Genomic DNA, 72,089 nt, shown 5'->3' with positions numbered 1-72,089 from the left:
GTCCTGAACATACTTTGGAAGGACTGATGTTGAAGCTGAAACTCCAATCCTTTGGCCACCTGATGTGAAGTACTGACCCATTTGAAAAGACCCTGATGCTGGGAAAGATTGAATGCAAAAGGAGAAGAGGATGACAGAGGATGAGATGGTTGGATGGCATCACCAACTCAATGGGCATGAGTCTGAGTAAACTCCGGGAGTTGGTGATGGACAGGGAGTCCTGGTCTGCTTTAGTCCATGGGGTCACAAAGAGTTGGACATGACTGAGCAACTGAACTGAACTGAACTGAGGTTGATCACAGCTTTTCTTCCAAGGAGCAAATGTGTTTTAATTTTATGGTTGCAGTCACCTTCTGCAGGGATTTTGGAGCCCAAGAAAATGAAGTCTGTCACTGTTTACTTTGTTTCCCCATCTATTTGCCATAAGTGATGGCACCAGATGCCATGATTTTAGTTTTCTGAATGTTGAGTTTTAAGGCAACTTTTTCACTCTCCTCTTTTACCATCATCAAGAGGCTCTTTAGTTCTTCTACACTTTCTGCCATAAGGGTGGTGTCATCTGCATATCTGAGGTTATTGATATTTCTCCCAGCAATCTTGATTCCCGCTTGTGCTTCATCCAGCCTGACATTTCCTATGATGTACCCAGAATATAAGTTAAATAAGCAGGGTGACAATATACAGCCTTGATGTACTCCTTTCACAATTTGGAACCAGTCTGTTGTTCCATGTCCAGTTCTAACTGTTGCTTCTTGACCTGCATACCAATTTCTCAGGAGGCTGGTCAGGTGGTCTGGTATTTCCATCTCTTTAAGAATTTCAAGATTATAATCATTATCTAAATATGTGACATTTAGTATGTGTTTAGGACATGATGTCCTTCTTCTAGAGAGACAATACGATCTAGTGTAAGGTGGATAAAAGCAGAGATTTGGGGATCAAAGTAGATGTTGATATCCCAAATGTTTATAGATCTGGAGCATAATGGTTAAGTTCTCAAAATCATAAATTTCCTCTTCTTCAAAATGGGGCTAGGTATATGTATTTAGTGGTCTTCTTTAAAAACATTCAGTTAGGTAGATTATGACACTTGAAAGTACAAAAATTAATAGCAATCGTTTTTATGAGATAGAGGCCAAATCTTAAATCTAGTGGGGAAACACAAGGAGGTAGATATGTTCAATGTAATGTCAGAAGTGTGGAGAAACATGTATGCTTGATGACCACAGAGCAATGAGAATATGGCCACATGAGATAATGGAGATATTTAATCCAATATGGCAGACACAGCAGAATGAAGTCCAGAAAAGTAAATTTGCTCATGATCCCAGACCTAATTAAGGAGAGAATTGAGACCAGAATATAAAACTTGTAACCCTTGCACCACCTCATGCGACGAGTTGACTCACTGGAAAAGACTCTGATGCTAGGAAAGGTTGGGGGCGGGAGGAGAAGGGGACGACAGTGAATGAGATGGCTGGATGGTATCACCGACTCTGTGGACATGAGTTTGAGTGAACTCCGGGAGTTGGTGATGGACAGGGAGGCCTGGCGTGCTGTGATTCATGGGGTCGCGGAGAGTCCGACATGACTGAGCGACTGAACTGAACTGAACCGAACCTTTGCACCAATTTCTTTCATTTGTCAAAATGTTATATTTGTATGAGATATAAAATAAATATACCTGGTTCAATTTTCCTATGCAGAATTCTCAGAAGATGTGTCTATCACATAACTATATATTTTTGTGACTCATAACCAAAATATGTGGGTCTCTTGTTTGAAACTTCTCACCTCTCATTCAGACCTCTCTTTTCAATATAATACAACATAGTAAGACCCTTAGTATCTATACGAAGCACAAGGAATGAAAAGATATTAGCTTATATACTCAACAAATATTTTATTATGTGCCAGGCACTATTCTAGGTGCTGAGAGTTCAGAAGTTAATCAAAACAGACAAAACTGAGAGGGCAAAGGGGGAAGAGAGAGAAAACAATAAATACATTTGTGTATGTGTCATGGGACTTATGATAAAGTAAGCCAGTGTAGGGATATAACTTATATATGTTTTCAAACTTTGCCGTTTAAAAAGAACCATTTAAATACACTTTTTAAAGTTAGGACTTCGTAGAACTGTTTTTTGTAGCTCCAACATCTAAGAGGGATGGCTGTGAAGAGACTATTGGGCTTCCCTAGTGGCTCAGAGGTTAAAGCGTCTGCCTCCAATGCGGGAGACCCGGGTTCGATCCCTGGGTCGGGAACATCCCCTGGAGAAGGAGATGGTAACCCACTTCAGTATTCTTGCCTGGAGAATACCATGGACGGAGAAGCCTGGTAGGCTACAGTCCACGGACTCGCAAAGAGTCGGACACGACTGAGCGACGGAACGGAGAAAAACAATAGAGCCGGAGCTGAGGTTGAGAGAAGAGAGGAAGTATTTCCTGATTAAACAATAACTATAGGGCTCATCCAGGGCTTCCCTGGTGTCTCAGAGGTTAAAGCGTCTGCCTGAAATGCAGGAGACCTGGGGGTTCGATCCCTGGGTTGGGAAGATACCCTGGAGAAGGAAATGGTGACCCACTCCAGTATTCTTGCCTCGAGAATCCCATGGACGGAGGAGCCTTGTGGGCTACAGTCCACAGCAAAGAGTCGGACACGACTGAACTACTTCACTTCACTTCATAGGGCTCATCCAGGTGACTGTAAAGTCCATCATAGGGAAATGCAATCTCTCATCTTCCTTCCCTATGGAAGGAAGGAAAAAAAGAAATTCAATGAAAAAAAAATGAAAACCTCTGAGTATTACCTTGAGGAGAGATTGAAAAAATTGACAAGAATTTCAGTACTCAGCAGTCAGAAAGTTGAAAGAAGAATGTTAGGTGTTTTGACCCACATATAAAGTCAAACTCTCAAAGCTCTTAAATTTGCATAATATGAAAGAGTTTGTGCCATGAAGCCTGAGGTCTAGAGAGAAACTAAAGAATTTTTTTTTTCAATGAAGAATGAATGAAGAACCAGCATTTATGAAACAGAAAAGAGCATGTTAATTATATTTAAGCATTTATATTTCTTTGTTCCTTGTTCCAATTATATTTTTCAAAAAAATCAGAAAAATAATCATGTGGGAATTCCCTGGTGGTCCAGTGATTAGTGGGTCCACTCTCGAGGGCCCAGGTTCAATCCCTTCAAAAAAGTTAATAAATAAAAATAAATAAAACGAAAGAAAGGAAAACAATGATGTTCAAGCTTTAAGCTTTATAATTATGTAATTGGAAAAAATAAAGCTCATATCTGAATTTTAGCTCTAAACATGATGATCCCTCAATTGGTCCATGAATCAAGGCTCAGTTGATTCTGGCACATCCTTGTTTTAATATATGTATATTCCCAGCACTGATTCCAACTGGTACAATTCTTGCAAACACACAGTAATAGCAATTGTCACAGCCAGTCAAGACAATCCACAAGCAAAAAGAACTTCTGAGAAGACAGCACAACTCTATGGTTTGTTCCCTCAAATATTTAACTACCACAAATTAGATGCTGTAAGAGTGAACACAACGGCACATTGTTTCCAGCTAGAGACATATCTCTTTCACTGCCAGTTAGCTTCCCTTTCAGGGGCTGGTGTGTGTGTCTCACATCCTGGTCACCCTCTTCTAATAGATGGTCAGTTTTCATAAGAACTGAGAGAAAGTTTGGGTTAAAGAACATTCTTTTGTGTGTGTGTGTTTAAATCATAATCAGAAAAACAACCTATATCTAAGGGATAAGGAGTCAGTAATGAAGACTTTATTAGTGGCCAACAGAAAATTTATATGAGATATCTTTCCAAAATCTAAACCTCTCATTTTCTGGAATGAAAAGATTAAGGGGGTTTGAATAAGAGCATGCATAGCTTCTCTTTCTCAGTAACTATCGTTAATTAAAAAAAAAAAGTTAGTCGCTCAGTCACATACGATTTTTCATGACTCCAAAGACTGTAGCCCACCAGGCTCCCCTATCCACTGGATTCTCCAGGTAAGAATACTGGAATGGGTAGCCATTCTCTTCTCCAGGGGATCTTCCCGACTCAGGGATTGAACCCATGTTTTCTGCATTGCGGGCAGATTCTTTACCAACTGAGCTACCAAAGTCTTCCCTAAATAAGTTTCTTTATTGAGTAATAGATAATAAAACCATCTGCCAGTGAAGGAACATCGAGTGCAAGGGCTAGAAATCTGACTAGAGGCAAAATAAAGGAGACAAGAAATATCATCTGTTCTTTTCTCTACAATCAGGAGAACAGGCTGCCCACTGAAAGCATTTCCTGTTCTTCTCTAAAGAGAAAGAACAGCTGAGCAACAATTCAGAAACATGAAGGCTCTTCTCAATAACCCCCAAATTCCCATTTTTAAGCCATGCTTTAGGTTATTCTGAACTATGCAATTCCTTGTAATGACACAGAAACTTTTTAAGTGGTCAGCATAAATAAGTGCATTGTGCAACTTCCCTCAACCAAACCACAAACTGTCACAGTGTAAATAGTCATATCCTTAAAAGAGAGCAACTGAAAATTGTTGATCCAAAGTGGGGACCAGGGAAAAGGAACAATTTTTTTCTCATGTAACTTTGTGTGTTTTCTGATATGGAATACCTCTTTCTGTAAGTTATAGAAATAACATGCATGCTAAGTCATTCCAGTCATGTCCAACTCTTTGTGACCCTATGGACCATAGCCCACCAGGCTCCTCCATCGAAGAGATTCTCCAGGCAAGAATACTGGAGTGGGTTGCCATGCCCTCCTCCAGAGGATCTTCCCAACCCAGGGATCAAAACTGCATCTTTTACATCTCTTGTACTAGGAGGCCAATGCAAGCTCTTTACCACTAGCGCCACCTGGGAAACCCCTATACAAATAATAAATAGCAATTATTTAATGCTTACTGTATGCAAGATGCTGTCCTACTTTCCATGAGTTACCTCATTTATTCTTTGCACAGTTCTATAAAGAAGACATTGTTATTATTATTATTATTATTATTATTATTATACAGGTGAGAAACATAGGCTCAAAGGGTAGGTGACTTTGCCAAGGGTGGTAGTAAGCAGAGGCTGACAGAAAAGGTCAGATGCTAGGCATGTTTTGAAAGTAAAGCCAAAAGCAAATGCTGATAGAAATAATGGAGGTATGAGAGAAAAAGAAGTCAAGGCTGATCTCTAGGTTTGGGGCCTGAGTGCTTAGAAGAGAGGAAGCCTGCCGGGGACAGAGGTTTGGGATTATGGAGACCAGGAGTTTGGCCATGGAGGTGTTACATTTGAGATGCATATTAGACACCATGGCAGTGGTGTTGGGTCAGTTCAGTTCAGTTCAGTCGCTCAGTCATGTCCGACTCTTTGTGACCCCGTAGTTAGATATGCAAATTGAGTTCAAGAGAAATGTTCAGACTAGAGATATAAAGATTCAGAGGAGCAGGAGAGAGGGAGGAACAAGAACAAGGAGAATGAGAAAGAAAAGGCAGTATTGCCAAAGGGGATCCAAGAGAAATATATTAAAGTTAGGAGAAAAAAGAGGTGTCTGATGTGTCAGTTAACCTACATCAACGTGCCAATAAGTCAAGTAAAACAACTGGAGGATTGCCTGACCACTGGATTTAGCAAGATGGGGACTTTGTAAAAATGCTCTTTCTCTTTAATAGTGGAATCCTTCTCCTTATTCTCTAAATGTGAAACTTCATGTAAATCAACACCGTATTATTTAGCTACTCTTTGAGGCCACATGGACTTAGCCCACCAGGCTCCTCTGTCCATGGGATTCTCCAGGCAAAAATACTCAAGTGGGTAGCCATTCCCCTTCCTAGGGAATGTTCCCAGCCCTGGGATTGAACCTGGGTCTCCTGAATTGCAGGACTGTTCTTTACCATCTGAGCTACCAGGGAGCCCTCAGCTTCATGGCATAGCAGCAGTAATATAGATTATACTAATTATACTAATATCAGTTCAGTTCAGTCACTCAGTCGTGTCCGACTCTCCGCGACCCCATGAATCACAGCACTCCAGGCCTCCCTGTCCATCACCAACTCCCGGAGTTCACTCAAACTCATGTCCACAGAGCCGGTGATGCCATCCAGCCATCTCATTCTCTGTCGTCCCCTTCTCCTCCCGCCTCCAACCTTTCCTAGCATCAGAGTCTTTTCCAGTGAGTCAACTCGTCGCATGAGGTGGCCAAAGTATTGCAGTTTCAGTTTTAGCATCAGCCTTTCCAATGAGCACCCAGGATAGATTGTACTAATATAGATTATCCTATCCATCCTCTTTTTTTCTAAAATTCTATCCAGCCTTTCTTTACTAACAGTACAATCTAATCTAAGGCCCTGTGAGCTCAGGGCAAGACTGGGTTCCTGAGTCCATTTCTACAGTGCCTCCCGAGCTCTAGTCTTCTCACTAGCATTCCATTGTTATTAGTTATCCAGAACAAAACTTTTGTCAGGATTCCCCAGGCTCTTAGGCTCTCATCAGAAACAAGGGGCTTTGCTCACCCGCTTCCCCACACTGGCGCATGAACACGTCATCCAGATCTCAGCAGAACCCCATGAACCTGTGAAAGGCAAAGGTCTGACTTGACCCCATGGAAAAGAAGCCACAGTTCAAACTTCCAGTAGAATGATTGGGCCCCTCTGTTTGCCACAATTTGATGAACTCTCTTAGAATCTACCAGGAAGTGTGAGAAATTGAAAAATATCAACACCGGCAAAGGACTGACGCTTTCCAACAATAATAATAATTTTTAAAAAGCTCACATACCTAGTAGAAAGGTTAAAGCAAAATTAAAGCAAAAACAAAAACAAAGCCAACCTTACAGCACCAAATATTGGCAGGGACAAAAAGTAGTTGGGACTCTCATTCATTTCCTGTGGGAATGCAAAACCATATGGCCACTTTGGAAAATATTTTGGCAGCTGCTTATAAAGTTAAAATAGGACCCATCAGTCCCACTCCTAGGTATTTACCCAAAAGAAACTAAAACACATATTCACATACACACAGACACAAATCCATAAGTGAATATTTATAGCAATTTTATTCATAATCATCCCAAACGGGTAACAGTCCAAATGACCTTAAATGTTGAACAGATAAACTGTTTTACATTCATAAAGTAGAATCCAACTCAGGAGTAAAAAGAACAAAATCTTAATGCCTGCAACAACATGGATGAATGCCAAAGGCATTTTGCTAAGTAGAAAAAGCCAGACACAAAGGGGAACACACTGAACGAGTCCATTTATATGACATTCAGGAAAAGGTTTAACTAAAGAGGTAGAAAACAGATCCGTCTTTATCAGGGGCTGGTGGTGGTTGGAGGTCTGACTACAAAGGAGCCTGTACAGAACTTCTTTCAGGAAAGGAAAAATTACTGTAACTTGACTGTGGTGTTAGTTACCTGAAAGGATAGATTTGTCAAAAATCATAAAACTATATACCTTAAAGTGGATAATTTTACTACATGTAATCAATACCCCCGTAAGCCTGATATTTGAAAGGAAGTTCCATGAGGGCAAGTATTTTGTTATTTTCACTTCTTTATCACTAGCACCTAGAACAGAGACTGGCACTTAGTAAGTGTTTATAGAAAGGAAAGAATATAGGAATGAGAGGAAGAAGGAAGGAAAGAACAGAGGGAGGGAAGAAAGGAAGGAAAAAAGAGAAAAAAGAACAGGAAGATATGTGGGGGAGAAGGTCAAATTCTAGATTTTAGGCTGAATATTCTTTAGGTTTTCTAGTACAAAACTCTGGAAATAGTAGTACCCCAGCCTATAGCCCTGATTTACTGAACATTTCATTTTCAAATATAGTCTAGAGCAGAGAAAAGGTCAATATAAGGATTAAGAAATTATATATATTTCTGGATGAGATAATACAGATATAAAACAAAAAAGAAAACTCACAATATAGTACATTTTTTAAATTGGTTAGGAGTTTAAAAGAACATACAACAAATTTACCTTTGCATATAACTGTAGAATTTTCTATTCAAATTACTTAAATTAGGAGTCAAAATCAGTTATTCAAAGTTAGATTTCTCTACACAGTCTCATCAAAGTAAACATTATTGAGTTCTAGGAGCCCTAAATCAAATCCCTAATGATTATACAGTGGAAATGAGAAATAGATTTAAGGGACTAGATCTGATAGACAGAGGGCTGATGAACTATGGATGGAGGTTCATTGTACAGGAGACAGGGAACAAGACCATCCCCAAGAAAAAGAAATGCAAAAAAGCAAAATGGCTGTCTGAGGAGGCCTTACAAATAGCTGTGAAAAGAAGAGAAGCCAAAAGCAAAGGAGAAAAGAGAAGATATACCCATTTGAATGCAGAGTTCCAAAGAAGAGCAAGGAGAGATAAAGCCTTCCTCAGTGATCAGTGCAAAGAAATAGAGGAAATAAATAGAATGGGAAAGACTACCCACTCTGGTGTTCTTGCCTGGAGAATCCCAGGGACGGGGGAGCCTGGTGGGTTGCCGTCTATGGGGTCACAAAGAGTCAGACACGACTGAAGTGACTTAGCAGTAGCAGAGATCTCTTCAAGAAAATTAGAGATACCAAGGGAACATTTCATGCAAAGATGGGGTCAAAAAAGGACAGAAATAGCATGAACCTAACAGAAGCAGAAGATACTAAGAAGAAGTGGCAAGAATACACAGAAGAACTGTACAAAAAATATCTTCATGACCCAGATAACCACGATGGTGTGATCGCTCACCTAGAGCCAGACATCCTGGAATGTGAAGTCAAGTGGGCCTTAGGAAGCATCACTATGAACAAACCTAGTGGAGGTGATGGAATTCCAATTGAGATATTTTAAATCCTGAAAGATGATGCTGTGAAAGTGCTGCACTCAATATGCCAGCAAATTTGGAAAACTCAGCAGTGACCACAGGACTGGAAAAGGTAAGTCTTCATTCCAATCCCAAAGAATGTTCAAACTACCACACAATTGCACTCATCTCACACATGGGCAAAGTAATGCTTAAAATTCTCCAAGCCAGGCTTCAATACATGAACTGTGCAATTCCAGATTTTCAAGCTGGTTTTAGAAAAGGCAGAGGAACCAGAGATCAAATTGCCAACATCCGCTGGATCATGGAGAAAGCAAGAGAGTTCCAGAAAAACATCTATTTCTGCTTCATTGACTCTGCCAAAGCCTTAGACTGTGTGGATCACAATAAACTATGAAACATTCTGAAAGAGATGGGAATACCAGACCACCTGACCTGCCTCTTGAAAAATCTGTATGCAGGTCAGGAAGCAACAGTTAGAACTGGACATGGAACAATAGACTGGTTCCAAATAGGAAAAGGAGTATGTCAAGACTGTATATTGTCACCCTGCTTATTTAACTTATATGCAGAGTACATCATGAGAAACACTTGGCTGGATGAAACACAAGCTGGAATCAAGTTTGCTGGGAGAAATATCAATAACCTCAGATATGCAGATGACACCACACTTATGGCAGAAAGTGAAGAACTAAAGAGCCTCTTGATGAAAGTGAAAGAGGAGAGTGAAAAAGTTGGCTTAAGACTCAACATTCAGAAAACAAAGATCATGGCATCTGGTCCCATCACTTAATGGCAAATAGATGAAGAAACAGTAGAAACAGTGGCAGACTTCATTTTTTGGGGCTCCAAAATCACTGCAGATGGTGACTGTAGTCACCATGAAATTAAAAGATGCTTACTCCTTGGAAGGAAAGTTATGACCAAACTAGACAGCATATTAAAAAGCAGAGACATTACTTTGTCAACAAAGGTCCATCTAGTCAAAGCTATGGTTTTTCCAGTAGTCGTGTATGGATGTGAGGGTTGGACTATAAAGAAAGCTGAGCACCAAAGAATTGATGCTTTTGAACTGTGGTGTTGGAGAAGACTCTTGAGAGTCCCTTGGACTGCAACGAGATCCAATCAGTCCATTCTAAAGGAAATCGATCCTGAATGTTCATTTGAAGGACTGATGTTGAAGCTGAAACTCTAATACTTTGAACACCTTATGCGAAGAACTGACTCATTTGATAAGACCCTGATGCTGGGAAAGATTGAAGGCGGAAGGAGAACGGGATGACAGAGGATAAGATGGTTGGATGGCATCACCGACTCAATGGACATGAGTTTGGGTAAACTCTGGGAGTTGGTGATGGACAGGCAGGCCTGGCGTGCTGCAGTCTATGGGATCACAAAGAATCAGACAGGACTCAGTAACTGAACTGAACTGAGGAACCAGAAGTGAAATCTTAAAGAGATTAAAAGATCTTAGATAAAAGAGATTAAATATCTTAAATCTTTTAATTAATCACTGTGCTCTGTGTCAAATTTCTGCTATATTAAGTGCAAAAGAAAAGTTCCTGTGGACCCAAGGAACCCAAGGAACTTATGGAGGATGCTTCAATTATTAGCAAGCTTAAAGAGTAACTGTAGCTAAGTCTTTATAAAACTATACCCAAATATAACACTGTCCAATTCATCTGTTTTCTCAGCAGAGACTTCATTCATCTCAGTACAGCAAGAAACCAAGTAAGAAAATAACATTTCAGAACTTAATGCTAACTAGTCCTGCAGATTCTCACAGATAATACTAAATGCACAAAAGAGCATTTAAAGGCTGATAAGAAAATGTTTAGGGAACATACATAGGCAGAAAAGAATTACACTGTTAACATGACTCATCTATGTGTTTCTACTATCAAGAAAACACATCGCTCTTCCTTCCTGGCAAGGAGTAGGTCACCTTTCATAACACTTTGTTGCAAATGGGTAAAATGCTGGAGGAGAATGAAAACAGCCAAGCAGAAATGGAAGAAAAGCGTGTTGAACCTCAGGTTTATTTACTTAAGGCCACACCCTAACACTAACAGGAAAGGATTCTTGAAAAACTACCTTGTGAAGTGTATGTTTCAGCACCTATACAGGAGGAATCAGTTAAGAACATGGTAGAGAAAGCAAAGTATAGTGCTGGGAAATAAAATTCATTTTTAACCAATGAGCAATTTTTTTTAACAAAAAGTTGTTAAAATTAGATATGGGGCAAGTTGTTGTGGCTCAGTCACTAAGTCATGTCTGACCTTTGTGACCCCATGGACTATAGCATGCCAGGCTCCCCTGTCCTTCACTGTCTCCTGGAGTTTGCTCAGATTCATGTTCATTGACTCTGTGATGCTATCTAACCATCTCATCCTCTGTCACCCCCTTCCCCTCCTGCCCTCAATCTTTTCCAGCATCGTGGTTTTTTCCAAGGAGTCCATTCTTCACATCAAATGGCCAAAGTATTGGAGCTTCAGCTTTAGCATCAATCCTTCCAGTGAATATTCAGGACTGAGTTCCTTTAGGATTGACTGGTTTGATTTCCTCTCCTTGCTGCCCAAGGGACTCTCAAGCATCTTCTCCAGCACTACAATTGAAAAGCCTCAATTCTTTGGTGCTCAGTCTTCTTTATGGTCCAACTTTCACATCTATACATGACTACTGGAAAAATCATAGCTTTGACTAGATGGACCTTTGTCAGTAAAGTCTCTGCTTTTTAGTATGCTGTCTAAGTTTGTCATAATTTTTCTTCCAAGGAGCAAGCATCTTTTGCTTTCATGGCTGGAGTCACTGTCTACAGTGATTTGGGAGCCCAAGAAAATAAAACTTGTCACTGCTTCCACTTTTTCCCCTACTATTTGCCATGAAGTGATGGAATCAGTTGCCATGATCTTCTTTTTTTTTTAAATGTTGAGTTTTAAGCCAGCTTTTTAACTCTCCTCTTTCACCCTCATCAAGAGACTCTTTAGTTCCTCCTCTCTTCTGCCATTAGAGTGGTATCATCTGCATATCCGACATTGTTGATATTTCTCCTAGCAATCTTGATTCCCATTTGTGATTCATCCAGCTCAGCATTTCACATGATGTACTCTTCAACTGAGTTAAATAAACAGAGTGACAATGCACAACCTTGTTACACTCCTTTTCCAATTTTCAACCAGTCAGTTTTTCCATGTCAAGGTCTAACTGTTGCTTCTTGACCTGCATACATGTTTCTCTTGTGCAAAGTGGCTTGCATAACTCAGTGAAGCTATAAGCGATGCCATGCAGGGTCATCTAAAATGGACAGGTAATAGTGAAGTGTTCTGACAAAACACAGTCTACTGGAGGAGGGAATCGTAAACCACTCCAGTATTCTTGCCACAAGAACCCTATGAACAGTGATATGTCAAGTAAGAAATGTACTAGGAGAGGGTAGGACAAATTAAGAAAGAATTGACATATACACTATCATGTGTAAAACAGATAGCTAGTGGGAAGCTGCTATATAACACAGGGAGCCTAGCTTGTCACTCTGCGACACACTAGAGGGGTGGGATAGGATGGGGAGGGAGGCTAAAGAGAAAGAGTGTATATATATATAATTATGACTGATTTGTGTTGTTGTACAACCAAAAGCAACATTTACAACATTTTAAAGCAGTTAATCTTCAATTTAAAAAATTTTTAAAGCTTAAAAGAAATGTAATAGGGAGAGTGCTCACGAAAAGAGGGAAGGGAAAATAAAATCTCAGAGGCTATTTTTCTCTTCTCTCTGCTTATTTGTTTTTAACATCAAGAAACTCTCATCATCCTCCTGAAAATCCCCAAGATAGAAATCTTTACTTCCTCAGCCTTGGACCATGACTCATCTGTTCAGCACGGCGCATGCTTTTTCTTATAATCCAAATAATAGAAAGCAGACAAAACTACTTGACAAACTTTAAAGATAAGCTTTCTTCCAGATTTCAGGGTCAAAGGGGTTTCTTGAAGAAATCCACCAGCAGAAAGTGTGCAAGAGTGGAGAGAGTCCTAATTGGAGGTCAAGAGCCCAATCTATGGGATGAAACAACTGAGGCATCTGACTTGGGACCTTGCCAAGTCAGTTGGTTGGTCTGCATCTCTGTGACCACGTCTACAAAATAACGATAAACAATATTGGTGCTCCCTACAGTTGTGGGAATCTGATGACATAATGACTTTTTAAAAGAATACAATGTATGTTTCTTACACGGCAAAGCAAACAGTGGTAAGTTCCTGTTACTATTGTTATATGAGTCAGTCAGTATTGAGAGATGGGCCATATATTCAGGTCAACTACAGTGAGGAAGATTTAAAGAAGTTTTAGCTAGAGTTACCAGACCATGGCTCCAAGCTAGACATCTCCACTTCAGAAGCAGACAGGTCTCAGTTGACCAGTGACAGGTGCCATTTTCTACCTGTAGCTGAACCAGACTCATGGGTAAACATCAGAAGCCATTAACCAGCCTCTGTAACCACATGCAGAGGAACAAAAAAACATTGAAATGACTCTCCCTAGTAGCCCACCCGGCTCTCATCCCTGCTTCTTTTCCCAAGGCTCAGTCTTCGGAGTCCTCTCCCCACCTCCACCGAGATGCCCCATTATCCTCCCCAAAAATTTTACTTGGGGAACTAAAACAATATTTGTCTCCCACTCCAAGATGCTCCAGTATCTTTTCCACAAATTCTATCTGGGGGACTAAAGTGATGTACAATTTCCTCAAAAGGCTCAGAGTGATGCCAAGGAAGTTCAGGCAGAAAGAAGACTGTCAGCACAAGGATGACACACTGATTGAGGAAGATTTTACCAGCAAGAAGGAATGATGGAGTGAGGAGGAAGTGACATGGTGGCAGATTGCAGGCTGTTGTACTAACCAAGCAAGAGCGCCTAGGACCAAAATGGTAACCAGAGATACTCAGAGAAAATGACAAAAAAAAGCACATAATTTTCAGTTCAGCTGATGTTCATACAAGACATTTTTTGTGATTTAAAATTCTCTAATAGCCACATTGTTGTTATTTAGTGGCTAAGTTGTGTCTGCCTCTTTTGCAAACCCGTGGAGTGTATAGCCCGCCAGGCTCCTCTGCCCATGGAATTTTCCAGGCAAGAATACTGGAGTGGGTTAATATTTCCTTCTCCAGGGGATCTTCCCAACCCAGGGATCAAACCCTGGTCTCCTGCATTGCTGGCAGATTCTTTATCACTGAACCCCAGTAGCCACATTAAATAGGCATAAAAAAGGTTAAAGAAAGAGATGTAATCAGTCTTGATAATACATTTATTTAACCCAATGCTTCTCCAATGGCTCAGCAGATAAAGAGTCTACCTGCAATGCAGGAGATGCAGCAGATGCGGGTTTGGTCCCTGGGCTGGGAAAATCCCCTGGCGGAAGAAACGGCAACTCACTCCAGTATTCTTACCTGAAAAACCCCGTAGACAGAGGAGCCTGGGGGGCTACAGTCCAAAGGGTCGAAAAGAATCAGCCACAACTGATTGACTGAGCATAGCATATCACATTCAAAATATGGTTTTTAACATATAATCGATATTAAAATAATAATAACAATATGCCTTACTTTGTTTTGTTTTGAGTCTCCCAAATCCAGTAAGCATTCTGTACATCTCTCTTGGAGGAGCCACATTAAAGAAGCTCTGCAGCCACAGTAACTAGTGGCAAGTCTAGGCTCTTCAAACATCTTTAGATGTTCTTCTCATTTCTTAACCTCCAAACCACACTGGGTTTACAGATTTTCAAATCTGAACCTTCACCTTTTACATTGTATGCCCAGTCTATTTTTTATTCCAGAATCTTCCATGTAAAAGAGAAGTCTTCATTCAGAGAAATTTGGACTAAAGCAATGAGAACAGTGAGTTGTCCAGTTAAAAGCTACCGTTGTGGAGCTCAACAAAGTCCCCAGTTCTTTACTGCTGACACATTAACACATACATTTTCAACCACAGAGATGAAAAACACAAATCTTTTGAAGTGATAATGAAGTAATGATTAGAATTTAACACCTTCTAAAAAGGAAACTTCACTAGAGCTACATAAGCTTCTAGGCTCTAATTTTTTTTTTCAACAGAGAAACTGACAAGTTTTTGCCATCAAATATGATTATTTCTCTAGTTTCATTTTTTTACTAAAAAAATATAATGCAGGCATCATTACAATAATCATTTTATAAAGAAACTACTACATCGCTAACATTTTTAAGAATGGAGGATTTTATCTTCATCCCCATCTAGTCAGAAACGGGGCTCAGGTCCTACAAGGCAACATCAGGATACCATTCACCTACCTAATTTTGCCTTCATCTCAGATTTCCAATTTTCCTGTGGTACTATGCCCAGCACATATGTGAAAGCTATACTGGACACTAATTGTATTCTTTCTGAAGCAGATTCTGCTAATTTGCCTTTTTCTGGATGTTTTACTTCTCAGGGGTAATTAGGTCCAAGTTCAACTGTGTAGCTAAGAAGGTAAGCCTTTTCTTACTCTCCCAGGCCTGCTTCTGGGAATTTGGTGTTCTGCCAGTCCCTATTCCCCCCCTCAGCCCTCTCAGAGACATGTACCCCCCAATCTGCAACAGGAAGACCAAGTTCTGTCCATATCACAAACCAATACCTGAGCAAGTGGGAAATCCTAGAAGCCAGTGATCCTGAGAAAGTGCTCAATGCCTAACTCTACTTTGAGTCTCTATGTTAATTTTATGTGTCAACTTCATTTGGCCATGCCACTGAGGTAGTTAATCAAACATTATTTTGGATGTTTCTGAGAGAGTGCTTCTGGATGCGATTTACATATAAGTTGGTGGACTTTGAGAAAGCAAATGACCCTACATAACAGATGTGGGCCTAGAACACAGGGTGAGGGCAACTCAACCCACAGCCCATGGTTGCTGTGTAGCAGGGGCTGTTGGGCTGGGGGTTGCAAGGACAACCATAACGTTCAGAGCAGAGCCCCACAGTCTCTGAGACTTGGGCAGAAAGAGTTAACAGCATAGTCTATAAATAACCAAAGCAACTTGTGAAATGCTAAGCACAATTGCCTAAGTCAAAAGAGATTTATTTTAAGGAATTGGCTTGTATTATTATGGAGGCTGGCAAATCCACAGTCTGTAAGGTGGGACTGGAAGGCTGGAGACCCAGGAGCTGAGGTTGCAGTTCAAGTCTGAAGGCTGACTGCTGGCAGAATTCCTTCTTAGAGGAGGTCAGTCACTGATCTATTAAGATGTTCATCTGATTAAATGAGGCCTTCACTAATGTAGGACTCTGTGGCCTATCATGGGTCCCCTTGCCAGCCTTCTCTCTTATGATTTTCTCTCAGAGCCCTGCTCTCCAACTTGGTCCTTCGTATCAGGGTCCTGAGTCCCAATTTCAGACAGAGTCCAAGGTCATTGGAAAGAAAGCTATGACCAACCTAGACAGCATATTAAAAAGCAGAGACGTTACTTTACCAACAAAGGTCCATATAGTCAAAGCTATGGTTTTTCCAATAGTCATGTATGGATGTTGAGAGTTGGACCATAAAGAAGGTTGAGTGCCAAAGAATTGATGCTTTCAAACTATGATATGGAGAATACTCCTGAGAGTCCCTTGGACAGCAAGGAGATCCAACCAGTCAATCCTAAAGGAGATCAGTCCTGAATATTCATTGGAAGGACTGATGCTGAAGTTAAAGCTCCAATACTTTGGCTACCTGATGTGAAGAGTCAGCTCAATTTAGACCCTGATGCTGGGAAAGATTGACGGCAGGAGGAGAAGGGGATGACAGAGGATGAGATGGTTGGATAATATCACCAACTCAATGGACATGAGTTTGAGCAAGCTTCTGGAGATGGTAAAGGACAGGGAAGCCTGACATGCTGCAGTCCATGGGATCACAGAGAGTTGGACATGACTGAGAAACTGAACAACAAAAACAAGATCTTCTCAAGAGAGTCCCAGTTCCATTTAAATCAGAGGATGAGGCCTGTTGTTGTTATTGTTTACTCGTTCAGTCGTGTTCGACTCTTTCAAGACCCAGTTGACTGTACCAGAGTCTGTTGCTATTTCCTTCTCCAGGGAATCTTCCCAACCCAAGGATCTAACCGAGGTCTCCTGTTTGGCAGGTGGATTCTTTACCACTGAGCCACCCAGAAAGTCTGGATGTGGCCTAGCAGCTGTTTCAGGCTCATGAACATTTCATGACAGTCAACAAGTCCTCAACAATCTGTGATAAACCTCAACATGTTTGTTCCTGCAATCTGAGGAGTTGTAGCAGGGTTTCACCTGTTGATAGAAATAATAAACAATCTATAATAGGAACAGAAAAGAGTTTTATTTTAATCAAATTTAGGACTTCACTTTCACACATTGGAGAAGGAAATGGCAACCCACTCCAGTGTTCTTGCCTGGAGAATCCCAGGGACGGGGGAGCCTGATGGGCTGCCGTCTATGGGGTCACACAGAGTCGGACACGACTGAAGTGACTTAGCAGCAGCAGCAGCAGATCTCCTGAGAGACACGGATTCAGGAAGCACTGAGAGTCTTCTAAAGGCAAAACCTGCAAAATTATGTAAGTTGTTTTTCAAGAATTATCACTGAACCTGGCAAGAAATAAGGTTGCTTATTATGCAAAGATCAGCTGGGATTCAGACTGATTTCCTAGTTCCCTTGAGACCATGAGACTGCAGCTGGCCACTGCTAGCAGATACTGTTTTGAGGATGACTGGTGATGTCCTTGAATCTGATACAGTTCAAAAAACTCAAGTTCTCAGGAATGTAGGAACGTGACTGAAACTACAGCCACAATGGTTACCCAGGTCCACTCAAGCTAAATCATGTATAAGCCAGAAGGACTTCCACATACATTAAATATTTGACAATTTCTTCCATCACACCTAACACCACTAGCCAGGTTCAGCTTCAGTCCCACTAAATAACCAAAGTTAATATCAGAAATGTCAAAATGGACCGGACTCGTGTTACAGAGTGTGCTGGCATTTGGGGCTGGAGGAAAGATGATGAAAGTGACCAGATGATGCTGAAAAAAGAGAAATACTGGCAATGATTTCTCAAGCACTTTCTGTGTGCCAGGCATTGCGCTAACACTCTTACCCCCATTCACTGAAGTCTTAGATCTGCCCTACTGAGGTGAGTATGACTCTTCTTCAACATTTCAGAGACAAGAAAGGAGAGTCACGCAGAGTATAATAACGTACTCACGTTACAGAGTTATTAAGTAATGCAGCTGGGATCTAAGCCCGGACAGTCTGGCTTACCACACTCTTAATTAACCACAGTATTCTCTGGCAAAGGGACTACATGCATGCATAATCCGGAAATGACATCTCTTTTTTCCAACACTGCTGGTGACACACTCCATGATTTTACCTACCTGAACTCTTCATTTTTTCTGTGTTTCTATCAAAACCATTCCTCCTTTTTTGATGCGGTTTTGAAAAAATATGCTAAATATCTCCACTTAGGTCAGGATTAAATTGTTCCTCTCTCTTTTGGCCTAGGAGATAGTGTTAACTTCATTATATCTTGATTTTAATAAGCAAGTTCCTTCATAGACAGAGAACAAATTGAAGGGTTGCCAGAAATGGGAGGTGGAAGTGGGGGAAACAGCTAAAGGGTGTCAAAAGAAATAAATTTCCAGTTATAAAATAAATAAGTCATGAAAATGTAACATACAGCATGGTGACTCTAGCTAATAATACTGTATTGCATGCGCCCAACGCCGGCCCCGGCGGCGCAGACGCCAGAGACGCCGGCCCCGGCGGCGCAGACGCCAGAGACGCCGGCCCCGGCGGCGCAGACGCCAGAGACGCCGGCCCCGGCGGCGCAGACGCCAGAGACGCCGGCCCCGGCGGCGCAGACGCCAGAGACGCCGGCCCCGGCGGCGCAGACGCCAGAGACGCCGGCCCCGGCGGCGCAGACGCCAGAGACGCCGGCCCCGGCGGCGCAGACGCCAGAGACGCCGGCCCCGGCGCAACCGACCACACAAAGAGGCACGGCCGAGAGGAGCTACCCCACGTCCAATAGGCGGTGGCTGCACGGGCACAGGAGGGACGAGAGGAGCTACCCCACGTTCACGGTCGGAAGGGGCGGCCTTGAGGAGATACCCCTCGTCCAAGGTAAGGTGCAGAGGCTGCGCTTTCTTGGAGCAGCTCTGAAGAGATAGCCCACGCCCAAGGTAAGAGAAACCCAAGTAAGACGGTAGGTAATGCCAGGGGGCATCAGAGGGCAGACACACTGAAATCATAATCACAGGAAACTAGTCTATCTGATCACATGGACCACAGCCGAATGTGGTCCACTGGAGAAGGGAATGGAAACTACTTCAGTATACTTGCCTTGAGAGCCCCATGAACAGTATCAAAGGGCAAAATGATAGGATACTGAATGAGGAATTCCCCAGGCCGGTAGGTGCCCAGTATGCTGCTGGAGATCAGTGGAGAAATAACTCTAGAAGGAATGAAGGGATGGAGCAAAAGCAAAACCAATACCCAGTTGTGGATGTGACTGGTGATAGAAGCAAGGTCCGGTGCAGTAAGAGCAATATTGCATAGGAACCTGGAATGTTAGGTCCATGAATCAAGGCAAATTGGAAGTGGTCAAACAGGAGATGGCAAGAGTGAACATAGACATTCTAGGAATTGGTGAATTAAAATGGACTGGAATGGGTGAATTTAACTCAGATGACCATTATATCTACCACTGTGGGCAGGAATCCCTTAGAAGAAATGGAGTAGCCATCATGGTCAACAAAAGAGTCCGAAATGGAGTATTTGGATGCACTCTTAAATACGACAGAATGATTTCTGTTCGTTTCCAAGGCAAACCATTCAATATTACAGTAATCCAGGCCTATGCCCCAACCAGTAATGCTGAAGAAGCCGAAGTGGAATGGTTCTATGAAGACCTACAAGACCTTTTAGAACTAACACCCAAAAAAGATGTCCTTTTCATTATAGGGGACTGGAATGCAAAAGTAGGAAGTCAAGAAACACCTGGAGTAACAGATTTGGCCTTGGAGCACGGAATGAAGCAGGGCAAAGGCTAATAGAGTTTTGTCAAGAGAATGCACTGGTCATAGCAAACACCCTCTTCCAACAATACAAGAGAAGACTCTACACATGGACATCACCAGATGGTCAACACCAAAATCAGATTGATTATATTCTTTGCAGCCAAAGATGGAGAAGCTGTATACAGTTAGCAAAAATAAGACCAGGAGCTGACTGTGGCTCAGATCATGAACTCCTTATGGCCAAATTCAGACTGAAATTGAAGAAAGTAGGGAAAACCACTAGACCATTCAGATATGACCTAAATCAAATCCCTTATGATTATACAGTGGAAGTGAGAAATAGATTTAAGGGACTAGATCTGATAGATAGAGTGCCTGATGAACTCTGGTCGGAGGTTCGTGACATTGTATGGGAGACAGGGACCAAGACCATCCCCATGGAAAAGAAATGCAAAAAAGCAAAATGGCTGTCTGAGGAGGCCTTACAAATAGCTGTGAAAAGAAGAGAAGCGAAGAAAAGAAAAGATATAAGCATCTGAATACAGAGTTCCAAAGAATAGCAAGGAGAGATAAGAAAGCCTTCCTCAGTGATCAATGCAAAGAAATAGAGGAAAACAACAGAATAGGAAAAACAAGAGATCTCTTCAAGAAAATTAGAGATTCCAAGGGAAATTTTCATGCAAAGATGGGCTCGATAAAGGACAGAAATGGCATGGACCTAACAGAATCAGAAGATATTAAGAAGAGGTGGCAAGAATACACAGAAGAACTATACTAAAAAGATCTTCACGACCAAGATAGTCACGATAACGTGATCACTGACCTAGAGCCAGACATCTTGGAATGTGAAGTCAAGTGGGCCTTAGAAAGCATCACTACGAACAAAGCTAGTGGACGTGATGGAATTCCAGTTGAGCTATTTCAAATCCTGAAAGATGATGCTGTGAAAGTGCTGCACTCAATATGCCACCAAATTTGGAAAACTCAGCAGTGGCCACAGGACTGGAAGAGGTCAGTCTTCATTCCAATCCCAAAGAAAGGCAATGCCAAAGAATGCTCAGACTACCACACAATTGCACTCATCTCACACGCTAGTAAAGTCATGCTCAAAATTCTCCAAGCCAGGCTTCAGCAATACGTGAACCATGAACTTCCAGATGTTCAAGCAGGTTTTAGAAAAGGCAGAGGCACCAGAGATCAAATTGCCAACATCCGCTGGATCATGGAGAAAGCAAGAGAGTTCCAGAAAATCATCTATTTCTGCTTCATTGACTATGCCAAGGCCTTTGACTGTGTGGATCACAATAAACTGTGGAAAATTCTGAAAGAGATGGGAATCCCAGACCACCTGACCTGCCTCTTGAGAAACCTGTATGCAGGTCAAGAAGCAACAGTCAGAACTGTACATGGAACAACAGACTGGTTCCAAAAAGGAAAAGGAGTACCTCAAGGCTGTATATTGTCACCCTGCTTATTTAACTTATATGCAGAGTACATCATGAGAAATGCTGGGCTGGAAGAAGCACAAGCTGGAATCAAGATTGCCGGGAGAAATATCAATAACCTCAGATATGCAGATGACACCACCCTTATGGCAGAAAGTGAAGAGGAACTCAAAAGCCTCTTGATGAAAGTGAAAGAGGAGAGTGAAAAGGTTGGCTTGAAGCTCAACATTCAGAAAACAAAGATCATGGCATCTGATCCCATCACTTCATGGGAAATAGATGGAAAAACAGTGGAGACAGTGTCAGACTTTATTTTTTTGGGCTCCAGAATCACTGTGGATGCTGATTTCAGCCAAGAAATTAAAAGACGCTTACTCCTTGGAAGGAAAGTTATGACCAACCTAGATAGTATATTAAAAAGCAGAGACATTACTTTGCCAACAAAGGTCCCTCTAGTCAAGGCTCTGGTTTTTCCCGTGGTCATGTATGGATGTGAGAGTTGGATTGTGAAGAAAGCTGATCGCTGAAGAATTGATTTTTTTGAACTGTGGTGCTGGAGAAGACTCTTGAGAGTCCCTTGGACTGCAAAGAGATCCAACGAGTCCATTTTAAAGGAGATCAATCCTGGTGTTCTTTGGAGGGACTAATGCTAAACCTGAAACTCCAATACTTTGGCCACCTCATGTGACGAGTTGACTCACTGGAAAAGACTCTGATGCTGGGAAAGGTTGGGGGCGGAAGGAGAAGGGGATGACAGAGAATGAGATGGCTGGATGGCATCACCAACTCTATGGACATGAGTTTGAGTGAACTCCGGGACTTGGTGATGGACAGGGAGGCCTGGTGTGCTGTGATTCATGGGGTCGCAGAGAGTCCGACATAACTGAGCGACTGAACTGAACTAAACTGAACTGAAGAGTTCAGTTCAGTTAAGTCGCTCAATTGTGTCGGACTCTTTTCAACCCTATGGACTGCAGCACACCAGGCCTCTCTGTCCATCACCAGCTCCCAGAGTTTACTCAAACTCATGTCCATTGAGTCGGCGATACCATCCAACCATTTCATCCTGTGTTGTCCCCTTCTCCTCCCACCCTCAATCTTTCCCAGCATCAGGGTATTTTCAAATAAGTCAGTTCTTTGCATCAGGTGGACTAAGTATTGGAGTTTCAGCTTCAACATCAGTCCTTTCATTGAATATTCATAACTGGTTTCCCTTAGGATGGACTGGTTGGATCTCCTCGCAGTCCAAGGGACTCTCAAGAGCCTTCTCCAACACCACAGTTCAAAAGCATCAATTCTTTGGCACTCGGCTTTCTTTACAGTAAAACTCTCAACATCCATACAGACTACTGGAAAAACCATAGTTTTGACTATATGGACCTTTATTGGCAAAGCAACATCTTTGGTTTTTAATATGCTGTCTAGGTTGGTCATAACTTTCCTTCCAAGGAGTAAGCGTCTTTTAATTTCATGGTTGCAGTCACCATCTGCAGTGATTTTGGAGCCCCCAAAATAAAGTCTGCCACTGTTTCCATTGTTACTCCATCTATTTCCCATGAAGTGATGGGACCAGATGCCACGATCTAAGTTTTCTGAATGTTGAGTCTTAAGCCAACTTTTTCACTCTCCTCTTTCATTTTCATCAAGAGGCTCTTTAGGTCTTCACTTTCTGCCATAAGGGTGGTGTCATCTGCATATCTGAGGTTATTGATATTTCTCCTGGCAATCTTGATTCCAGCTTGTACTTCATCCAGCCCAGCGTTTCTCATGATATACTTTGCATATAAGTTAAATAAGCAGGGTGACAATATGTAGCCTTGACATACTCCTTTTCCTATTTGGAACCAGTCTGTCGTTCCATGTCCAATTCTAACTGTTGCTTCCTGACCTGCATACAGATTTCTCAAGAGGCAGGTCAGGTGGTCTGGTATTCCCATCTCTTTCAGAATGTTCCACAGTTTGTTGTGATCCACACAGTCAAAGGCTCTGGCTTAGTCAATAAAGCAGAAATAGATGTTTTTCTGAAACTCTCTTGCTTTTTTGATGATCCAACAGATGTTGGCAATTAGATCTCTGGTTACTCTGCCTTTTCCAAATCCAGCTTGAACATCTGGAAGTTCACCGTTCACATACTGTTGAAGCTTTTCTTGGAGAATTTTCAGCATTACTTTGCTAGCATGTGAGATGAGTGCAATTGTGTGATGGTTTGAGCATTTTTGGCATTGCCTTTCTTTGGAAGTAGTTCTTAAACGTTCTGATCACAAGAAAAAGTATTGTAATTATATATGGTGATTATACCTCAATAAGACAAAAGACCAAGTTCTTATAGTCTTCTACCAGACTGCCAATGTTCTTGAATCTGACATGAATGACTAAAGAACTAGGTGTGGTAGAAGTGTAGAGTCTCTGGGTCTATAAGTTAAGGAGCTATAAAAGACAAAAACAGGGGAAATGCAAGCAGAGAGTACTTGTATCATTGAAATCTATAGCAGTAAGCCTTTTTTTTTATCAAAGATAGTCTTTTCTTGGTAGTCTATAGGAAAATACGTACTATTAAAATTTTTTGTCTTATTTTCTTCACCAGTATTTGGTGGTTGCTAGGAGATCAAGATGGTAGAAAAAAACTGGTTTCAAGATTTAGTTCAAAGATCCCTGCATCTTGTAAAGAACTTCCTGACTATTTTTTTCACCACTTTGAGTAGAACTGGCCACTCCCTGTTGTGTTCTCACTAGAGTTGGCACAGACTTTTACTGCAAGACAAATAAAGCTGTAATGTCATTTTTAGTTTACAACTCCTCCCCCTCTGTTTCTCTCGCATAAAACAAGTTCCTTCAGAAAAGGAATGACAGCTTATTCTTATTTATATCACTGTGGTGGGGATATTGAGCAAATAACACACAGCTAATATTTATCTACTTTCTTGTCAGGCCTGGGGCTAAGCCACGGGCACAACTATCTTGTTTAACCTTCACAGTGACCCTATGTGGTACACATTGTTCTGTCTCCACTTACAGGTAATGAAACTGAGGAACAGAGGAGTTAAATTATTCAGTGGTGATGAACCCAGGCAGACCAACCTCAGAGGCTTCATGTTTAATCAGTGCCCTGTACTGATGAAATGTCTGATTGTAGACTGACCAACTGAAGAAAAGACTGTCTTGCTTACTCCCAAGCAGCAGCCAGGATTCTCTAACAAAATTAACACATTTCCATATGACAAATTTCCATGCAGATAAAATTGTTTGCTACATACTTTGGAGTAATGTCTTAGCCTGTTCAGGCGGCTATAGAACAATATCTTAGACTGAGTGGCTTATAAGCAACAGAAATTTATTTCTCACAGTTTTGGAGGCTGGGAAGTCCAAGACCAAAGTCCAAGACCAATTCACCAAAGCAGAATTGGTGAAGACCCTCTTCCTGGCTCACAACCAGTCATCTTCTTGCTGGGTTCTCACATGAGGGAAGGAGCAAGTTCTCTGGATTTTCTTTCTTTTTTTTTTTTTGTTGTAAATTAATTTATTTATTTTAATTGGAGGCTAATTACTTTACAATATTGTAGTGGTTTTTGCCATACATTGACATGAATCAGCCTTGGGTGTCCATGTGTTCCCCATCCTGAACCCCCCTCCCACCTCCCTCCCATCCCATCCCTCAGGGTCGTCCCAGTGCACTGGCCCTGGGCGCCCTGTCTCTTGCATTGAACCTGGACTGGGGATCTATTTCACATATGGTAATATACTTGTTTCAATGCTATTCTCTTATAAGGGCAGTAATGCCACTCATGAGGGCTCTATCTTGTGACCTAATCACCCCCACAAAAGGCCCACCTCCTAATACATCACACTAGGAGTTAGGATTTAACATATGAATTGTGGGGTGGGGGAGACACAGATACTCCATCTTTAGCAAGTAGTAAGAAATTTTCTTCTCATTTTGGTTTTATTTCTAGTTCAAAAAATTATAAATTCTTCTTTTATGTAATGTATTTCAATTCTCCTTTTAGAGGTCTAGATGGCAGCACATATACATTCTTTGATCAAAGTACTGACTGTGATAGCTTCTTGGAAAACTTACATTAAAGGTTAATTTAAACCAAAGAATGAGGGATTTCCCTCATGGTGGTCTAGGGGCTAAGACCCTGAGCTCCCAATGAAGGGGGCCCTGGTTAGATTCCTGGTCAGGGAACTAGATCCCACACGCTGCAATAAGAGTTTGTATGTGGCAACTAAAGATCCCAGCACAGCCAACTAAATATTTTTTAAAATAAATTAGGTAAAGGATGATATGAAATAGGGGTCCCAAACTCAAATTCCTGCAAGAACTCAGAAAGTAGAATAAATCAAGCAATGTGTGAAGTGATTGAGACAGTGAGACTGTGGTTCAACTGGGATGGTAAACAGTAGAGAAATCATGTTTTATATTTTTATGTCATGATTTTCTGAGCAAATTTTAAGGACCTTGGTAATCTGAGCTAAAAGAACAAGACTCGACGTGAATTTATGAGTGATTACTTATTGTGAATTCCAGACAGATTTACTTAGAACTGTGGGGTTTTTTTAATGTCAAAGAGTGATGCAATCCCCTCCCTCCCATTTCCATCAACCCCCCTCCCCCAATTCAGGACCATGCAGACATCTTCTGTGATGTGAAGCTGGAAACTCTAGTCTTATCTTCCGTGTCAATAAATTTATTTACATCCCAAAGGGTAAAAATCCAGGATCCTGCTCCTTTGTTCCTCAAGGAGAATTGTTTACAATATAAAGCAAAAGATTTTACTTTGTCTCTCAGAATGGGAGAGATAAATAAATGTATAGGTTGATTCTGGGGCGTGAGTTGCTCACCTACAGTAGACACTTATGAGTAGGATGACATCTGGTTCTCACTGCATGGCCCAGGGATAAGAATTGGGACAGAGGGAAGATGGAATGATCATCTGCTGTAAGTAAATAATCTTCTGCTTTGCTCTAGAAACCCAGTATTGGTGTACAGGATAATATTAATATATGTAGATATTAAAAACTTAAAAGGAATTCATACTCTACCTGGGCTTCCCCAATAGCGGGTAAAGAATCCACCTGGAATGCAGGAGAAAGAGGAGATGTGGGTTTGATTCCTGGGTTGGGAAGATCCCCTCTAGGAGGGTATGGCAACCCACTCCAGTGTTCTTGCCTGGAGACTCCCATGGACAGAGGAGCCTGGTAGGCTACAGTGGATGGGGTCACAAAGAGTCAGACACAACTAAAATGACTTAGCACACATGCACGCATACTCTCCCAGCCCTGCTGACCAAACAAAACATGTCTATCGGCTGACTTTAGTTCATGAGCTGTGAGTCTGCAGTAACTATTATCAGGAGTGCCCTATCTTTTGGAAAGTGGGTTGTCATAGCATAATTTTAAAGCTATCTGAAAGATCCCTCTTTCAGAGCAAAGTATCTTACTCTTCTTGTCAAGACTTCCAATGTCACTGTTGTTACACTGTTATTGTAAATCCATTGTTTTGCTACTTAGAAACTGTATATAATGTTAAAATATCTAAGAGTGTTAACCCAAAAATGGCTATCAAAATGCTGATATCTATAATCTGTTTACCCATCTTTACTCACAGCCAGCAAAGAACATCTGCCTGCAGATTAAAGAACCACTTACTATACCTAAATGTTGATCAAAGATTAAGGTGGAGAGAAATCTTAAGCTGAAACCTTGTGAACCCAAGGCAGTTCTAGTTATTCTCAAAGCAGAAGGACTCTTGTCTGAAAATGAGTGAGAGGGCATCGGGCATTGGTGAGACACAGGAAAGCACTTCAAGAGGAAGAAACTCTGAAAGAGGAAGTTCAAGGCACCCAAGACAAATTGCATGCTTCTTTACATTGCTTGATTCTTGCTCAGCAACAGTTTACCCAGCCCAGTGTTTTGTGTGATACTGAGAAATGTTTTCTAAAGAACATGGTAGCTGTTCTTTATGGACCTGACCACACACTGGCTAGAAATTATGATAGGTGGGCTGTTTTAGTTGCAAGAGACAGAGACTCTGATTACCTTAAGTGACAAGGAATTTTGGCACAGATGTATGGGAAAGTCAAAAGAGGAAACAGTCACCATTGAGGGGGTCCTTAGAGACCACAGTGAGGGAGTACTGTTCAGGTACGCGGCAGAGCTACAAAGCCTTGGTTACTGCTGCAGCTCCAAGGCTTGGGCCTCTTGTTTCCCTTCAACAACCGTTCTTCTTTGCTTACTGTTCTAGTGCTCTATTTTCTGACCCTGAGTTTCTCGCTTCTTCTTTTTTTCTTTTTCCCTCTTTCCCACCCCTTCTGCCCAGCCATCTTTCCTTCCAGTATGGTTTACATCTCAGCTCTCTGAAAGAGCATTCATTTAGCTTGGTCTGACACTAAGTGAGAAAAATTAACAAAAAACTTAATTAACTTGATTAAAGCTTAATTAACAAAAAATCCAACTGGCAATGACTTAAATCCATAGGATTTTAATTTTCCTCCTATAACAAGAACCCAGAGGTAGGTGGTACCAGATACTGGTTCACCTGCTCACTGCTAACACCCATATCTCAGTCTTTCTATTTTTTCTAGCCTTCCATTTTTAGCTGTTGGTTTTTCATTCGTAACTGTGAAAAATCAGCCTTAACATAGCTGCTGCAGATCCAGGCACCATATGCCAACATTTAAGGCAAAAAGAGTAGAGAAGGGTCAAACCCAGCAAGCTCTCTTATTGCATCTCACACACACAAGCACGCATATACACATGCTCACAGACTTCTGCTTTATGTCTCATGAACCAGAACTATGTCATATGACTATGCTGCTGCCATGAAGGTTCTGAAAGTGACTACTGAGATTTTATAGCCTCTATAGTGGGAAGGAGAAAAGAAGAAAAGTTATTAGCAATCAGTCGATGAACAATGCTTGCCACAGTCAGCATCTAGCATATGGCATTGACCTTAGACAGTGCTCCAAAACAAGCCATCTCCTAGAAGACTGTAGTCTATGGATAGCTGCCTTGGAGTCAGGGGTTGATCTGATATGATCAAACATCAGCATAAGAGCTTTCCTCAAAATGGCGCTGTGTGCGGGGTAAGAATGGATAGTACTTGGTTTGGTATGATATCCACATGTGTCTAATCACGTGATCATTCCCATCAATGATCCAATAATAGCTGATCAACTATAAGTTTAACTCTACCTGCTACATTCCCACAAGCTTGCATTGTCTATTCATGTATTTGTCCACTCATAATATTCAATATTAAAGGAATGATAGGCACTTGCCCAGGTGCAGGGACCACAACAGTGAGGAAAACACTGAGCTTATTTTCTAGTGGAAAACAGAGAAAACTTAGGCTGCAATAAATCTGTTCTTCTCTTTGTAATGATCACCATAATTTCAGTGTTTATGTGTCTGTGGACATATAATGACAAAAACACAGTTAAGTAAGGAGCAGTGTGGAGGGCATACTCGCTTTAATTAATAGAACAATCAGAATTCGGAACTAAATGTTTTAGCCACAAACTTTTCAGTCTGTCTCCTTTACAGAGAAACTGACAGACATTTTTGTTCTAGAGAAACAAGGAAGGAAATGCACACTGCCAGGAGCCAAAAGTGTAGTTTTTGCTGTACACCCTGTCCCTGTTCTCATTAGAATATAGTTTTAACTTCTAAAATTACTTTATTTGGCCTTTATTTAACTTCCACTAGGATATGTTGAATGTGGCCTACAAAATGTAGCTTTACTCCTGAACAGCACTTCTCTATGCACTTGACCTTAGATTTAACCATCCCTCACCCCACATTAGTTTTCTTGGTTTTAAAAACTCACCAGAGGATATAACGGGGACCAACATATACTTGGACATTCTCTGGCCATTAGGCATTAGATGTTTACCAAAGAAACTGGCACTGCTCATGTGACTTCTGTGTAATATATAAGATTTATATATTGAATTTTAAAATTATTCTACTGATCTTCCTCTTACCTCTCTTACTAGCCCTGTGATTCCCCCATCACCCAGCTTTATTCAGGCTGCTGCTGCTGCTGCTAAGTCACTTCAGTCGTGTCCGACTCTGCGTGACCCCATAGACGGAAGCCCACCAGGCTCCCCCGTCCCTGGGATTCTCCAGGCAAGAACACTGGAGTGGGTTGCCATAATACCCTTTTATCCTTCAGGTTCCAACAAAGTTGTAACCACCTAAAGAAAGAGTCTGCATCTCTCGTGCAGAAATGGTATGGACCTAACAGAAGCAGAAGATATTAAGAAGAGGTGGCAAGAATACACAGAAGAACTATACTAAAAAGATCTTCACAACCAAGATAATCACAATGGCGTGATCACTCACCTGGAACCAGACATCTTGGAATGTGAAGTCAAGTGGGCCTTAGAGAGCATCACTACGAACAAAGCTAGTGGACGTGATGGAATTCCAGTTGAGCTATTTCAAATCCTGAAAGATGATGCTGTGAAAGTGCTGCACTCAATATGCCAGCAAATTTGGAAAACTCAGCAATGGCCACAGGACTGGAAAAGGTCAGTCTTCATTCCAATCCCAAAGAAAGGGAATGCCAAAGAATGCTCAAACTACCTCACAATTGCACTTATCTTACACGTTAGTAAAGTCATGCTCAAAATTCTCCAAGCCAGGCTTTAGCAATATGTGAACCGTGAACTTCCAGGTGTTCAAGCAGGTTTTAGAAAAGGCAGAGGCACCAGAGATCAAATTGCCAACATCCGCTGGATCATGGAGAAAGCAAGAGAGTTCCAGAAAAACGTCTATTTCTGCTTCATTGACTATGCCAAGGCCTTTGACTGTGTGGATCACAATAAACTGTGGAACATTCTGAAAGAGATGGGAATCCCAGACCACCTGACCTGCCTCTTGAGAAACCTGTATGCAGGTCAGGAAGCTACAGTTAGAACTGGACATGGAACAATAGACTGGTTCCAAATACGAAAAGGAGTACGTCAAGGTTGTATGTTGTCACCCTGCATATTTAACTTATACGCAGAGTACATCATGAGGAACTCTGGGCTGGAAGAAGCACAAGCTGGAATCAAGATTGCTGGCAGAAATATCAATAGCCTCAGATATGCAGATGACACCACCCTTATGGCAGAAAGTGAAGAGGAACTCAAAGGCCTCTTGATGAATGGGAAAGAGGAGAGTGAAAAGTTTGGCTTGAAGCTCAACATTCAGAACATGAAGATCATGGCATCTGGTCCCATCACTTCATGGGAAATTGATGGGGAAACAGTGGAAACAGTGTCAGGCTTTATTTTTTTGGGCTCCAAAATCACTGCAGATGCTGATTGCAGCCAGGAAATTAAAAGACGCTTACTCCTTGGAAGGAAAGTTATGACCAACCTAGATAGTATATTAAAAAGCAGAGACATTACTTTGCCAACCAAGGTCCGTCTAGTCAAGGCAATGGTTTTTCCCGTGGTCATGTATGGATGTGAGAGTTGGACTGTGAAGAAAGCTGATCACCGAAAAATTGATGCTTTTAAACTGTGGTGTTGGAGAAGACTCTTGAGAGTCCCTTGGACTGCAAGGAGACCCAACCAGTCCATTCTAAAGGAGATCAATCCTGGGTGTTCATTGGAAGGACTGATACTAAAGCTGAAACTCCAAAACTTTGGCCACCTCATGCGACGAGTTGACTCACTGGAAAAGAGTCTGATGCTGGGAGGGATTGGGGGTGGGAGGAGACGGGGACGACAGAGAATGAGATGGCTGGATGGCATCACCGACTCGACGGACATGAGTTTGAGTGAACTCCGGGAGTTGGTGATGGACAGGGAGGCCTGGCGTGCTGTGATTCATGGGGTCGCAAAGAGTCGGACACGACTGAGTGACTGAACTGAACTGAAAGAAAGAGTCCTTAAAACTTAGACTAAGTGCCTATTCATGCTCCTGTAAACCCATCACTCTCCTTGATAACACTTACAATTTCAATATTTGTAATAGCTTTATTAGGCTTCCCAGGTGGCTCAGCGATAAAGAATCCACCTGACGATGCATGAGATATGGGTTCGGTCCCCGGGTCAGAAAGAGCCCCTGGAGGAGGAACTGGCAGCCCACTGCAGTATTCTCTGGGAAATCCCATGGACAGAGGAGCCTGGTGTCCTACAGTCCATTGGGTCGCAAAAGAGTCAAGACTCACTAAGTGACTAAACGACAACAACAATAGCTTGATTAATACCTGCTCAACCTCTCACTAGACTGTAAGCTGCATGAGGACAAAGGCCATCTTTGTCTTGCTTAAGTCTACACCTCAGTGTGAAGGAGTGTTGGATATACACAGTGGCACTCAATAGCATTTAATGAATTAATAAGCAACTTTAGTCTCCAAGTGACTAGCATAATGCTGCCAAAAAATAGATACTGCAGCAGATGTTGACTGCGGAACTCTGCCCAGGAATAGAAAATTTAGTACCATCCTCTCCCTGCTGCTGGGAGTGCTACTGGCAGACACCCTCAGCTGCCAGCTCTCTTTGCAGAACGCCTCACTTTTTAATTTATTTTTAATTGGAGGATAATTACTTTACAGTGTCACACTGGTTTCTGTTGTACAATAAAGTGAATGTGTACACATATATTCCCACCCTCTTGAACCTCACTCACACCCCACCCGCATCCCACCCCTCTAGGTCATGACTAAGCACCAAGCTGAGCTCCCTGGGTTATACAACAGCTTCCCACCAGCTATCTGTTTTACACATGGTAGTGTATATATGTCAATGCTACTCTCTCAATTCATCCCAAACTGTTTTTCTCCTGCTGTGTCCACAAGTCCATTTTCTGTGTCTGCCTCTCTATTCTTGCTTTGCAAATAGGTTCATCTGTACCATTTTTCTAGATTCCATATATATGTGTTAATATATAACATTTATTTTTCTCTTTCTGACTTCACTTTGTATAATACCCTCTAGGTTTATCCACCTCACCATAACTGAGAGTCTACTCCATGGGTAACTCAACCTTTGATGGCTACTACAAAAATATTTAATGAGCTGAATTGAATATTATGTTTAATTGAATTGAACGTTATGCTCCATAAACTCCTATACAGTGAAGTGAAGTGAAGTCACTCAGTGGTGCCCGACTCTTTGCAACCCCATGGACTGTAGCCTACAAGGCTCCTCTGTCCATGGAATTTTCCAGGCAAGAGTACTAGAGTGGGTTGCTATTTCCTTCTCCAGGGGGATCTTCCCAGCCCAGGGATCGAACCCAGGTCTCCCGCATTGCAGTCTGAGCCACCAGGGAACTTCTTATTTATCCTTGTATCCTTGCACTGATTAGAAGATGACTTTTATAAAGGGTGTACTATGGTCTGATTGTTTATATACCACCAAAATTCACATGTTGAAATTCTAACCCTCAAAGGTGATGATATTAGGTGGCGTGGCCTTTGGGAGGTGCTGGAGTCATGAGGGTGGAGCCCTCAGGAATGGAATTAACACCTTACAAAAGAGAGATCCCTCCCTCTTCTGTCAAGTGAGTAAACAGTTAGAAGCCTGCCATTCAGAAGAGTACCACAGCCCTAACCTGACCATGCTGGCATTCTGATCTTGGACTTGTAGCCTCCAGACTAGGAGAAATATAATCCTGTGGCTAATAAACTGAGTTTGTGGTATCCTGTTATAACCACCCAAGCAGACTAAGACAGTGAACATCATAAACTCAACAAATAAAATATTCCCCCAAACGGTCTACTTGAGTTAAACCCTTCCTATTCAAAGTATGATCTTAGAGCTATGGCCATTGGCATTCTTTGTGTATTTTGTTACAAATGCAGACTGTCAAGGCCCAACCTGAATCTGACCAACTGAATCCAAATTTGCATTTTAACAAGATCCCAGGTCGTTCATATTGATTTTCAGAAATACTGAGCTAAGGGATTTAGTATTATAAATAAAGTGATCTTGCTAATATTTCCTCTTTACTTTGTACATCTTCGTAATGTTTTTCTAAAGATTTTATTTTAATATGATCATGCTTTCTTTCATCCAACAAATACTAAAGGAGTCCAAAGATTTCAGCCCTACAGCGCTTACATTCTACAAAGATGAGAAAATAAACATCAATATACATATTGTAGAGCGTGAGGGAAGGTGATAAATGCCCCTCACACACTCATACACACACACAAAACAAAAAACCAGTAGGGTAGGGTAAAGAGGATGGGAAGATGGGTTGCAATCTCAAAATTTTGGAGAAAGCCATGATAAGCAGACACTTGAAGCAAGCTAGGTAGTTAGCCATACGCATATCTAAGCATGATCCTGGTAGAGGCCAATGTGGCTGAAGTAGAATAGGTGAGGCGATGCAGAGTAATAGGAGATGTGGTCATAGAGGTAAGAGGGCAGATCTTATGAGAGGCTGCTATTTAATAGCTGAAAAGGTAATGCAAGTTCTTTTTCCTCCAAGGATAAAGTAGTTCTTGCCCGAGCCAATTAGATTTGGATTGTGACAGTTTGCACAAACCATTGCACCAGCAAAGCTTCTGGTTCCTCAACTACAAATGCAGGGATTATAGAAGCCATGTAAGGGCTCCTTCTGCCCGACACTCTAAAATTCCCAAGGCATTGATGCCAAACGCTAATACGTGGTAAAGGAAGAATTATGGCTAGGTTGTGGCATAAAACAAAGTTCTGCAATCCTCAGTTCAGTTCAGTCGCTCAGTCGTGTCCTACTCTTTGCGACCCCATGGACTGCAGCACGCCAGGCCTCCCTGTCCATCACCAACTCCTGGAGTTTACTCAAACTCATGTCCATTGAGTCGGTGATGCCATCCAACCGCCTCATCCTCTGTCGTCCCCTTCTCCTCCCGCCTTCAATCTTTCCCAGCATCAGGGTCTTTTCAAATGAGTCAGTTCTTTGCATCAGGTGGTCAAAGTATTGGAGTTTCTAGCAATCCCAGAACACTGCAAAAATGAGGAAAATGAATTACGGCAAGTAGTGCCAAGCTTAAAGAGTATAACCTTTAGACCCAAGGTGCTCACAAACGCCAAGATCGCCACCACAGACTGCCGTGCCCCTAACGCCGAGCTTCTACAGAGGCGGCCTCTCTTTGACTTCCCGCAGTATTCCAGCTCGCCTACCCCATTCTACCTTCTAGGCCACCTCAGCCTTCCCTCAGGACCTGTTACCCCGACTCGGGCCGCCCTCCCCGGCCAGGCCCCGCCTCCCGGCCCTGGCCCCGCCTCCCGGCCAGGCTGGCCGCCCAGTCCTGGTGTCGGCCTCGCTGTCCGCGCCCCACTTTCCCGTCCACGCCCCGCCTCCCGCTGGAGGGATGGTCCGCGGCGGAGGAAGTGACGCAAGACCTAAGCCCGAGGTCCGCGCGGGTGTATACCCGCGGCGGTGCTGGGCAGCGCCAGCGTTAGTCTGCAGCAGCATGAGTCTCCTCTCTTTCCTCGTCCCTGTCTTGCTGGCCGGAAGCTGGGTTGAGATGAGCGCCGCGAATCCGGAGCTGTCCTCGGGTACTGTCGCTCGCGGCAGGGCCGCAGGCGGGTGGGGACGGGAAAGGAGGGCGCCCCACCGGCCAGGAAGCCCCGCCCGGGGTGGCGGCCGCGCCCGCGCTGGTCCTCGGCGCCCGGCGGCTTCGGGGCCTGAGGGGGCGGCCGCCGGGAAGGTGACGCCGAGTCTCCGCGTTATGCAGCCTTCGGTTCCCTTTTTCTGGCCTCTTCCGCGGTTGCCGAAACAAAACGCGTTCTCCTAATTCGTTTTTAAATAAATGAGTTACCTGGTGAGCAGTTGCACACTGTGGCCACAGCTCATGATTTAAATATTCGTAAGGTCGGCCCCGAATCCTTAGACGTTCTTTCGCCAGCTGAGGATTATTAAAAGGCAGTTAAGTGGCCGTCTTCCGTACGAGTCTGGAGGTGGTTCAGGGCATGTACTCTCGAGTCCGCTTGTCAGGCAGTAGGTCTCTGGGCAGACCTCAGTTCCTCCTTTATCTCCGCCTGCTTAAAGAGATTTCCCAGGAAACATGTTTTTCTAAGGCTCAGTGTAGTGATTATCGGAAAGCGGGGCATTCTTGAGCGTTTCCTCTGTGTACGCGGTTAGCAGCTGCCTGGAAGGGGTCAAGGCGACCCCGCCTCCTTTCCCCTTGGCCAACTCTGGGTCTGCACCTGTGTTATGACTTCCTCTGTCACCCTTGTTAGATGCGGTCCCTTCATATCCCGCTGTCCTTTGGCTTGCTCTTTAGAAGTCAAGCAAACAAATAAAGTCATTCCTTGGAAGAGACATGGCACCGTTTGTGTTGGAAATACAAAACTAACTTCAGTTTTTGCCTTCAAGGATCCTGATGGTATAGCTAACAGTTATTGGGCCCTGTTGTAAGTTTTTCTGACATGATTTCCCAAACGTCCTATAAAGTAGACGCTGTTCTATCTCTTATTTATGGATGAGAAATTGAGGCATGGAATCTACTAAATTGCTGCTTTTCACTGGGAAGCTTGGCAGCTGGGTTCCAGAGTCCGAAGTACTTAACTCTGTCCTCTGCCAGTACTAGGGCAAGTTGGTCACCCATAAAGGCAGTTTCAGTCCATTGTGATAAGAGTTAGAACTTATACTGGAAAGCAAGTCATGGGTGCCTGACTCAGCAGGGGAATCAGGAAAGATTTCACTGAGAAGGTGGCCCCAGAGTTGGAGCTGGAGGTGCAAAGAGACGTGTGTTTGCAGAAGGGCTCTGAAACAGCAGGTTGAATTTGTGGAATAACTTAAACATTTTGGATTCAATCCCTGGGTCATGAAGATCCCCTGGAGAAGGGAATGGCAACCCACTCCAGTATTCTTGCCTAAAGAATTCCATGGACAGAGGAGCCTGGCGGGCTACAGTCAGTGGGATCTCAAAAGAGTTAGACACGACTGAGCGACTAAATAGCAACAGCAAATTGTTGTTTAGGAACCAGTTGGTTGATAGGAACCAATTAATGAAGTGCCTTGGCATGTGTAACAGCAAAGGGCAGAAACACAGCTTCGGCTCACTTCGACAAAAAGAGTTTATTGTCTCAGAGAATCCAACCCAGAGTTAAAACAGAAACATAGGCTGAACCAGAAACTCAAAATGCCAAGACCCTCCATTTTATATTACTGACTTTGGCTATTGGTAGCCTTCTCTACTTGGCAGAAGTCATGGATGTTGACATCTTGCAGCTTCCTCCACCCTGGCAAAATCCCAGAAGAATGCTCCAATTTGCCCAGCTTGGGTCAGGTGCCAGCTATGGGAAGGATACCGTTGCAGGTGGTACCAGTAGGAGAATTCTGGGAGGGAGAACCGTAATGTTCCTGAAAGAAGTACAGGTGCTTAGCCAACAAAATAATAGGCTCACTCTTGCTCAGATCAGTGGGTAGCCATGGGATTATTTTCAGGAGATCAGTGATTTTATGCAGGATCAGATATGCCATTTAGAAAGACCATTCATCTTAGAGGATAGTTTTTAGATAGATTCAAAGGAGGGAGGCCACATAGGAGGCTGCTACTTAAGTCTGGGAGAAGACAGTGGTAAGTTTAAATGGAAAAGAAGACATTGGAATACAGAGTCAGCATAACTTGGGGATGACTGGATGTGGCAAGAGGGGAAGAGAGTGACTGAGGTTCCTGGCTAGGGCAGAGCAGTAAACCAAGTACAAGGCCCTTCCTTCTGAGCCCGGAGCCCTCCTGACCGTGGGCCCCTTGTGGCTACACAGTTCCTGTGTTCTTGATGCCAGCCCTGGGAGGATGATTGCCTGCCTTTCTCCATAGGAAGATCTGTGGCCTTCTGTACTTCAGCATTGTATAACCAATACAGGTGGTGTCAGTTACTTTTTTCCAGTTTGTTCTTCCACTCTGGGTATTATCTGAAGAGCAGACTGCTTTAAAACAGGAGTGGGGCTCTTAACTCACCTTCTCCACTTGATTATTAGCTGTTCATTCTCTGACTTTAGGTAATGCTCTGAATGTGTTGAGAGTTTTCATTACTTTAGATTCTATATGTATTTCAGAGATTCAGAATACTTAAATCAGTGCATTTCAATTATATTTATTGAAAAGGGTATTCATAATTTGTTTTCATTTTATTCTGATTCATGATTTATATGGGTTTTTGAAAGGTCCACATTTTGGTTCTATATAAAAGAAAACCTAAAGAAATCAAGAGAAAAATGGATAATTAATTGCTCCATTTTAATTGGACAAAGAATCAAAATGAAAGATGAGCCAGAATTAAATGAGTTCCTGACAAAAAGGAATCAGTTACTTGTAATTTTCTTATTAAGGGAGTATCTTTGTTTTAGATTATCCCAATACTAGATATCCATCTCAATCATGGCCATTCTAAATAAATAATTTAGTATATTGTTCAGATTTTTGGTGACTGTCTTGTAATTGTGATAGGATAATAAATTAGGCAAAATTACTTGAAGCAAATGCTTACGAAGCCATCAGAAAACAATTATCTCCAGTTTCTATTTATATTTTTTCCCCACTTTTAGTAAACTATCACAAAGATGATGCTTACACAGCTTTTATTAATACCAACAAAACTTTGCATACTGTCATGTCTTTGAGTAGCTTCTCTAAGCTTCCCCCCCGCTTTTTGGTAAAAAGATGTAAATACTACCCCCCTTGTAGGGTGGTTGTGGTGTTTAACTGAGATAATGCGTAACAAAGTTGAGCTCATAGCCTGTCCAGTAAATGTTTCATATATGTTGGTGACTGTCATTCAGTTATGTGCATCATTTTCACAAATATATATTTTAAATATTGAATTGTTTTAGTTATGAATGAGAAATTGTGTCGGCTTTAAAAGCAAACTCATCCAAATCAATGTGAGAAATTTAAAATACGCTCCATGACTAACTCCTTCTTCCAACTTTTTCCCATTCTTCCTAAGACTGAGAAGTCCTGTTTAATTTTTTTCTGTTCTAAACTATTTCTCAACTTAGAGTGAATCAGTCCAAAAGAGAATTAGTCTTGAGAAATGAGCTCTCTCAAGGACTAGGTGGACCTGGTTCAATTAGAATTTTATTGGCATGCCAAGCAAACCCAACTAGATGAAATTGAATAAACAGGAACAATAATATAGTCCTGCATTTCAGATCAGAAAAGTGACTGGGAAGAAGTTTATTGGATAAGCCCTAATTTGGTTGTGGTTTCTGCGAAAGATCTGGAGGGTTTTAATTCATTAAAAATTCAGTGTAAGCCACGATTTGATAGAACCATCTCTTCAGAAAAGTATTTCATTAACATCAGTTAATGTTACTTCTGGGCACTATGTTTTAAGGAAGAGAGAGAGAGTAATAAAACCTGCAGACAGGAGGAAGAGAAGACTGCAGGGACACTAGAGGCCTTGAAACAGCTAAGGAACTCTGGAAGGGGAAACAGAACTGAAATATTTTAATGAACTCACTTGAACCTTTAGTTCTAACACCCTTTTTTGGAAGGTACAAGGAAATTATAGAAGGAATTTTAAATAGGATAATTTTTCCTTTTGTTTCACAAAGTGATAGATAGGATTCCTTTCAAAGCCCCCCAATATTTAAATGTTTCAGTTTTAAAACTTTTATGAATGCTTGAAACGCCATGTGCAAGATTCTTAAATGTCTTTGCTGCTGCTGCTGCTAAGTCACTTCAGTTGTGTCCGACTCTGTGCGACCCCATGGACGGAAGCCCACCAGGCTCCCCCGTCCCTGGGATTCTCCAGGCAAGAACACTGGAGTGGGTTGCCATTTCCTTCTCCATTATTCATCTTAAATTTAGAGGATCAGTTCAGTTCAGTTCAGTCGCTCAGTCGTGTCCGACTCTCTGCGACCCCGTGAATCACAGCACGCCAGGCCTCCCTGTCCATCACCAACTCCCAGAGTTCACTCAAACTCATGTCCATCAAGTCGGTGATGCCATCCAGCCATCTCAATCTCTCTCGTCCCCGTCTCCTCCCACCCCCAATCCCTCCTAGCATCAGACTCTTTTCCAGTGAGTCATAGTGCTATCAATACTTGCTAAGAGAAGTTGGAAAGCACTAAGAAAAAGTTATTTTATTAGCATCATAAAACCAGTAGATAGATCATAATCATAAATATATTCTGAAAAGAATGCAGAAGTCTTGTTTTTCCCTTTTTCTGCCTGGATTACTCATGCCATTTCTTATTTTGCTGTGTAAGAAGAAACCTTTGTGAAAATGTCCATAACCCCACATGAGGAAGTTGTTAGATATTTTGAGAGTTGCTCACTGAGAAGAGTCTGGCTGCTTTAAGTTAGAGAGTTTGTTTTTGAGTTGTAGTGTCAGATGACTTTGAATCCTCCAAAACAGTTTCCTTACTGGCCACTGTCTCCTTAACTTCTTTATGCTTCTCAGTTTGTCCTTCCCCTAGAGAGATTGTGAGCAGATAGTCAAATGGTGTCTATGGAGTACAGAGCTCTGTTTTGCGTTTAGATGTACACAACTTTTGGAGCTTTCCAGATGGCTCCCTGATAAAGAATCTGCCTGCAGTGCAGGAGATGCAGGTTTGATCCCTGGGTTGAAAAGATCCCCTGAAGGAGGAAATGGCAACCACTCCAGTATTCTTACCTGGAAAATCCTATGGACAGAGGAGCCTGTTGGGCCACAGTCCATGGGGTCGCAGAGTCAGATATGATTGACCACCCTCACACGCGCTCAAATTTTTTTTTGTCTTTGAATGCTATTGTGTAAAAATCAGTGAACTGCTGTGACTGTCCTTCTTTCGGTCAAGGCACAGATGCTTTCAAAGGCTACGGGATGGAGCATAGGGGGCTGCCTGCACCCCTATCACCGTCCCTGCAGAGGAAATCTGGAGGTGTCTGTAATGGTTTGCTTCCCACTCTGCTGCCTTTCCCAGTGATGATCATAGAGCTCTCCTAGCTACTGGTTTAGGGGCTTCGGTGACACCTCCATTGCCCCATCTAGCGGCAGGGCTTCACCACGTGCTGAACTTCATTTGTCTTCTCTGTCCTTTCCCTTGCTGTTTTTTCATATCCTTGCTCTTTTTTTCATATCTTATCACCAGGAAACAGTCCATTGTAACCAGATCTCTCCTTTTTATCTGCGTTGTAATTAGACTGTTATGAAAAGTGATTCTTCTCTCCTTTGTTTGATTTTGTTTAACATTCAGCTGCTAGTTCTAGAGGAGTTTGGGGAAGCAGATCTTAAAAAAGAGCCTAACTTGACTCTGGGTTGTATGCACATATAATGCTACAAGGACTCTGAACCAATTTCCGAAAACAATGTGTGTTACGGAAAACTTCTGGGCATTTTTAAGAGATGGGGACATCTGTAAGATGATCCTACTTCATGAGATACTTCTTTAATTCCATTCTTTAACTCCATTCTCTTGCATATTTTTTTCTCTACAGATATTTTTATTGGCATCAGTTCAGTTCAGTTGCTCAGTCGTGTCCAACTCTCTGCGAACCCATGAATCATAGCACACCAGGCCTCCCTGTCCATCACCAACTCCCTGAGTTCATCCAAACTCATGTCCATCGAGTCGGTGATGCCATCCAGCCATCTCATTCTCTGTCGTCCCCTCTCCTCCCACCCCCAACCTTTCCCAGCATCAGAGTCTTTTCCAGTGAGTCAACTCTTCTCATGAGGTGGCCAAAGTATTGCAGTTTCAGCTTTAGCATCAATCCTTCCAATGAACATCCAGGATTGATCTCCTTTAGAATGGACTGGTTGGATCTCCTTGCAGTCCAAGGGACTCTCAAGAGTCTTCTCCAACACCACAGTTCAGAAGCATCAATTCTTCGGCGATCAGCCTTCTTCACAGTCCAACTCTCACATCCATACATGACCACGGGAAAAACCATAGCCTTGACTAGACGGACCTTGGTTGGCAAAGTAATGTCTCTGCTTTTTAATATACTGTCTAGGTTGGTCATAACTTTCCTTCCAAGGAGTAAGCGTCTTTTAATTTCATGGCTGCAATCAGCATCTGCAGTGATTTTGGAGCACAAAAAAATAAAGTCTGACGAGTGCATTTATTATGAATAGAAGTTAGCTGTAAGCCTCAATTATTTTAAGCTAATTATGTAGCCATTTAAACTTTAGGTTACAAAATTCTGGAACTTAAGGAGAGAACTACTCATGTCTACTTTATCATGTGATTTTGGCAAAGGTGACAAAAGCAGATCACCACATGGTTTCTCATCTGGTAGCATTAAAACCACAGGTTACATCCTTTGATGTAAATATTCAAAAGTCTCTCCTATAATCTGGTAGTAATTTCTGTGTTTTAGAATCCATTGAAACCTCCTTTCCTACTACCTGTCTTGATTGCTTTGAAAGCTGTGATTTAAGTCCTTGTCCTAGTGTAATCATGCCAAGCTTTTACTTAAAATTTGAGAAATATTTGATTCATTCTAAAGACAAATGCAACACAAGTCTACTGCTGTTTGTATTTCATAATGTGTGATTCAGTAACCTCTTCTTAAATGTAAGTGGACTTTATTTTATATTCTAGTACATAGGTTTATTTCTATATGCCTTTCCCTCAAATGCAGAAGCTAATTTCAGATTGGGTACATACATATTCCTACTGGGAATAATTTTTTAAAAGGGACTTAAAAGGAAGTGAAGGACTTGTCTTTACTGGAAACTGTGAGAGGATCCTTGTTACATTGTGGCAGGAAACTTAACTCCACCGTCACCTTTCATCGCAGGGAAAGTAGGAAATGTGCCTGGGGAGCCCAGTGACCTAGCCAGAGGAGGTTTCCAGGCAGATTGAAGGTGCCACGTGGTGTCTTTTTATTTCTTACTGTAAAATACAAGGTTCGAGAGGGTAGTCAAGGGAAGGTCTGTTAAACAAAAGAAACCAGGACCTGATGGTTTGTAAATTCTCAGCTACTAACTGCAGTCACGAAATTAAAAGACACTTGCTCCTTCGAAGAAAAGCTATGACAAACCTAAACAGTGTATTAAAAAGCAGAGACATCACCTTGCCGACAAAGGTCAATATAGTCAAAGCCATGGTTTTTCTAGCAGTCATGTATGGATGCGAGAGTTGGACCATAAAGAAGGCTGAGCACCAAAGAATTGATGCTTTTGAAGTGTGATGTTGGAGAAGACTCTTGAGAGTTCCTTGGACTGAAAGGAGATCAAATCAGTCAATCCTAAAGGAAATCAACCCTGAATTTTCATTGGAAGGACTGATGCTGAAGCTGAAGCTCCAGTACTTTGGCCACCTGATGCAAGGAGCTGACTCATCGGAAAAGACCCTGATGCTGGGAAAGACTGAAGGCGGAGAAGGAGGTGACAGGATGAGATGGTTTGATGGCATCACTGACTTGATGGTCCTGAGTTTGAGCAAACTCAGGGAGATAGTGAAGGACAGGAAAGCCTGGAGTGCTGCAGTCCGTGGAGTCACAAAAAGTTGGACACAACTTTGAGACTGAACAAGAGCAGCAAAAGATGCTAAAATTAAGAAATGGCATCTGAGGGACGTTCTGATTTATTACGAGTTTTCTTAACATTAGGTTTCTTATGTAGTTGCAAAATTATATTTATATGTGTGATTGATATTTGATATTAATGTTGAGTTGACCCTAGAGGGGGATGCCTTTAATTTCCTTCTCAACCACGGAATATAAACTGTTTGAGACAGGTTGCTTCATGAAGTTGAGGTGTGAACACACCATAGAAGAAGGAGCCCTGTTAAGGAGGGCTCAGTCCACCCTGCTGTGTATGGCCACGGGAACTCAACTAACACCAGGGCGAAATCTGGCAAGTCCAGTGCTTTCTGACTCACCTGCAAGAAAATTGCTTAGAGAGCCAGCGATGATAGGTACCGAAAGCCACCAACTTTACTCCAGAAAGGAAAAATAGAAAAATGCTGTCTCATCACTGGCTACAGGTCAAAGGGCATATTGAGTATTTGAACATGAGACATCCTTCCAACTTCATAATCTCAATCCTTAGGTACAAATTGTTCTACTACTTTGGTGAATAATATGGAAGTTAGAGATTTCAACAGAACCCAAGGCTATTTGCTGAGCAGGAAGTGTAAAACATATTAGTTTATCAAAAAATTCTGTTTGTCTTTTATTTTTCTTTGAAGTATAGTTAATTGTCAGTATTAGTTTTAGGTGTATAACAGTGATTCCATATTTTTAAATTATGCTCCATTTAAACTCACTAATATCTGCTGTATTCCCTGTGCTGTACAGTGTATGCTGGTAGCTTATTTATTTTAGTCATGATAGTTTGTGCCTCTTAATCCCCTGCTCCTCTCTTACTCCTTCCACACCACTGGTAACCACTGGTTTGTTCTCTATATTTGTGAACCTGTTTCTTTTTTGATACAGTCATCCATTTGTTTTTAGGTTGCACATGTAAGTGATAATATACAGTGTTTGACTTTTTTCACTAACCGTAATACAGTCTAGGTCCAAACATGTTGCTTCAAATGGCAAAATGTCGTTCATTTTTTGTGACTGAGTAGTATTCCATTGTGTATGTATGTATATATGCATATATGTATATTATATATACACATACAAACACCATATCTTCTTTATCCATTCATCCATTGATGGGCACTTGAGTTGCTTCCATATATTGGCTTTTGTAAATAATGATGCTATGAACATTGGAGTACATGTATCTTTTCAAGTTAGTGTTTTTATTTACTTCAGATGTATGTATATATCCAGGAGTGCAATTGTTGGATCACTGTTAGATCATATGGTAGTTCTGTTTTTAGTTTTTTGAGGAACCTTCATACGATTCTCCATAGTGGCTGCACTGATTGACATTCCCACCAACAGTGTGTACTAGGGTTTCCTTTTCTCCACATGCTTACCAACATTTGTTATTTATAGACTTCGATGATAGCCATTCTGACAGGTGTGGGGTGATTTCAAATTCCATCCTCTCTTTAATTTTTCCTCCTAAATAAAAACAATTCCTAAAATTATGATAAGGCAGGGTTTCTCAGTGTTTGGCACTCATGGCATTTTGAACTGCCAAAATGTGGAGGGCTGTCTTGTGTATTACAGGATATCAGCAGCATCCCCAGCCTTTATCCCTTAGATGCGAGTAGAACCCCACCACCACCATGCCGTTAGGAGAACCAAACTGTCTCTACACAGTGCCATATATCCCTAGAGGACATATAACCTCTTGTGGAAAACCACTGATATAAAGGGAAAAATAATGAAAAAAGGGGTAGGGGTATGACAATAGAATCACACTGTCCTTGAGTGCTTCCTAGGTGGCTCAGCGGTAAAGAATCTGCCTGCCAGTACAGGAGACATGGGTTTGATCCTCTGGAGGGTCGGGAAGATCCTCTGGAGGAGGAAATGACAACTGACTCCAGTATTCTTGCCTGGAAAATCCCGTGGACAGAGGAGCCTGATGGGCTACAGTCCAGGTGCTTGCAAAAAGTCAGACATGACTTAGTGACTAAGCATGCAGGCACACAGTATGTTTTTTACCTAAATAACTCTTGATCCGTGTTCTGCTTTGAAACAATAATGCAGTTGCTAAATAATTAAGACAGTGCACCAGTTTGGCTTCAAATATTGCAGTTTTTGTTTTGGAAAAAAATATAGTTGTATTTTTTTCTTCAGCAGTAAGCAAATATCCTAAGTATGTGAAATTAACACCTCACTTGGCAAGTGAGGGATTCTGAAACAACTCTTTAGTAATATAGCAAGAAAAGAATCCAGATTTCTTAAGGTCCAACCCAGGGAATATATTTCTTATTAGAACAGTCTTCTAGGTATAAGGCTACTGGGTATAGGGCTTCCCTAGTGGCTCAGTGGTAACGAATCCTCCGGCAGTGCAGAAGATGCGGGTTTGATCCCTGGGTCAGGACGATCCCCTGGAGGAGGAAATGGCAACCCACTTGAATATTGCCTGAAAAATCCCATGGATAGCGGAGCTTGGCGGACCGCGGTCTATGGGGTCACAAAGAGTCAGACACAACTTAGTGAATAAACAGCAAATAATTCGGTATTAATCTAAGTGATTATCATTATTATCTGGAATACATTTTTTAAAAGTATAAACTTTTGGCTCTCTGAGGTTTTTAGGGTGACAAGTTATGTTTGGAAGCCACTGCACCTGACCACATTGCTATTGATTTATTTATTTTAGCTGTGCAAGCAAATCATGTTTGATGGAGTTTTCTAGATAGGATTGAATGCTCTTACATTTCAGGTTATATTGCTAACTCTACCTTCATGTTTATTCACAAAGAAGGGCAAGAAAGGAGGGGGAGAGAAAGAGAGCAAAAAGGAGGAAGGGAGGTTTGTGTTCAGTTTTCTACGGGGTGGTGGATAATAACCATTTACACCCAGCAGGGGAAAAAATAGCAGCTTTTAGTAACTAGATAATGGTTGTGGTAGAGTTTGATTGTAAGATGTGACAGTGACTTCTGCCTATTTTCTTGTGTGACACTTGCACATCTTATCAACAGACATTTTCTAAAATGGTTTAAAAGAGCAAAGGCAGGAGGAAATATAGGGTATGTTTTGAAAAAAGCCCTGTACACCTCAGAGAGCAAAATGCTGATGAAACTGAAATGCTTGATGCCTCCGTCAGGCAATCGTTCGGTATCTATTGCTTTGCTGGAGAAAAGGCAGTAAAGGCGTATAACAGTGGTAAGTGGAGGGTTGAGAGCCCAGGTAGCACTTCAGAGTGAAATTGACCATCCCACTTGTGTCCAGTTCTTCTCTAAACATTGAATACAGTCTTTGGTACCAGATATAGAAAATTCTAGTGATTAAACAAATTGAGGATTATTATTGCAGTGCAGTTATAATTGCAGTGCAGTTATTGATAAAAACTCCTAAAACATTCTAGGAATGTGTTGCTCATACTATATTAGTATTTTTTTAAGTCAGTTGTGTTTTATTTTTAATGTATATAATGTATTATATATATATTATGTATAATATATATGCATAATGTATATATAATGTAAATTTTACCGTTTTACTTATTATAAGTGTGCAGTCCAGTAGCTTTAAGTATATTAACATTGTTGTGCAGCCAGCACTCCATCTCTGGAACTTTTCGTGATCCCATATTGAAACTCTGTACCCTTTGAACATTAACCCCCCATTGTCTCCTCCCCCCGCACCTGGCCCTAATAGCCACCATACTAGTTTCTGCCTCAATGTATTTGATTATTTTGTATGGAAAGTTATGACCAACCTTGATAGTATATTAAAAAGCAGAGACATTACTTTGCCAACAAAGGTCCGTCTGGTCAAGGCTATGGTTTTTCCCATGGTCATGTATGGATGTGAGAGTTGGACTGTGAAGAAAGCTGATCACCGAAGAATTGATGCTTTTGAACTGTGGTGTTGGAGAAGACTCTTGAGAGTCCCTTGGACTGCAAGGAGATCCAACCAGTCCATTCTAAAGGAGATCAATCCTGGGTGTTCTTTGGAAGGACTGATGCTAAAGCTGAAACTCCAATACTTTGGCCACCTCATGCGATGAGTTGACTCACTGGAAAAGACTCTGATGCTGGGAAAGGTTGGGGGCGGGAGGAGAAGGGGACGACAGAGAATGAGATGGCTGGATGGCATCACCGACTTGATGGACATGAGTTTGGGTGAACTCAGGGAGTTGGTGATGGACAGGGAGGCCTGGTGTGCTGTGATTCAGCGGGTCGCGGAGAGTCGGACACGACTGAGCGACTGAACTGAACTGATGCTTCATATTAGTGGAATCATTCAGTGTTTGTCCTTTCGTATCTGACTTATTCCAATTAGCATAATGTCTTCAAGGGTCATCCATGTTGCAACAGGTATCAGAATCGTCGTATTCATTTGTAAGGCTGAGTAACATTCCATTATATGTATATGCCACATTTTTTATTGTGGTACAAACACTTTAGATGAGATCTACACTCATAACAAAATTTTAAATACAGCAATTGTTGTTGTTGTTGTTGTTCAGTCACTAAATCATGTACAACTTTTTAACCCCATGGACTGCATGCAGCACACCAAGCTTAGCTGTCCTTCACTACCTTCTGGAGTTTGCACAAACTCATGTCCATTGAGTCGGTGATGCCATCCAACCATCTCATCCTCTGCCACTCCCTTCTCCTGCCTTCTGATGCTTCTTCCCAGCATCAGAGTTTTTTCCAGTGAGTCAGCTCTTCATATCAGATGGCCAAAGTATTGGAGCTTCAGCTTCAGCATCAGTCCTTCCGGTGAATATTCAGAACTGATTTCCTTTAGGCTTGACTGGTTTGATCATGCTGCCGTCCAAGGACTCTCAAGAGTCTTCCTATATGTAAGCAATACAGTTTTGTTCATTCCAGGCACCAGGGTATACAGCTGATATCTAGAACTTATTAATCTTATGTGCCTACTTTTATACCCACTGGACACCAGTTCCACATTTCCCTTCCCTCCGCCCCCTGGTAACCAGCACTGTTCATACTACATTTGTGTGTCCCTTATATCACAATGTTGTTTCAGTCATTTAAAATGAATTAAAATGCCTGGTGAATTCCTCAAGTGCATATTTGGCTTCTAACATTAAGGTTTTGTAATGTTAATATATGTTGCTCACTATGATCCTTACTTTTTGCATCTCTTGTAGTGCCACCACCAACCAATGTTACAATACAAGCCTACAACTTGAACACTGTTATATTTTGGGATTACCCTGTTATGCTACAGAGTCCTGTGTTTACTGTACAAGTGATGAACTATGGGTGAGTGTCACTTTTATCTTTTTATCCTGTTTTTGCCTAGGTCCTTGCGCATCTCATAACTGATTCTTCCATCATCATTCCTTCCAGTGTGGCAGAACTTCCTGAACTGCTTAACGACTTCCAGATGTAATAAGAATGCAAATTAGTTCTTTTCAGAATATTTCCTGCCTGTTAGTTCTTCTTCCTGTCAGATTTAGGGTAGAGGAGTATGACTAACTTCTGACATGTTAAGGCATGACGAATAAAGCTTACATTTCTGTGTTAAAAACAGCCAAGTCATCTTACTTCCTGTAGTGTATGTATGAAGTAGAAAGAAAAATTTCAACAAAATTTTTGACAAGTGTCAGGAGTTATTATAATATGTTGGATTCTATAAGTTATGACTGTTAATGGACTCTGGATTTGTTTAAAGAACAGATTTTTTAAAATTGCATGTGGAATGTGGTTTATACAGGTCTTATTCTGAATTGAGCCTCTTTATTGTAAATGATTTTATAGATCTTCTAACCAAAGAGTAAAGGTTTCCCACTTTATCTATTTTCTTCATCCTGTTCTTATTCATCTCTTTCTATCAGCTCCATTCTGTGAATGAACAGCAAAGCATGGACACAGATGATTTATGTATTAACAGTAAAAGTTCCCTTGGTGTTCTTTATTTTAGGGATGGAAAATGGATTTATGCCTGCAATACCTCCCATCATTCTTGTAATATCTCTTCTATGATTAATGATCCATCAAGTTCTCTCTGGGCTAGAGTTAAGGCCAGGGTTGGACAAGAAGAATCTGTCTATGCACAGTCGAAAGAGTTTATTTTATGCAAAGAAGGTGAGTAGAATGTATACATGTCTGAATTTTAATTTCATTCGTGTCTTCTGTATATATTTGCTTTTATAAGCAATTGCTAAAAATTGTCACAATGCCTTCAGGAACATTTGGAGGAATTTAGGGAGTTCCTGTCTTCTCTTCACCCAAGCCCCACAAAGTAGGACTAAGAGGTGCCTGTCACTTTGCCCTTCTAAACCGTTACAGTCCCGCCCCATGCAGGTATGGATCCATGCTGTCTATTTGATCACCGCACCTGCTTCCCCTCTCTGTCTTCTGTCATTTCCTCCCCAAGTTCCATTCGCTGAGGACCGTGAGAACTGCTCTCAGTCTTCCCCTCAAGGCCTCTGGCAATTTAACACATTAAATTTAACATTTTTAATTTAACACATTAAAAATTTTGCAGCTCTATAATCTCTTCAATCAGTGATTTTTCAGTTCTTCGCACTTCCAACATCCCGTTCCCATGGTCTGCCTGATTTTCATTGTCACCTCGGGCTCCGACTCTTCAGTGCCCATTCTTCTTTTTTGGCTAACACCCTACCTTGTAGCTCTCATACCGTCGCTCATGGGTAAGAGAAGTCTGTAGTCACATGGTTCCTTCCCAGTCTCGTAGCGCTTTAATGCCTTGCCTTCTAGCTTCTCTTTCATCCTTGTTCAGCTTCCAAGCTTCGTGACTTCAGCCACTGCCTGGGTTCTGCTCCTTCCTTTTGGTTTGTGCCTACTTCGTCTCTTCTAGAAGCCCTTCCTCTACCTGCCCTTGAAGTAGTTTCATTCCCCAGAGTCCACGCTTCTGTCACCTGATAATTATACTATCTGTTATGTCAGATTTTTCCCACACAGATTTATCAAAGTCATAATATGTGCCAGAAAGTATGCTAGGCCCTAGGGTATATTGGTGAGTAAAAACAGATCTATCAGGCGCATAGTAGGTATGCAGTAAATATGTGAAGAATAGATAAATGGTTCACCTACAAAGTTCCAGACATCAAAGACATAATAATAAATATTGTGGAATCAGAGAATAGCTAGTTCTGATTTTCGCATTAAAAATTGAATGTATTTTGCAAACTTTTATGAAGTCTTCATGCCATGTGTCCATAGGCACTGGAAATACAAAGAGTTTTGATGAGAATTCAAAGATAATTATAATGCCTTTTCTGAAATGTGTTTTAAAATGCATGTGCTGTTTTCTGTTTAATGATTTTTAATCTACAGAATCAAAGATAAAGATAACATCATAGAGCTTATTTTATGTCAAGGTTTTTTACCAGGATTCATTAAGGACAGTTAAAATATATTCTAGATGTTTGTGGAATGATTTAAATGCAGTCCTGCTTTAGAACAACAGCAGCAAAAAGAGTAGGTTGATGGATTGAGTTTGGTAATGTTATGTAATATGCTGTGGAACACAGTTCCAGGAGAAGGCAATGGCAACCCACTCCAGTACTCTTGCCTGGAAAATCCCATGGACGGAGGAGCCTGGTGGGCTGCAGTCCATGGGGTCGCTAAGAGTCGGACACGACTGAGCGACTTCACTTTTCACTTTCACAGTTCCAAGGCTGATACAAATTGTACTTCTTTTTTGTTCCCCACCCCCCAGGGAAAGTTGGACCACCTAAACTGGGCATTAGAAAGAAGGAAAACCAAATCATTGTTGATATATTTCACCCTTTAATTACTGTAAGTGGAAAAGAGCCAGAAGCTATTTACGATGATGAGAATTCTTGTTATACATTCACATACAATGTGTTTGTGAGCATCAATAGAAGTGAGGTATGTGTTTCTATCTCATCTTTTTTTACATTGAAATTTTCCTGTTGTTTGCATAAATTGTTTTGTATGCGGTAAAATGAAAGTAGAATGTTTATGAATATTCCGTCAAGACTCATGACTCATTAGTTTTAGTAAGAAAAAAAGAAATATATGTTGAAGGGAATCACTACTGGAGTTAATCTTTAACACTGGCCACGTGAATACATTTTAAGTTTTTTCTTTGCCTCTTTTAACAGTGTGGTTCTAATCTAAACTATTAACCTGTGTGTCTCCATTTCTCCACTGGTAAGATGAGGATAGCTTTAATCCTTTCTTCCTCATTGGTAGGGATGTGAAGTAATACGAAGCTCTAATTGGAATCACTGTCTTTGAAAGTATAAGCTACCAGTACTTCTGTGGGACACGATTACACGCTGGCAGTGACGTGCAGACCACACTTTGGCTAGAATTTTTCTCTTCCAGCCACTCTCCACAGCACTGCCATTCCTTTACTTAACAGAATTTGTCAAGCACATGCCTGCTGCCTTTTAGGCCCTCGGAGTAGCTGTGAGCAGTGCAGACAAAGCTCCAGTGACAAGTATCGTGGGAGGAACCACAGAGCAAGGAGGAGGGCCGGGCAGTGGGTTGCGGCAGTAGTGCTTTCCAGCAGGGTGGCCAGGCCTCACTGGGAAGTGTTACTGGGGCCAGGGCTGGGGGAGGTTAGGAGGTGAGCTCCTGGATGTATGTGGGGAGTTTCAGGCAGAGCCTGGCAGAGGCGCCCAGGCATGTGAAGGGAGCACAGCTGGGCGGAGCACTGGGGCAGCTGACGTTGGCAAGTTCACGGGGGACCACTTCCTTTGAGGCATTGGAGAGATCTGACTTCTTCTCACTGAGTCACTGTGCCTCGTGGAAAGATGTTAGGAGAAGAAGGACATCTGATTTAGGTTGTGAAACACCACTTTGGTCGCCAGCTGAGTTGTCTTTCTGAAGTGCGTATCTGATCACATTACTTCACTGCTTAAAACCCTTTAACAAGTCCCCATTAAGTGCAAAATCATTTCTAAATTCCCTTCCACGGCATGGCCCCCTTGGCCTTCATAATTTGGCCTCTTGCATCCTTTCCAGCTACATGTCTCCTGTGCCTTCCAGCTGCATTTTCATTTGTGCTCTGGTGAACTGCTTACTGTTCGTAGTATCCTGCAGGTACCCTGCTCTTTTGCAGAATGCCCTTTTCCACCTTGTCTACTTTGGAGAATTTCTATCTATTCTTCAGTATTCAGCTGGCAAATCAGCTCTCCTTTGCAGTCCTTTCTGACCCCATGGACTGTTTCCTCTTCTGTGGTCTGGTTATTCCTCATTTCATAGAGTGGGGCTTTCTCTTACAGTCCTCACCACTCACTTGCATTTCTTTCTTGTGTCTCTTATACACTCTATCATAAGTTACTGGAGGTCAGGCACCACTTCTTACCTTTGTGTCCTTAAGCCCTAGCACAGTGATCCACGCACTGTGGCTGGTTGAATGAACAATAAGCTCCTAGAGATTGCGTCAGTCCCTTCCATGTATTCCTGCTAAGAGATGCTCCAACAGGATGCCTGGGTTATTCTTCCTATGAGATGCTCGTCTCTCTCACCAGCTATGTTTCAGGCACTATAGAAATAAGACCAGTGAGCATTTGTTGGTTTGACAGCTAACACTGAACATTCCTGCTATTTGAGTTTTTATATTCATAATCTATATTTTAATTTTTAAATTTATAATCTCTCTAAAGAACATTTTAACGGATTTATAGCATCATGCATCATGCTGTGTTGAAGTAACAGATTGGCTTACTGTTTGAATACCAACACCATTTTCAGACATGTTCAGCACTCATCATGCCTATGTTTTTCTTCAAATGTTCAACCAGGATAAGTATGGTGATTTTTTTTTCCAAATTAAAAGGTGCCGTGCATTTTCTTTGTTTTCTTCTTCTGTCCAGACTACAGATAAAATGTACACGAAGGAAGAGGATTGTAATGAGACTCAGTGCTTCTTAAATATTCCTGTGTCCTTGCTGAATTCTCAGTACTGTGTTTCAGCAGAAGGAGTCTCAGAATCATGGGCTGTTACAACTGAAAAGTCTGATGAACTTTGTATTACCTTTTCTAATGATAACAACACAGAAGGTAAGTTGTTACAATTTTGTCCTAAATGTAGGGTTGTGGTTTAGTCACTAAGTAGTGTTTGATTCATTGGAGAAGGAAATGGCAACCCACTCCAGTGTTCTTGCCTGGAGAATCCCAGGGACGGGGGAGCCTGGTGGGCTTCCGTCTATGGGGTCACACAGAGTTGGACACGACTGAAGTGACTTAGCAGCAGCAGCAGCAGTGTTTGATTCCTTTGGGACCCTGTGGACTGTTGCCCAGCAGGCTCCTTTGTCCATGGGATTTCCCAGGCAAGAACACTAAAATGGATATTCTCCAGGGGATATTCCCGACCCTGGGATCTAATACACATCTCCTGCATTGGCAGGTGCATTCTTTACCACTGAGTCACCAGGGAAACCCAGTATAAGGAGTGATCACTAAAATGGTAATGTGAAAAGAGTTGATTTTTAATTTCAGTACGTCTCTGCTCTTTTCAAAAAATATTTAGTATTTCCATTCCTCAGAAGTTTAAAATTAAAAGTAAGGCCGTTTTTCAGTCTTAAAAGATACAAAACAACCAATTTAGAAAGCCATGTGATGGCCTTTGACCCAGGAAAGAAAAAATGTAACACATAAAGCTGTGTGCATACTGCATTTCAGGATTATGGGTAAGGACATACATCAGTTTGTTACTCTAATATAGCAAAATGTTATATATCCATTAAGATACTCTTCCTGGGGACAGTAAGTTTATATACTAAAAAGCAGGAATGTGCACTGACTAAAATTGTGTTACCTGTGAACTGGACAAGCACTGGAAATTAACATCCAAAAATACAAGACAGCAAAAGAGACACAGATGTATAGAACAGTCTTTGGGACTCTGTGGGAGAGGGTGAGGGTGGGATGATTTGGGAGAATGGCAATGAAACATGTATATTATCATATGTGAAACAAATCACCAGTTCAGGGTCGATGCATGTTACAGGATGCTCGGGGCTGGTATGCGGGGATGACCCAGAGGGAGGATAAGGGGAGGAGGGAGGTGGGAGGGGGGTTCAGGAAGGGGAACTCATCCACCTGGGGCGGATTCATGTCAATGTATGGCAACACCAACCAATATAATATTGTAAAATTAAAAAAAAAAAACATAAAGATTGGTTTAAATCATAGATTATGGGTCATTTTTATAACACATTTTTAAAATAAATGTTTTCATTTTATTATTATTTTCTTTAACAGGCATTTTCATTTGGCAGGTACCTTAACAAAACTTTGGGCTTATTTTTGATGTTATGAAATTTAAATGTTCATTATAGATAATTTTTAAAATATAAAAAGCCAGAAGGCAACAACAGCTATACTTCTGCCATCCAGATGAACACTCAGTCACTCAGTTTGGTGGGGTTTTTTCCATCCTATTTTTTCTTTTGCTTTGTAGCCATGATCATACTATAGTACAAATATAACTTAGTATATGGGGCTTCCCAGGTGACTCAGTGGTAAAGAATCTGCCTGCTAGTTCAGAAGCCACAGGAAACGTGGGTTTGGTCCTCGGTCAGGAAGATCTCCTAGAGTAGGAAATGGCAACCCACTCCAGTGTTCTTGCCTGGAAAATCCCATGGACAGAGGAGCTTGGCGGACAATATATAGTCTTTGGGGTCACAAAGAGTTGGACACAACTGAACACATGCATGCACGCTAAGCATATGCTATAAATATTTTTTCATTTTATTTTACATACCTTATTAATAGTATTTTTAATGTCTCTAAAATATTTTATTATGAATATCATATTTGAAGTGAAGTGAAAGTCGCTCAGTCGTGTCCGACTCTTTGCGACCCCATGGAGTGTACTGTCTGTGGAATTCTCCAGGCCAGAATACTGGAGTGGGTAGCCTTTCCCTTCTCCAGGGGATCTTCCCAACCCAGGGATCGAACCTAGGTCTCCTGCATTGCAGGCAGAGTCTTTACCAGCTGAGCCACAAGGGAAGCCCAAAGATCATATTTAATGTTTTTCAATTTTTGGATTAACTTGTTGATTTGCCTTTATAAGTCATACTTTGGTGACTGTCTTTGGGTGTGTGTGTGTGTATATATATATATATTTTTTACGTTGTTCAAGTGTTTATTTTGTAAATTTATTTTTGAAGAATGAAAATCTAGCCTGAAGAATCAGACCAAACACTTAAAATGAATACTCAAAACTTTTAGGCCATTATGTGAGGATTTCAAACAGATAAAGTGATGCAGTGCATTTAATATCCATTTGTGTTATGCTGTTTTGAGTGAGAAAATGCATAAAATTTGAAATAATGCAAATACCCCAGATTTATTTTAAAAAAGAGAAATTCTGAGTTACAAACCGGACTAACAGGTGGCTGCACAGTGGCGCCTCTGTGGCTCATATGCAGGCAGCATTCTCTGCCTGTCCACTCCAGTGCTTTTGAGCAGGGTGCAGTGTTGCTTATGTGGTTATTTTATCTTTTCCTATTGTAAGACTTTTTTTCATGTCTTCTAACAGGTGTGATACAGGCATTTATTTTAGTAACTTTCTGAGTTATTCTATTTTTTTGCTGGCATATGATTGCTGTGTTAGTTTCTGCTGTACAACATGGTGAATCAACTATGTGTGTATATATGTCCCACCCAGTTAGGTTATCACAGAGCACCAAGTGAGCTTCCTGTGCCTTACAGCAGGTTCACACTGGCTGTCTGTTTTACACATGGTAGTCTATGTATGTCAGTCCTGGTCCCCCAGTTTGACCCACCCCCTCCCCTCCATGTCTCCATGTCTGTTCTCTACATCTTCATCTCTGTTCCTACTGTGGAAATAGGTTCATCTGTACCGTTTTTCTAGATTCCACATATATGCATTAACGTACAATCCTTGTTTTGCTGACTGCACTCTATATGACACATGCTAGGTCCATCCACATCTCTACAAATTACCCAGTTTCATTCCTTTTTTATGGCCTGACCACATCTTCTTTATCCATTCCTCTGTTGATGGACATTTAGATTGTTTCTATGTCCTGACTATTGTAAGTAGTGCTACAATCAACATTGGGGCACACATGTCCTTTTTTAAATTTATTTATTTTTTAATTGAAGCATAATTGCTTTACAGAATTTTGCTGTTTTCTGTCAAACCTCAACATGAATCAGCCATAGGTATACATAAGTCCCCTCCCTCTTGAACCTCCCTCCCATCTCCCTCCCCATCCCACCCCTCTAGGTTGACACAGAGCCCCTGTTTGAGTTCCCTGAGACATACAGCAAATACCCATTGGCTGTCTGTTTTGCATATGGCAGTATAAGTTTCCATGTTACTCTCTCCATACATCTCACTTTTGAATTACAGTTTTTCAGGGTATTTGCCCAGTGGTGGAATTGCTGGGTTGTATGGTAGTTCTGTTTTTAAGGAACCTCCATACTGTTTGCCACAGTAACTGTATCAGTTTACATTCCCACCAGCAGTGCAAGAGGGTTCCCTTTTCTCCACACCCTCCCCAACATTTATTGTTTGAGAATTTTTGATGATGGCCATTCTCACTGGCGTGAGGTGATAACCTCACTGTAGTTTTGATTTACATTTCTCTTATAATTAGTGATGTTGAGCATCTTCTCTTGTGCTCTTGACCATCTGTATCTGTGTGTCTTCTTTGGAGAAATGTCTGTGTAGGTCTTCCACCCATTTTTTGATTGGGCTGTTTTTTTGTTTTGGTTTTTTTTTTTTTAGATTTTGAGTTCCATGAGCTGTTTATATATTTTAGAGATTAATCCTTTTTCCTTTGCTTTGCAAATATTTTGTCCCTTTCTATCTTTTTGTCTTGTTTATGGTTTCCTTTGCCATACAAAAGCTTTTAAGTTTCATTAGGTCCCATGTGTTTATTTTTGTTTCTATTTTCATTACTCTAGTAGATGGGTCAAAAAAGATCTTGCTGTCAGAGTTATTATTTCAAAGAAGTAACTTTGGAATAGAAATTAAAGGTAATAAAATGTGAAGGATGGCAAACACCACCACAGCGTGGAGAGCACTGTTCATTTGAAGAGAGGACTGGGAAAAAAATTGAAGATTGTGCTGTGAAAATAAAAAGCAGCATTAGAGAAAAATATACAGACATGGTTATAGATGTTTGTGCTCTGAAACAAACCTTCCCTATTTTATTCTTTATATCTGGTTTACATTCAGAGGGACTTTAGTCCTGTGCACCTTGCCTGTGTGTGTATGTATTTGTGTACATCTGTGTGTTTTATTAAGTTTTTGTAATCTTTAACTAAATAACAAAATGTAACAATTGAGAAGAGTGGGACTAAAAGACAGACATTGCCAGAGTTTATTTCTAAAGAGATATATTTATTTATTTATTGCCTTTTCAACTGAGAGAAGCACCCTGTATTGGGGGCTGTAAGGAAATTGTTATGAAAAAGTCATTTTAGCCACACAGTATGACAGTATAGTTGCAGAAAGTTTAGAATCTGAAAGCTGGGAAGAATCCCATGTTGATATCTTGGACAGGTACCTGATTTTTTACTCATGTCTTCTGACTCCTGTGTCATTGTTCTTTAAAACCCCGACCATGTTAATTACCGGATGTGTAAATGCATTGAAGAATAGCACCGAGACCGTATAACTGTTTGATGGATCGCGCACTGTTTGATTGCGGTTCTAATTTGTGATTTCTTCCCTTTCCGTAGATCCTGTTTGGATTCCTGTTGTTGCCGCTTTGCTTCTCTTTCTTGTATTTGCTCTGGTCGTTGCATGTTGTATCATTAAGAAGATGCATCCAATTAAACGAGAAGGCACCAAGTTACCCAAATCCTTGGTAATATATTTAGATATTTTTTTCTTTATTTATTTATAGTTGGCTCTTGAACAACATGGATTTGCACTGCACAGGGCCACTTCAGTATTTTTTTGGTGAATATATTGGAAATTTTTTTGGAGATTTGTGACAATTTGGAAAAAAACTCACCATATAGCCTAGAAGTATTGAGAAAATTAAGTGAAGTTAGGTAAAACATAAATGTATAAAATGCATGTAAATATAATACACAGGGTATGTGTTAATCGGCCATTTATGTTATTGGTAGGTTCTGGCCAACAGCAGACTCTTGGTAGCTAAGTTTTTAGAGAGTCAAAAGTCATATGTAGATTTTTTGACTGCAAGAGAGGCTCAGTGTGCCTAACCCTTGTATTGCTCAAGGGTGAACTGGACACCAAAATGTTAATTTAAACCTTTTCGATAATTCTTCAGATTTTTTTTTAAAGTAAAATGATGCTCAGCTGCATGTCACCTATCATAAATCACTCAATCTCCCACATACCCAAAACCACTTTTTCTTTTTTTTTTAACTATGCACCGGGTGCTTTTTTATGTGAGGGGAAGAGGCATAGTTAGGCCTAAGTGCTCAGGAACTTAAAGTCAGGTGGGAAAATGATAAGGACTCAGTGGTTGTCCAGTGTAATCTGAGGTTCGAAGATCGAGGTTTATATACATAGTGAGGACTTGGCCAGTGAGGATTTGGTCCATCTTTGCGGGGTTGGGTTAGTCATGGCTTCTCCGGGGGCAGCGATAGCTAAACAGTCTTGAGAGGCAGAGGAGTTCATCCAGGTACTGAGGAACAGTGTGGACTGATGCTAAAGCTGAAACTGCAATACTTTGTCCACCTCATGCGACGAGTTGACTCACTGGAAAAGACTCTGATGCTGGGAAAGGTTGGGGGCGGGAGGAGAAGGGGATGACAGAGAATGAGATGGCTGGATGGCATCACCAACTCTGTGGACATGAGTTTGAGTGAACTCCGGGAGTTGGTGATGGACAGGGAGGCCTGGCGTGCTGTGATTCATGGGGTCGCGGAGAGTCGGACACGACTGAGCAACTGAACTGAACTGAACTGAAGGCCCACTGTCAGTAAGGTGTGGCTTTTGAAAACCTGCGAATCCAGAAATGTTTCATGGTAGTTGAAGTGTAGAAGGAAAGATGACCAACAGTGAGTCTAAACTAGAGGGTTGACATTTTAATGCCTAACATTTAAAAGTATGATGAAAAGAACATTTAAAGGTGTCAGAAAGATAACTGTTTAAGTGAAATATGACAGGAATCATACCTGTGATATATAAAGGGCATGTTTAAATTTGTTATGGAAACACTGTCTTTAAGGAGAGGGGATGAGAACTGTCAACAGTTAGCAGACAATTCACATATGAATTATTAACTACTAGTGGTTCAGCACAAACGAAGCTCACAGTATGCTGTTCCACACCTACTAGAGAAGGAAAAATAAACCTGAGTATCCAGTAGTACCTTGTAATAAAAGTAGTGTATGCTGGCAAAAAAAGAAATTTTAGCCCTCAGGAGTTGATAAATATGCAATGGGTGTACAAAGTAGCAGCATCCTGGGCATGCCACACTCTGAAAAATTAATCCTTAAAAAGATAGTTTCATAAATAAAAAGATGTATAAAAATATTAACTTCAGCATGTTCTATAAATGGTAAAAATTTGAACACCTTAAAAGTTAGTATTAGATAAATGATTTCATCATCAGTATAAAATTATTGAGCCTATGAAAATTAGACTATGAAGACAAATGGTGAAACATTACATAGAACAAGTAACTGTCCTCCTGTTACAAATGTAATGTGCGTGCTTGTTGAAGGTAGCACACAAAAAGCATCTTATGTTGGTGAGACAGTGACTTTCTAAAAACTTGTTTTTAGTCTTAATGGTGTTTCCATTAAAAAGAAAGAAAAGGCAATTATCAGACTCTATTCCACTGTTATCCTAAATATACCAATGAATGATACATTTAGTTACCCTGAGGCCTGGCGTGCTGTGATTCATGGGGTCGCGGAGAGTCGGACACGACTGAGCGACTGAACCTGAACTGAACTGAACCCTTTTAGACCTTTTTTTTTTTTTTGAGGATAACCACTTAAGTTTAATAATTTATTATTTTTAATCACTGATTTCTCTTCCCTTAGCTGTCTGTGGTGAAAAATGCCTCTTCAGAGGCAAAATTTGATTCAAAAATTATATCACCCATCACCTACCAGCCAATTGCCGTAGAAAATGAGCAGCTGTCCCCAGGGACCATTTCAAGTGTGCACACTGAGGACGATCCAGGAAAAGCGGAACACGGAGATCTTTCTAGTGAAATGGAAGTGGTGACCATTGAAGAAAATATTTCTGACTTGGCCCCATGTAGTCCTCTGACCCCAGAGAGAGAGGATTCTATCCACGTAAGCAGCAACCAGTCTGAACCCTGCAGCATCACTTTAAATGCGTATCACTCCAGAAATGGCTCTGATAGTGGCCTGGTGGTGTCGGACAACTGCTCCAGCTCAGAATTTCCCCCAAGTAATAAAACTGAAGTAAAGACTGAAGGACAAGACTTCATAACGCTGAGAAACACCACCACCTCCTTTGGTTATGATAAACCACATGTGTTAGTGGATCTGCTTGTGGATGAAGGTGGTAAAGAGTCCTTGATTGGTTATAGACTTACAGCAGATTCCAAAGAGTTTTCATGAGATGAACCAAGATCACAAACTGGGAAGGATCTGTTTTTCTTGAAGAGCTTTTCCACTTTTATTCTGTGAACAGATCCATGATTTCAGAAATTGCATCATCTTGATAGAAATCAGATGGAGTGTCATGGTTTAGATAAAAGTATAAAGAGCCTGTTTGGCCTTATCACTTTTGATCTGAAAACTGCAGTCTCTTTAAAAAATAAAAAAGCCATTGTCACAAGTGAACCTTTACATCTACATGTTAATAGTGAACATAACCCTGGTTCCTGTAGGTGTTAACTCCAGAGTCCTTTCTAACCACTTTAAGAGATAATAAGGATTGTTTTCCTTTTTGTGCCTCAGCATGGTATTTGTTTTTGGAAGTCTGTATATAGTCTTTTTACATACTTTCAGGAGAAATCCTGAATGCTTTTCAAAACTGCACTTAATATTGCCTTGAAATCAATAGTATTAAATAGAATGTGTAAATAAAAACGTGTATGTATATTTTTATGAAATGTTACCATTGAGGGATTTTTTTAATAAAGTAACATTAAAATTCATTTTTGTTTTTATTTATTCAGTTAACTGGGATGTTATTTATTCATTCGCTTGTTTCTATCCATTAATATTATAGAATCATTTTCTAATTATTCATATCTTTAAAACCATCCTAAAAATAGCCTAATCTTTAAAAATGGTCTTTTTGTATCTATATCTAAATATTTAGCAATCAATGTGCAGAACACACACAAGGAAAACCAAAAGTTTATATTACACAGAAGTTTGGGGAATTACTAAGAGAATAGGAATTTTAAGACTCAATTAACTGACCCCCAAAAATGTTAAATACAAATTACATGATTAACAAGCCATGGGAAAAACATATTTCTTCTCACCTAAAAGTACAAATTAGGTTGTGGAGGGCTCCCTGCCTCACCCAGCTCAGGCCTCTGCTCACCTCCATTGGCAACAGCACCTTGCTGGCAAGTGCTCCCCTTGCCCCCTGCTTCATCTTTCTCTACGGCGCTGATCCTTGCCTGAGAAAGCAGTCATGTGTCTGCCTCCACATGTAGATGCTAGGATGTCAGCTCTCTGAGAGGAAGAACTTTTCTAATCCCCTGTAATATTTCCAGACTTTAGGACAGTGCCTGGCGAGTGTTACTGGTGTTCAGTAAATACTTGTTAATGAATTGTCTACACAGTCACTTCTATTTGGCTTATGATTATGTCCATGTCAGTTTTACTCCTTTTGCAGCAGTGTGTGTGTGTGTGTGTGTGTAGAGGGAAGTGAAAAATCTGAAAACTTTTGCAAAATCACAAATTCTTGCAAGCAAGAACTGAGTCAAAATCTGGAATGAAGGTGTGGGATTAAAGTCAGATAAGATAGACATGTTACAAAATAAACAGCTCTTCTATTTTTTTCATAATTGTATTTATTTTTGGCTGTGCTGCATCTTTGCTGCTGTCCTCGGGCTTTATCAGGTTGAAGCGAGGAGGGACTACTCTTCCTTGCAGTGCTTCTCATTGCTGTGGCTTCTCGTGTGGAGCTTGGGCTCTAGGCGTGCAGGCCTGTGTTTGTGGCATTTAGGCACAATAGTTGGAGCACTCGAGCTCTAGAGCTTGGGCTCAAGAGTTGTGATGCATCAGCTTTGTTGCTTCATAGCAAGTGGGATCTTCCCAGACCAGGGATCAAACCTGTGCACCCTGCATTAGCAGTCGGATTCTTACACACTGCACCACCAGGGAAGTCTCTTTTATATTTTTTAAGAGTACCAATTTCCATGTTTTGTAACAGGGAACCGAACTCAGTGAACTGATTTTACCTCAACAATTCCACCTGTGTTGTGCCATCTATAGAACTGTTCTTTTCCATCATTCCCAGTGTCTTGCAGGGTTACATGGAACAAGATATGACTCACTCTACATCTGTAGGGATCCTTTTTTTCACACACCAGGAATCCCCCTTGACTCCTGCCTGAATGTTTGGAAAACTGCAACAGCTCTCTTGACTCCCCCAGCCTGCAGGAAGGACTGATATTTATCAATATCTGCTCTAAGCAGATGTCTGGCAAATTTCTTACTGGTCCTCAAGTGACCTGATGAGAAAAGTATTCTACGTTTCTTCCAAGTAAAGAAACTGGGGCACAGGAAAGTTGCTAAAAGTTGTTAGGTAAACTAGAAATCACAGAGGTGTACCTTGGGAACACAGCACAGTAGGCACTCAGAAGCCAATAAAACCTGGAGGACGGCAGGACTGGGACCTGTGCATCAGGGAGTGGGGGTGGGTTGCAGCTCAGAGGTGAAGGAGTCAGCCAAGTCCTGGAATGTGGAAGCCAGGAGCCCAGCGTGACCCTGGGCAGGAATCTCTGCGGGAGCCTCTTGGGCTGAGGAAAGGACACGATGTCAGGGGAAGGCAGGTCACCTCTGCAGTATGAGGTGGGACCCCGACTTTGGGGAATATAGGATGCTTAAAAGAGTCCAGAGACTCCAGAAATCAAAAATTAGTGCTCTGGGTTTTCCTGGGCATTTGGTGGAGGGGGATAAAAAACAGCATCTTCCAGCCTTTGAGCACCTGGCTGGGGACTACACTGGTGAATGAAGCTCAGAGAAACTCATTTTGAGAGACCCAAACTCACGTGTCACTTGTCTCCAAAGTCCAGGATTTTTCGGTTGTGGTCTGATGTCTCTAGCTTCCTATTATTAAAAAACAAAGGGGTAAGGGGGATACTAAACCTTCTACTTGTCTTTGAATATGTGTTATTCTTTGACAACTGGCACCTACCTCCAGAAACAGCCTTCGATGAAGCTGGAAATATACTGGCATAAGTTACTTACGGCGGTTACTCACAATGCTATCATAAAACAGTACATGAAGTCTTTATTTTAAAATGGGAAAGGTCCTTTTCTTACTCTGAGGTTCATGAGGATTTAAAAATTTTATTAAGAAGCTCAATGTCCTTCTTGTTGGGTTGTCTGGCCATGTTTTATCTTTGTTCATGAATAATAATACTGATCTGTTTCTCTGCTCTTCAACTCCTCCCAGAAAGCAAAGCAATAATAAAGGGGGTTTCCAAGTTGCAAATGGTTGCCAAAATCAGCATCTTTTTCTTCCCTGGGAATCACGAAAAAGCAACAGTGAGAATTGAAATCAAAATTTTTCCCACTTGGAAAGTTTATTTTTAACTCTCTTTTAAAACGCTTGGATTAGAAAAAGTAATCCAAGTTACAGAATTGTTAAAAATGGGAAAAAATCACATTTCAGAAACAAAGGGAGAGCCTGCGGGATACAGTCCAGAATAAATTCCTAGCGTAAATATTTGTATTGATATCAAATAAAGAACAAAGCAAATGCAATAAACATCTGACACAAAGAATTTTTCTTAAAAAGAACAAGTTATATAGAAAAGAACTTTAAAAGGTAAAAGAGGAGATATGAATGAGATATGAAATTTTCAAAAAGCAGAATATATATAATTAATTGCAAAGTCTGATTCCTTGAAAAGTGGTAAAGATAAATAGCTTACTTAACTAAAAATAACAAATCAAGGGAGAAAATATCACTACTCAGAATAGGAAATTATAAAAGGGAAGCTGCAGAAACAGGGGAAATTGCATGCACCATAAGGGAATAATTGGCTCGACTCTCTGCAAATACATTTAAAAGCATCAATGAAGTAGAGACTGACTGTTCTAAAGAAATACAATTTGTAGAAACTAAACCTAGGAGACATAGAAAATCTAAACAGACTAATGATCATGCGAGAATTATAATAAGAAAATTGCCAGAGAAATGCCACCCCCAAGTTCCCCCATGTCCCACCCAGGAAAGCACCCAGATGATTTCTCAGGGAAATCTCTCCAACCTTCTAGAAGCAAATAGTTCTCAGGTCACATAGATTAACCAGTCCCGCCTCATAGCCACATAACACAGTGAAGGTCACTGTTTCCTCCGTGTGTCTGACTGAACTACAGTGACCCTAGGCATCAGAGAATCTCAGCCCTCTCCCACCAGGACTCCAAAACTCAGACCATAAAAACCAAAGTGTTAGTCGCTCAGTCATCTCTGACTCTTTGCAACCCCATGGACTGTAGCCCACCAGGCTTCTCTGTCCATGGGATTTTTTCAGGCAAGAATACTGGAATGGGTTGCCATTCCCTTCTCCAGGGGAACTTCCCCACCCAGGGATCGAATCCAGGTCTCCTGCATTGCAGGCAGCTTCTTTATTGTCTGAGTCACCAAGGAAGCCCCCCAAAACTGAGAAGCATCTTCTTATTTCTTTAACTTCAATCTTGCAAATTCATGAAAACTGCTATATCACTTCCTTTCACTGATTCACTAGATATGTATTCTGTGTTTACTCTATGCCAGGCATCCTTCCAAGGGAAGCAGCAAATAAAACATACAATTTTCCTGACCTCATGGAGTTTGTATTCTATTGGAGGAGGCAGACAACAAGGACAAGATAACACAGTCCATTCAATGAAAGTGTGATGGAGAAAAATGAAGCAGATGAAGTGCTGCCATGGTGGGTGGTCGCAGAGGGATTCACTGATATGATAATATCCAAGTTAAGATATGAAGGAGGTGAGTGGGTGAGCCTGGATATCTCAGGAAGAGCATTCAGGCAGAAGGGACAGCTAATAAAAATAAGTCCTAGTGGAGGATATGCCTGATGTATTTGACAAACAGCAGAAAAGGCCACCAGGGCCGGAGTGCTTGGGGTTAGGAGGAGAGTTACAGCAGATGAATTTAGAATCTAGCAGGGCCAGATTACCCAGAGCTTCAGAGGTGACCATCAAGATTTTGATTTTTATTCTGAGAGGCATGGGAAGACATGGAGGATTCTGAGCAATGGCTCTGATCTGACATTTCAGAGAAACAATCTGCCTGATGCAGAGGACAGCGACAGAGGCAGGGAGAACGGAAAGGAGACAGCCTCAACCCGGGAAGGAGATAATGGCGTCAGAGACCTACATGGTTGCGATCAAGGGGGTGATCTGGCTATGCCAAAAATCCTTTCAGAGTTGCAACAAGGTACAGGCATATGCTAGTGCTTAAGTATGATGACTGATGACACCCAATAGAGTTTTTGAGGTCAGTCAAAGACTTCAGTCAAGAACAATCGAAGCGAAATCAGTAGCATCTTTTATCCAAACAATATGAGAGAAGAGCAGAAAAAGTTATCTTAATAAAGCCCTAAATCCTATGAATGGAGATTGAGAATAATCTATTGGTGTACAAAGTCCAAAAATAAAATTAAACTTGATCAAATTGATAATTGTGCTTATTGCCCGTATTTGAACAATGCAGTTCCTTTTTTTCTGAATTCAAGCCCGTAAACTATTTTAAAACTCATGCCAGCTATTTCCAGAATGCAGAAGTACTTAAAGGTCATGGTTATTACTCAGCGGAGTTATCAAGGGCCCAGTGGATAAGAAAGAACAGATAGTTTCCCAGTTAGGGGTGCTACAGGCATGTGGTTCTCTGTAGGTTGAGGAGAGTGATGGTCAACACATAATTCATGATAGAAGTTTGAAGGATGTCCTGCTGCTTATCAAGTCATAGAAGGAGGGAAAGGACATGAAGCAGCAACCCAATCCATCTGACCCCCTTGGATAAACCCACTGAAATAGTGCAGAACATCAGTTTCTAAACACCTTTCTGAAGATAATAAACATATAGCCCTTCATTAGCAAGAAGCCCTGAAGACAATGACACTGGCTCCCTGTGGACTGACTCTGCTGGCTTGTTCAGTACCACATGCCTAGTCGGGTGCCTGGCACACAGCACACACTCAGTAAAGATTTGTCTGAGTGAATAAACAAAGGAATAAATAGCTGAATCTTCTTTGACATCATTCAATCCCTTTATGGAATCAACATTACAAGAAAAAAGCAACTTCCGATTTTTATAAGCCTCAGACCCTGAGGGCAGGCAGACCTGGCTTCACTGCTCACTGTGTTACTGCATGCTATCAAGACTGGTCAGCTTCTCTTGCCTCTCAGCATCTGTTTCCTCATCTGCAAAATCAGGATAATAATACCAAACTCCTGGGCTTGCTGTGAGGATTAACTGATGTTCAACAAGAATCCAACATACTGCCTCATAGTTATTGGATACTATTATCATCACTAAAATGGCATTAAAATTACTATAAGAAATTTTACAGAGATGACATCTTGTAGATAAGCTTAAAATTTTTTTCTTTTGTTACAAATTATTTCAAACATATACAAAAGTACAGAGTATAATGAACTGCCTTGTACCCAGTACCCAGTTTCAATAGTTATCAGCTCATCGCTGGTTATCTCCCTTCCCCAACCACTTGGATTATTTTGAAGCAAATCCCAGACATTATGTCATGTCATCTGTGATACTTCAATATGTATTTCAAAAATAATAATTAAAATCCCATATCACTCTTAAAAATAATGAATAATGATTTCTTAATTTGATGAATTGTTGGTCGGCTGGAAGCCACAGGAGAAAAGAGAATCAGGTCTGTCCAAGGCAGGGCTTTAGGCAATTTCTTTCCAGATCCAACATGGTAGAGACATCCATGGTCACTGTCAAGGTGGTCTCTTCTTACAAGGGGCTGGTGGCTGGCAGTGGGGTATTTGGGAGGGGAGGGAATAAGTTTGAAGCCAGCATTTCATGCCTGAAGCCAAGTAAAGCAGGGGTCTCCCATTGTAAGTTTCTTACTTCCCAAAGCAAATCTCATTTGATTTTAAATAATTCTGTACAAATTCCTCTGCTTTCAAACTGGTGGGATTTTAACTGTGTCTTTTCATTAACTTGAGGCATAGTTGGCAGTGTCGGCTTTTATGCAGACTGTGATTTCAGACAATCAGACAGCTTATCTAAGGGTGACAAGATGAGCTCAGTTTCTGAAATTTAACGTAGCACAGACCCTCACACATATTTGAGCGAATTTGGTTCTTAGTATATTCTCTGCTCTCTTCCAACCTTCTCCCTGCCCCCCACTTTCCCCTTATTTGTTCCTACAAAAAGTCACTACAGTGGAAACCCCAATTTCCTTCTCTGCTTCTCTACTTATTAAATCTTGAATTAATTTCTTTTTTTTTCTTACCTGGAAGTTGGAGCAATTTGGTTGCTCTAAAACATGAGTTATTGGCATTAAAGATATTGAACATCAATGGTTCAAACCTAAATGACTATTCCCCACTTGAAACCAAGGTGAATAAAAAGTCTAGCGTTCAGTGGTGAATCATGAGCAAGGAAATGAAGGATGATGCTGAAAACGCTAAGGGACAAAGATACCTCAGAAAGTATTCATACAAAGGACACCTGCGATAAGCTGCTCTTTCTTCTTTGAAAGCCGAAGTCAACTTAGAAGCAGTGGAAACTTCACGTGGAGAAGGTAAGGAGTTTGGATTCAGAAGTCTGACCCCGCCAGAAAGTGCTAGAAAGCCCAGCATTGTCTCCACAAAGCCCCCCATCCTGTTTAGGGAATGTGCCTACTTCCCCCATTAAAACTCATCTTCAGGTAAGTAGGGACAATGTCTATGTTATTTGCTGCTTCATCCTTGATACTGAGAACAATGCCTATCTCGTGGTAGGGCAGAAACTATGTTATTGAGTCAAGTATTTACTAACTTATTACTTAAATAATTATTAATTAATGGATACTGCTAAGCAGCCATCACTATTCCCAACTAAAGGGGTTATTCTACCAAGAGCTTGAAAGTTCAACTACCCAAGAGGAAAAAGAAACCAGCATGTATTTCTTCTTTTACCCCAAAAGCTTCTTTTAAAAAAAATCTTTGCATTTCTTGTGCTTTAATGTATAATCTTAGTGTTGCTAAAAACATGCAGTAAAAAAAAAGTTTGGTAAGAAAACTGATGTAGTGAATCATGGGCAAAGAACAGATGACCTAGTTTGATTAGATTTCCAAGAAGATATGACGAAGATTTAACATAGTTCAAAATGATTGTCCTTGGTCTTCCTCCTTCTAAGGATTTAGTTGGTTAGTTGGGCTCAAAATCTTTATCAGCTAGACTGCTGGAAATGGAGAGTGCAGAAGGAAAAGGAAGAAGCATGGGCTGCGTGGGGCCCAGGGTGGTGTGGACTGGGACGGCCACAGAGGGTGGGAGGGAGCCCTGTGGAGAGGCCAGGTGGACAGAGGGTATGAGGTCTACACCTGGGAGGTTACTCAAGGAGCTCCCACGAAGGGAGGAAAAGGAAAAATTAGCCAGAGACCCTACCTGCTTGAACCACTGCCAGAGGCCCTGATCACTGGAACCGCCAAGCCCATTTCTCAGAATCACTGGCAGCCCCTCTGCCCCGTCTGCCAGATGCCGTTTAGGCCTCCTCCACTCATCGGCGAGAACCTTGCATAATTCCTCACCCTGCCTGCCTTCCAGCCCGCCAACCCTCAGTGTTCTGCCTTTTCTCAGCTAGCAAAGCTCCCAAGAAAAACAAGCTTCCACATTAAAGTGACTTAACTGACAATATTTTTGAAATGATTCTTAATACTTATTCCTCTCAAATTATAATTCACGAACAGAATGAAATTGTATCTACTTCAAGAAGCATGGTTAAAACCAAAAGGGGATCTTTGAGCGAGAGGATTCTGGTTTCCTCTCTTGTCCAGCACTGTCGTCTCATTGAGGTGAACGCTGGCCACCCGACCAGTCACACTCGCAACCATGATGCCGAAATGTTGCTTTCTAGGCTTCCTCCTCGGTGTCCTCCTGCCTGGAGTGGTAGGTAAGTGCTTCCTTTCTTCCCAGTTTCTCACAGTGCTGTCATCAGAGTCTGCTCCAGGGGACTGTTAGACATGGCAGTGGCACTTTTCTGGGCTCTGTAAAAATTTCCGCTCTCTCTTGTCACAAATCGGTCAGAACAGACGTGGGGTCAGTTTCTCAGTGTGCTAAGTCGCTTCAGTCGTGTCTGAATCTTGGTGACCCTATGGACCACAGCCCCCCAGGCTCCTCTGTCCATGGGGATTCTCCAGCCAAGAATATTGGAGTGGGTTGCCATGCCCTCCTCCAGGGGATCTTCCTGACCCAGGGAGCAAACCCATGTCTCTTGTGTCTCCTGCGTTGGCAGGCAGGTTCTTTGCCACTAGCACCACCTGGGAAGCCCACAGTTTCCCTCGATAGCCTGAGTAAATACATGCAGACTTCATGAGTAGCTACTAAAGAGGAGGCACTCTAGTGGGTTCAAAAAACTCCGTACAGGACAAATGCACACCCTTCTCTGTCTCCTTAGCATTTCTTTCAACTTCAAGGGACAAGCAGAGCTCCTAAACCAGATTGCCTGAATCTTGATTTCAACTCTGTCTCTTTATTATCTAGAAAAACTGGACTGATTGGCTTAAACCGCCTCTGCCTCAATTACTCCATCTGTAGAATGGGGATTATAGGTCACTGTAAGGATTAAATGAGTTAATAATATATGCCAAGTGTTTAGCACAGTGCCTAGCATAGAATAGATCATAAACAACATGTGAGAATTTGCTGTTGGCATTCATGGAGAATTCTTCAAGAACAGAGAGCATCTTGTCACCCCAGCTTGCTGCTACTGCTGCTGCTAAGTCACTTCAGTCGTGTCCGACTCTTTGTGACCCCATAGACGGAAGCCGACCAGGCTCCCCCATCCCTGGGATTCTCCAGGCAAGAACACTGGAGTGGGTTGCCAGTGTACCTCTGAGCAAAACCAGGAGGGCCCCCAGTTAACAGATGTGTGCCTTTCAGTATAAGTGTCTGAAGTAACTTTCCCAGCATTCTACAGTTGCCCAGTGACTGATAATTTAAACACAGCTCAAGCCTCCATTTCCCAGAAATGTGTGGATTTGGGTAGACTATGCCTTTGGTCTTTGGTCATACCAAGGATTCTATGAAAAGACTATGACAAGAATTCAAGTGCCACCAAAATGACCTTGGTGCTGCATCTTACCGACACTAGGCAAATCACACGACTTCTTTAGACCTCAGTTTTCCCATCTGTAAAGCATACTAACAAAAGTACCTACCTTATCGGGTGGTTGTAAGAATGAAAAAAAGAGATGAAGCTTTGAGCACAGTGCCTGATAGATGTTTAATGTTCAAAATATGTTTTATGAATGCCAGCCAGAAAGAGGAGGAAGAGGGCAAAAAGGAGGAATATCTTTGACTTCTTCCTGTTCTGCTTCCTCTATTGACTCCTATCCCCCCAGGCTTTGCTCTTGGCTTGCTGTAGCCACTAAGAGGCAGGCTCTGGAGCCAGACAGCATTGGTATAAAATCAGCCTCACTGTCTGCCACTTTGCAGGTTTTTTTACCTCCCCAAGGCTTGGGTTTTGGTCTGTAAGAGAAAGACCATAATATTATCCTTTTCATAGGTGAGCTGGGCAGATTCAATGAGTTCTTGCAGGTAAAAGACCTGCGGTGTTTTGCAGAGAGGGATTGTTATTTTCTTTAATGGTGCTTACCAACGAGCACCATTAAAGAAAATGGTGTTACAAAAATGAGAGAAGCCTGAAGACAGACGAGATAAAGGTCACTGGACCATTTGTCTTCAGGATAGCAGATCAACTGTAGGCAGGATCTTTACGAAACTGTGCCTATCATTTCCTATCAACTCCTGAAAACTGTCAAAGTTTTTATGTGCTAAATATGATTGATCTTATAGTGACTTGTGTGAGTGGAACCAATCATGGCATTTGACTCTTTCCAAGTGATATGTTCTTGTACTTTGGACAAAAGGAAGTCCAAAAAGGTGAAAAATAAACGAAAACCAAATAACAGCATTGACACTATTTGGTTGGTAAAAATAAATACCTAAGGAAACAGCCTCATTCATTACAGAATAACACAAGTTTTATATATTTATTTATTTTTGGCTGTGCTGGGTCTTCCTCGCTGCTTGCAGGCTTTCTCTCATTGCAGTGAGCAGGGGCTGCTGTCTAGTTGTAGTATGTGGGCTTCTCATTGTGATGGCTTCTTTTGCTGTGGGGCATGGGCTCTAGGGTATGCAGGCTCAGTAGTTGTGCACGGGCTTAGTTGCCTCACAGCATGTGGCATCTTCCCAGGTCGGGAATCAAACCTGTGTCCCTTGCATTGGCTGGGGGATTCTTAACCACTGGACCACCAGGGAAGCCCTGAGAATAACAAATTTCGAAAGTTCAGAGCAGAGATCATAGGCATCAGAATATTCGCTTCCCTTCGAATGATATTTGAGCAAAGACTTGAAGGGAGTGAAGAAATGAGGCTTGTGGAAATCCAGAGAAGAGTATTCGAGGAAAAGGAAAGGGCCAACACAGAGACCTCAGATGGGGTCACGCCAGGCATGATAGAGCTGGTGAAAGGAGGACACTCTGGAGAAGCCAGGGGGCAAGCGATAGAAGATGAGGAAAAGACAGGTGGGGGAGACATGCTTCCTGACTCCTGCTTCTGCCTATCTCCTATCCTTCAGCAGAAACATTGGGCCTGTCAGGAAGGCAAAGCTTTAATTCTGCCTCTTTTAGGCTTTCATCTGGTACTCTCTTCTTTTTTTTTTGCTTACACAATGTTACATGACAAATTTATTCAGTAAAAAAGTCACCTAGGACTTTAGCAAAAAGATTAATAAAAGAAAAACAGTTTATTAACACATACATAGCACATCACTAGTGAGGAACTTAAATGAAGATGAACTCAAAATGGTGTCTTAAAATCCCAGCTTCTGTAGCATCTTCAACAAAGAATGATATACCTGTGGAAACATGACAGGACAAAGGAGAGCAGTTCTAGGCTTCCAAAGGTGGCAATCTGTGGGAGCAAACTAACGGATTAAGTTTCATTTACAGATTCTTCTAGTGTTTTCTTTGGGCTGGTAAGAGTGTCTCCAGTAAAAGTAAAAGAAGAATTTATAGGCCGGCTTCCC

General features: G+C 41.5%; 2 protein-coding genes across 3 annotated transcripts in view; both read left to right on the top strand.

Moving 5' to 3' along the window:
* Positions 1–34,592: 34,592 nt before the first annotated feature.
* On the top strand, positions 34,593–60,780 carry IFNGR1 (interferon gamma receptor 1). 2 transcript variants are annotated; one of them, XM_055433141.2, is made up of 7 exons: positions 34,593–34,794; positions 47,881–47,995; positions 48,657–48,820; positions 50,421–50,593; positions 52,552–52,738; positions 57,401–57,528; positions 59,690–60,780. In XM_055433141.2, exons 1-7 carry the CDS (start codon positions 34,608–34,610, stop codon positions 60,236–60,238), a joined length of 1,503 nt encoding a protein of 500 aa, XP_055289116.1. In that variant the 5' UTR covers positions 34,593–34,607; the 3' UTR covers positions 60,239–60,780. The 2 variants fall into 2 exon arrangements, with proteins under 2 accessions (XP_055289116.1, XP_055289117.1); XM_055433142.2 differs by lacking the exon at positions 34,593–34,794 and adding an exon at positions 47,416–47,568.
* An 8,111-nt stretch (positions 60,781–68,891) lies between these two features.
* IL22RA2 (interleukin 22 receptor subunit alpha 2) overlaps positions 68,892–72,089 on the top strand; it is a 22,274-nt gene continuing 19,076 nt past the window's right edge. The window contains exon 1 of the mRNA XM_055433722.2: positions 68,892–68,952. Within this exon, the coding sequence (XP_055289697.2) occupies positions 68,892–68,952 (61 nt within the window). The remainder of the gene's footprint in view (positions 68,953–72,089) is intronic.

The sequence above is a fragment of the Moschus berezovskii genome, chromosome 10 (assembly GCF_049115385.1).
Source record: "Moschus berezovskii isolate FMDL1 chromosome 10, NW_MosBer_1.0, whole genome shotgun sequence".
Classification (NCBI taxonomy): Eukaryota; Metazoa; Chordata; class Mammalia; order Artiodactyla; family Moschidae; genus Moschus; species Moschus berezovskii.
This window is presented reverse-complemented; position numbering and strand designations above follow the sequence as displayed.

Coding starts and splice junctions, on each gene's coding strand:
- IFNGR1 (XM_055433141.2), top strand. CDS start 34,608: ATGGTCCGCGGCGGAGGAAGTGACGCAAGACCTAAGCCCGAGGTCCGC. Junction 52,739..57,400: donor TAATGATAACAACACAGAAG/GTAAGTTGTTAC, acceptor CCCTTTCCGTAG/ATCCTGTTTGGATTCCTGTT. Junction 57,529..59,689: donor CCAAGTTACCCAAATCCTTG/GTAATATATTTA, acceptor CTCTTCCCTTAG/CTGTCTGTGGTGAAAAATGC.